Source organism: Gossypium hirsutum, chromosome A01 (genome assembly GCF_007990345.1).
Source record: "Gossypium hirsutum isolate 1008001.06 chromosome A01, Gossypium_hirsutum_v2.1, whole genome shotgun sequence".
Lineage (NCBI taxonomy): Eukaryota > Viridiplantae > Streptophyta > Magnoliopsida > Malvales > Malvaceae > Gossypium > Gossypium hirsutum.
In genome coordinates this window covers 43,586,161-43,658,249 of record NC_053424.1, presented here as the reverse complement: position 1 = coordinate 43,658,249, position 72,089 = coordinate 43,586,161, and the positions used below count along the sequence as shown (strand labels likewise).

Genomic DNA, 72,089 nt, shown 5'->3' with positions numbered 1-72,089 from the left:
TTAACTAACAATGAACATGCATTTTGTACCATCAAATATCAAAATACAAACATATTCAACATGGATAAAATTTTAGACTTTAACTTTCTTTCAAATTAGTCCTTGAAATAGCTAAATCAAGTTACAACGATCTCAAAAATATAAAAATCATTAAAAACGGAACAAGAACGGACTTACAATCGAGCTTGAAAACTTGGCTAAAACCCTAGCTATGTCTTCTTTGTGAATTTCAGCTACGGGGAGATGAAATTGAGAATATGGACATATTTTATTTAGTTAATTTTGTCTTTATTAGTCAAATTACAAAAGTACCCTTAATGCATAGCTTTGAAATTTCACCTAACCATGTCCATTTTTGTCTACCCTAAGGTACAATAGTCTAATTGCCATTTAAGACCTCTAATTAAAAGTTCATAACAATTAGACACTTTAACTTATGGAATTCAAGTTTTGCACCTATTGCAATTTAGTCCTCTAGTCAAATTGGGCACTCAATCGATAAAATGTCTTAACGAAACTTTCACACAATTATTCTACCATCTTGTAGACCTTAAAAAAAATAAAATAAATATTTCTATTTCAGATTTATGGTCTCAAAATTATTGTTCCGATTTGACCCAAAAACGAGCGACTACAAATGTGCCCAAGTTTCTCATGCCACAACTTTAACTCATACACACTAGCTTTGTTTGTTTTGTTAGGACAACTAATAGCTCACTGTATTCCTTTGTTAATCTGATCACTACTAGTATCATCCTTATAAACCATGTTTAAGAAATTCTGGGTAAAAAGTCTCACCCTTAGTCTTACGCACTTTTGAAAGACACATATGTCACACACTTCTTCTTCCTTAAAAGAATTTCCCCATTTATTTCAAAGTTATCTCATTTGAAACCAAAGACTCCAACTAGAGGTGATCAAAACTTGATTTGACTCAAAAAAATTATTTTTTTTTTAATTTCGAGTACGAATCGATTTGAGTTTTCGAATTCGAATAACTCAAATAAACTGAATATAAAACTATAATAGTTTATATTTTTATCCCCAAACCCTCAAAATATTTTTACTTTTCCCTAAAACTTTTACTCCTTCCCACTTTTTCCTTAAAACTTTTACTCCCCTCCAATCTCACCCCTATCTACCCTAAACCCATTTCCCCCTTTTGTTTTTTGAATGTTTTTCTTCTAAAATTTTACTCCCCCTAAAAACCTACAAAACTTTTTATTTTCCCTCAAAACTTTTCCTCCCCTCCCATCCCAACCCTATCTACGCCAAACCCATTCTCCCCTCCCCCATTTTCTTTTTGAATATTTTTTCTCCAAAATTGTACTCCCTATTTATTTTCCCCTAAAATTTTACTTCCCAAAACCCCCCAAAATATTTTATTTTCCCCTAAACTTTTTTACTTCTCACCCTTTATCCCCAAATAAAAAATCAAAATCATCCAAAAAATCCTTAAACCTAAATAGTAATAATTTTATTTATATCTACTATTTATATTATTAAATAAAATTTCACATTTTTTACTATTTATATTATTGAAATTTTAATCTTATTGAATCTTTATATTAAATTGAATTATTAATGATCCCATAAAATATTTGTGTTAAAATTTTATGTTGGTATCAATTTCACATTTTATCTTTAAAATAAATTTTATTAAAAAAATTACATTTTTACATTTAATATATTTTTTAATTTCAAAATACAAAAGGACTAGAATCAGAAGATAATTGAAGCAACTAGCAAGCAAAGAAGCTAACCCGTATGTAAAAGGTTAATAAATAAATTATAAGGTGATGAAAGTTAATAACAAATTTGATTACGGTGGGTAATAATGGTTACAAGGACCCAAAGTTATTTTTTTAAAATTTAACCCGAAAAAATATATTTGATTCGAATTCCATCTCACTCGACTTGATTCGAGAAAATTTCAAATCGATATAGGATAATAAAATAGGATTCATCAGCTTGATTAACTTGAAAATTTTTCACTCAATTTGATTCAATGAAACGCTCACCCCTATCTCCAATTTTTCGAGCTAATAATTCGGCTTCCAACCAAAGACCATATGCTTTAGCAATTTCCAATTGGTCTAAAGATACACCTTGTAACTCTCCAAACCCAGCCTAGACGTTATGCCCGATTCTGGCAATGTCACATGGATGGGATTTGAAAATGAGTTTGTCGGGTTAAAACCGTTCCAGTTAATTAGCTTTTATCTTAATTCGAAGTAAAACGCGTGTTCTTTGTTATGTCTAAAATTGTATATTTTAAGCGGAAGCTTTGGAAAATACTTATTTTAGAAAATCGATTAATCTTAGTGGAAACTGAGTTTTATCATGCCTAGTAGTAATAGATCGTAAAACAATTTAAGAAACTGAAAACTTAAAGCCAGACAGTCCAAAGTCCATTAGCTAGATCAAACCCCCAAATAAGTAATAAAATCTGAAAATTAACAAAAAAAGTCTAAAATTTACGGGTGGCAACCATCGAGTCCTCCTCTGCGCTAATCCGTTAAGTCTAGGGATTATCTGTACAGGTTAAACAGAAAGGGTAAGTTTTCACAAATTCAGTGTGTAATCTCCACAGGAAACATGCATACAAAATCACATCAGAATGCAGTCAAATACAGGCTGGCCCGAGCCCATTAAAGATTTAGTTTGGGCCTTAGCTCCATCAGATACAATTTTTGATATATATTAGGGCCTTGGCCCATCTTAGATATAGTATGCAATAGCAGGAAATTGGAATCCTACCCACTAACCTCTACAGATTATCTCTGTCCATCCCTATACACCATATAGGGATTAAATCAACCCACCCATCCCTACACACCATACTGTACCGAAATATGGCACATAATTAGAAATTTGCAGCAGGGCTGCCAGATATTAGGCTTCATAGCCTTTCAGACACTTCCTCCGAATAATACTAACCCACCCCGATGTAATGCAACATACAAAAGATGTCATGTTATTCTGCAATCACAATCCATATAATCAGATCAGCAAACATGCTCAGTTCAGACATCATACAGATAGTTCACACAATTAGGGTTTAAGTAATGCTTACCGATCCTATAGTTGGTTCACAGTCGACTTGGGCAACCCGTGTAACCTTAAGAAACTTTTCAGAAACATGAGCTCACACACCCATGTGACCTACCTGTGTGGGTCACATGGCTTGGCCTAGAATCCTACATGCCCGTGTGGCCCACATGGCCCAAATTGGTCTAGCTCGTGTGTTACACACGGCTTACCTGGCCATCACACTGCTGTGTCATACGCGCACGGTCTGGCTCATCGATCACACGCTCGTGTACCGTCACACGGCCTACCATACGGGCAACCACACTCCCCGTGTGGTATTTACAGAATGTTTTTTTGACTTTTCACCAAATCTTGTTTTCTGCGTTTCGGTACACACTTGTAACATTTTTTATGCCTAAACACTCCCGAGCACTCCAAGGCCTAAAATCAAGATACTTTTCACCAGTTTACGAATTTACAAGCGAATTCGACAACCAAGAACAAATAAAAACTTGACTTACCGCTAATGGTACCCTCTGTTAAATGATGCTAAACACGAGATACGCGATTTACTGTCCACCGCCTCTTCTTACGCCATTAACAAAAGAAAAAATACATCACTAACAATCATTGTCAATCAATGATGGAGATGAGGAGACTTACTGAACCAGTGAAAACCAAGTATAACAATCGAAGGCAAATTGAAAACAAAATCAACAGAAAATAGGGAGAGGGAGATGGGAATTTCGGCAGAGAAAAAGAAGAGAGAACAGAATATTACAAAAAGGAATCCAAAAGAAAAATCTCGATAACCCCCTATCCCAACTCCCCTTAATTCCCTCCACCAAAGTCTCCACTACTCAGACATCTAACACAACTCAAACTCTCTCTCTCAGAGTCGAACAAAAATATTGCCTACGCAAGGATTTGAACACAGGACCTTAAACACACCAACACTCCAGTTAACCACTAGACCAGCAAGCCCATTCTGTTATAGACTTACCGACAATTAAACATGAGCCTACTGAGCAAGGTTAAGACTTTATTCAGAAAAATACCAAAATCCAACCCAAGTAAGCTTGAACTTGGGACCTTTCACACGCACCCAGAACACTTAACCACTGAAGCAGATACACACTTGTGTCAAAATTCACAAATACTGAAATCAAAATTTTAGGGCTCATAACTCTACCCCTTAAAAGAAAATATCCTCTTCAAAATTTACCTGATCAAAATAGATGAGGATACTGCTAACGCATCGCATCCTTAGGCTCTCACATAGCCTCCTCAGTGCTATGATTTCACTACAGCACCTTCACTAATGGAATGGATTTCCTCCTCAGAACCTTAAGGTTGCAATCCAGAATCTGAACCTGCTCTTCCTCAAAGGTTAGATCTAGCTGAACCTTAATCTCCTCAACAGGGATAATATTCTAGGGATCAGAGCAATAGTGCCTCAATAGCGAGACGTGAAACATATCATGAATGCGGTCTAGCTCTGAAGGTAACTCCAATTGATAAGTGACCAATCTCACTCGTTTTAGAATCTAGTACGGCCCAATAAACTTAGAGCTCAACTTACCCCTACGACCAAACCTCAAAACCTTCTTCATGGCGAGACCTTCAGAAACACGAAGTCTCCCACAGAATACTCGATCTCACGTCTCCCTAGATCAGCATAAAACTTCTGCCTATCATAAGCTACCTTCAGTTGATCCCTAATCAGTAGAACCTTATCTTAAGTCTCGGAAACAAACTTAGGACCTAGAATACGTCGCTCGCTTAACTCAATCCAACATAAAGGAGTGCGACAATTATGACCATACAGTGCCTCATAAGGTGCCATCTGAATGTTAGACTGGAAGCTATTATTATAGGCAAATTCTGCCAACGGCAAGTATTCCTTCTAACTGGCTCGAAAATCAATCACACAGCTCCTAAACATATTTTCTAATATCTGAATCACCCTATCAGATTAGCCATCTGTCTGAGGATGGAAAGCAGTACTAAAATCCAACCTTGAACCCAGAGCCTCATGTAGCTTTTTTCAGAACCGAGACGTGAAGTGAGGATCCCTATCGAAAATTATCGATACAGGTACCCCATGCAATCTCACTATTTCTGATATGTAGAGCTTAGCCAATTTCTGAAGAGAAAAGTCTGTCTTGACCGGGATGAAGTAAGCTGACTTGGTCAATCGATCCACAATGACCCAAACAAAATTCTTCTTAGTGGGTGTCAGAGGCAAACCACTAACGAAGTCCATCGTTATTCACTCCCACTTCCATAACGAAATCTTAACAGGTTGCAGTAAGCCCGAAGGTAACTGATGTTCAGCCTTAACTTGCTGATAAGTCAAGCAGCGAGGAACGAAGTCAGTAACCTCACGCTTCAACCCAAGCCACCAGTATAACTCTCGAAGATCTCTATACATCTTATTCCCGCCTGGATGCATAGCGTAGGGACTACTATACGCCTCCCTCAAAATCGACTATCTTAAATCCTCATCATTTGGTACACAAACCTGACCGCAGAAACAAGGTATCCCATCACTGTTTATCCCCAAATTAGTAGTGCCACCATTTTCAACCTGACAAAAATGTAACTCAAGAGACTTATCCCCCAACTGTTTAATTCGAATATGTTCAATTCATACCGGTTTAACTTAAAATTCTACCAACAGACTTCCATCATCGAGCTAAGTCGTGCGTACATCACTCTCAGATTAGTCATAGCCCTACGGCTCAACGCATCGGCCACTACATTGGCCTTGCCCGGATGGTACTCAATGATTCAATCATAATCTTTAAGCAGTTCGACCCATATACGCTACTTAAGATTTAAATCTTTCTGAATGAGCAAATACTTGAGGCTTTTGTGATTGGTACAAATAATACACTTCTCACCGCACAGATAGTGTCTCTAGATTTTTAAAGCGAATACAATAGCAGCCGATTCCAAATCATGCGTCGGATAGTTTGCTTCATGATTTTTGAGTTGACGAGATGCATATGCCACCACCTTACCATCCTGCATCAATACACACCCCAAACCAACATGTGAAGGATCACTGTAAACCACAAAGTCCTTACCGAGCTCAGGTTATATCAGAACAGGAGCTTGAGTCAGAATAGGAGCCTGATTCAGAATAGTCTTAAGCTTCTGAAAGCTCTCTTGTTCGCGCATCAGTCCAGACAAATGGAACTCTCTTACGCAAAAGCTTAGTCAACGATCTGCAATAAATTAGAACCCTTCCGCAAAACATCGATAATAACCCACTAACCCCAGAAAGCTGCTGATTTTAGTTACATTATTTGGTTGTTTCCAATCCAACACTGCCTTAATCTTATGAGGATTGACTCGAATCCCCTCAGCAGAAACTACATGACCCAAAAAGGTTACTTCTCGAAGCCAGAACTCACAATTGCTGAACTTCGCATACAACTGTTTCTCACGTAGAACCTGTAGTACCACTCTCAAATGCTCATCATATTCATCCTCAAACTTAGAATACATAAAGATATCATTGATGAACATTACCACAAACCGATCCAGGTAAGGCTTGTAACAGTCTAGTTTAGATCCTAGTCAGAATAGTGGTTTCAGAACCACAAATCTGAGTCAGAAAAATATTTTAATATTATTTTTTGTGCTTATTATATGTGAGTTAGTATGTATGAAAGTTTCGTATGAAAGTTTCGTACGAAAATTTAATCGTTTGTGTGCTCAGTTTGATAAAATGACCTAATCGCATAAAATATAAAAGTGACCTTCTAATTGTTAAAGTGCCTATTTGATATGTCTTTGTAAATGAAAGGTCCTTATGATGATATTTGAGCATTGTAAGATTGATTGGACATTAATGACCTTGTATATTAATGGTTTAAATGTTTATTAATTAAGGGCATAATGATAATCTATGTATAAATGATGAACTAATAAAAGAAAAGCTAAAGTTTGCTCATTTTAAGTCTTCCTCAACAGAAAATCAAAGAAAAATAAAAGAAAAAGAACCATCTAGGGTTCGACTATGCTAAAGCTCAATTGAGGTATGACTTTTGTTTCGTTTTCTATAATTTCTACGTTTTTATTATTGTTTCTTTGTGTTTTACTAAGCCCATGTCTCAATTTCTGATTTTGTTAATGATTTTGAGTTATTTCATTGATGAAATTATAAGTTTTTTGAAGTTAGTTGTTGATAAATGGAAGATATGTTTTGTGTTAACATGTTTTGTCTTTGAATTTTTGATGAAATTGAGTAATTTGGGCTAAATTGTAAAAATGTAATTTTGAGGGACTAAAATGTGAAATAAATGAAATATGTGAACTTATATAAGCATTAGGAATATTCAGTCAAACATATGTCTAAGGAAATTTTGAGTGTTTTGTGATTTTATGAATTAGAGATTAAATTGTCAAAATAGGAAAATATGAAGGTTAAATTGTAAAGTGCCCTAAATATGTGTTTTTTGATTGATTTGAATGAATGTGAAAGTGAATAAGTTAAATCTGAATTGATATAGATCAAGAACCAAAGAAAATAGAATTAGATCGGGGGAAACGAAAGTCGTTGAATAGTCACTCGTTTTTGTTCATTTCTGTATGAGGTAAGTCAATATACAATAAATGTGTTTGGATTGAATTCTTATTATTCATATGATATTGAATTGTGATGAATGAATGTTTGAGCTAAATATATGCTATTCAAGAAAGTATCGACAAAGTTCCGACATCCGAAAAGCCCCATATGAACCTTAGGAATAGTTAGGATAAATATGTCATGACATAAGATTTCCAATATGTGTTATCGTGTAAGACCACATCTGGGACGTTGGTATCAACTTCTGTTTTACATGTAAGACCATGTCTGGGACATTGGTGTCGTTAATCGATTTCGTGTAAGACCCTGTGTGGGACAATGGCAACGATGTTTGATTACATGTAAGACCACGTCTGGGACGTTGGCATTGTATTTACTTTCTGAGCTATCTGCGTATCCTTATGTTTCCGAACGGTTCAAACGAGCATTTCAAGAAATCAAATGACTTTGTAAAATTGTATCCGATTCAGGTATGTTTGCATTGTATATTATGTTTGAGAATGAAAGGTAAGTATATGTATGAATGATAATCTATGATCTAAGTATATGAATATGAGGTTTGCATTGGTATTTGGTTACAAATTATAAGTAATTTGAATATGTTTATATACTTTAAATGATAAGTTTACTTGTATATAGCTTAGTAAGCTTTTGAAAGCTTACTTTGTGTGTGTTTACATTGTTTTATAGATATCGAAGCTACTGTGAGCTCGGGGATCGTTGAGGATTGTCACCACACTATCGAATCTCATTTTGGTACCTTTTGAAAATGTATATAGTAAAGTATGTCATGTATAGGCTAGAAGTATTTTGGATATGTTTTGTAATGTTTATACCATGTCATGTGTGGCTAGCTTGTGTTTAAACTTATAGTTTGAAAATGGTATATAATATATGATCCTAATGTGCTAATGTGATATGTTTTTGGTTGGCCAAAGGAAATGGTCAATTTGGTAAGGTTTTAGTATCATATTTGGTTGTATGTTTGGAATTGATTGGAAATGTTATGATTTGAATGTCATATGTTTTGGTATTGAAATTGGTTGTAATTGTAGTGAATATATGCTTGGTTTGGTGCTTGTAGGTTTGACCCAATTGGGGTGGCAAATTGGCTATTCAAATGGCCTATTTTTGTCTACAGGGGCAAATACACGAGCATGTATCTCAGCTGTGTCCGTCACACGGCTATGTTGCATGATCGTGTGTCCCTTGGGATACCCTACGAATTAACATCAGTATACCCTCTAGTTTTACACGACTTAGACACACGAGCGTGTCTATTGGTTGTGTGTGGCACACGGGCGTGTGGTCGGCCATGTGGCCAAGTCAGTAGCCTTTCTAATTTTTCACACGGCCTAGCACACAGGCGTGTCTTGTGGCCATGTGGACAAGTCAGTATGTATGCCCTATTTCGCCACAGCTTAGACACACGGGCGTTTCTAATACTGTGTGAGGCACACGACCTGTTCATACGGGCTTGTGACACTTGAAAAGTTAAAAATTTTCTAAGTTTCTGAAACTTCCATATGTTACCGATTTGGTCCCGAATGCATGATTTAGGCTTTGTATGCTTGACTTAAGTTCATATTGAATAAGAATGACTTATATTTATTGAAATGAGATGATATTTGATATATGATTATTCTAAATTGAGTTACAAGTCTGGTAACGCCTCTTAATCTATTCCGGCGAGGGTTACGGGTTAAGGGTGCTACAAGGCTGGAACACTTAGTTCATCAAATCCATAAATGCCGCTGGTGCATTAGTCAATCCAAAGGGCATCACTAGGAACTCGTAGTGACCATAACGAGTTCTAAATGCTGTCTTATACATATCAGCCTCCTTAACCCTCAATTGATGATAACTTGAACATAGATCAATCTTGGAAAACACAGAATCCCCTTTGAACTGGTCAAATAAATCATTAATCCTTAGAAGTGAGTACTTATTTTTAATCGTTAGCTTGTTCAATTGTTGGTAGTCGATACACATCCTCATTGTCTCATCTTTCTTTTTCACAAACAATACAGGTACTCCCTATGGAGACACACTAGGACGAATGAACCTACGATCCAACAATTTCTGAATCTGAGCCTTAAGCTCCGTAAGCTCCTTCGGTGCCATTCGGTAGGGGACGATAAACACCAGGGCTATACCTAGAATAAGTTTATCCTAAATTCCACTTCTCGGCTTGAGGTAAACCTGGTAGTTCCTCAGGAAAGACATCCGAAAAATCCCTGACAGTTCTAATGTCCTTAACCGAAGAATCCCTAGAATTCGAAACATTTATGTAGGCCAAGAATGTCTTACATCCCTTTCGACTCCAAGTTTTCTGCCACTAGCGTCGAAATCACATTAGTCGAATAATCCCGATGTTCCCCAATCACAACCACCTCATTGTCCCTCTCGCTTTTCAAAACGACCCTCTTAATCGGCAATCCAAACTCACCCAATGTTTGACTAACTAGTCTATTCTTAGAATCAAGTCGAACTCCCCAAACGGGACATCAAATAGCTAGAAATATTGTCTCTTAGACCTCTAATGGTACGTCTTTTTATAATTTGCTAACTCGAATAAATTGCCCCAAAGGACTCACAACGGTTACCTCACTAGAAGTATTCTCAATCGAAATCTCTAAAGTTTCAGACACAGTGCTAGCAACATAGGAGTGTGTAGAACCTATGTCTATCAATGCCAGATAAGGTATATCATAAATTAAAAACGTATCCGTAATAACGCCTGAAGCATCTCTGTCATCTCCTCGACGAGTAGGATAAACAATAGCGGGCTATCTCGCCTCAGTATGTCCAGCACTTCTGCCCAGTGCTCTCTGTCTGCAGCCTCTAGATGGCTGCTGAACTACCCTCGGCGGTTGTACAGTACCAGAACCTGGAGCTTGTATCTAATCAGCCCTCAGCAGATACTCTCAAGCACGGTACTCAATAGACCCACTTCTCAAACATACCTTAGTCGTCCTCTAACATTCGCCCGTATGGCATCTACTACAATGCCCACAAGGTAAGATTCCAGTAAGTGCAACAGGGGGCCCAACTATTAGCCCATTAGATCTGGCCTTTTTCTTAGGCCTCATCACAGAACTCAAGGGCTCTGAATCCCTCTTATTCTTGCCTCTCTCTTTATCCCAGTTTTCGTGCTCAGCACGCTTTACCTCCTCGGCAATCTTTGCCTTCTCTATCAGTGCTGAAAAGTCACACTCTATCTGCAAAACTATCAGAACTCTTAAACTGTCCCTGAGTCTATCCTTGAAAAACGGACACAACGTTCATATTCAGTCGTCACCATGCCTCGTGCATAGCGGTTCAATCTCAGAAACCCGTCCTCATACTCAGCAACTGAACGATCCCCTTGCGTGAAATTCAGAAACTCACGTCTCCTAGCGTCAATGTAGCTTGCCCCCACATAGTTACCTTGGAAAGCAGACTTATATAAATCCTATGTCAATTGTTCGAGCTGAGTGCCCTCCTTAACAATCAACCACCATTGGTATAGTTCATCGCGAAGTAAGGAAACAACCTCTTTCAATTTCTGTTCAGGGGTAAAGTCCAAATTGTCCATGATTCTTTTCGTGGCCTCCATCTAATACTCAGTCACGTTGGGGGTGACTCCAATGACACCCCTAAATAACTCAGCCCCGTTGGACCGAAATTGTTCCGTAACCGACATTTGGCCCCCAAATCCAGTATTGGGCCTAGCGACCCTCTCTAAGATCCTTAACATAGCTTGGGACAATACGTCATCCTTGGCCACGCAGTCTTGAGACCCAGTCTCCATGGCAGGTGAAACTGGCGTCTCACTCGTGTCTAAATTTGGCATACTGCCTAGTGATGAGGACTCAGCTCGAGCCCCTTTATGGCATCTACCTTGGCCTCTCGTACCCTGTTTGCGGATACCTCGTGTGCTCATCGTAGATTCGAAGCTTATCTGTGTTAACAGTTTTATGAATTAGTAATAGTTTTGATATTTATTAGCAGATATTTTATGCAAAATAGTATCAAAAGTTTAGAGTTTGTTATCACGAATCGCAGTCTTACTACAGTTTTCAGTATACACTATCTATAATGTTTTCAGTACAGTGTTCTACCTATAGTAGTTTCAGAATATGCTAATCATATTTTCAAAAATCTTATCACGGTTTTCAGAATACTTATAGGACCAGCACTGGAGACTCGGTGTACCACATATTCAGTCAAAAATATTTTCAAACCATTTAAAAAAACCATTTCTTTAAAACCTAGTTTTAAAACCCAAATCCACAGTCGAGTTTTGTAACCTAGCTCTGATACCACTAAATATAACACCCCAAACTCAGCCTAGACGTTATGGCCGAATCTAGCGACGTCACATGAAATGGGATTCAAAAATGAGTTTTTTGGGTTAAAACTGTTCCAGTTAATTAGCTTTTATCTTAATTCGAAGTAAAACATGTGTTCTTTGTTATGTCTAAAATCGTTTTTTTATCGAAAGCTTTGGAAAGCACTTATTTTAGAAAAACCGTTTGATCTTAAGGGAAACTGAGTTTTATCATGCCTAGCAGTAATAGATCGTAAAATAATTTAGGAAACTGAAAACTTAAAGCCAGACTGTCTAAAGTCCATTAGCTACATCAAACCTCCAAATAAGTAATAAAATCTAAAAATTAATGGAAAACTGTCTAAAATTTAAGTGTGGCCACTGTCGAGTCCTCTGTTGCGCTGATTCGTCAAGTCTGGGGATTACCTGTACAAATTAAACGGAAAGGGTGAGTTTTCGCAAACTCAATGTATAATCCCCATAGAAAATATGCATACAGAATTACATCAGAATACAGTCAAATACAGGCTGGCCCGAGCTCATTACAGATTCAGTTTGGGTCTTAGCTCCATCAGATACAGTTTCAGATATATATATTAGGGCATTGGCCCATCTCAAATATAGTATGCAATAGCAGGAAATCAGAATTCTACCTATAAGCCTCTACATATCAACTCCGTCCATCCTTACACACCATGTTGTATCAAAATGCGAGACATAATCAGAAATTTGCAGCAGAGCTGCCAGATATTAGGCTTAATAGCATTTCAGACACTTCCTTCAAATAACAATAACCCACCCCGATGCAATACAACATACAAAAGATGTCATGCTATTATGCAGTCACAGTCTATACAATCAGATCAGCATATATGCTCAAGTCAGACACCATACAGATAATTCACACAATTAGGGGTCTAAGTAATACTTATTGATTCTATAGTAGGTTCACAATCGACTTGGGTTCACACGACCATGTGGCTTGCCCTGTAGGCCTACATACCTATGTGGCCTATACGGCCCAAATCGGCCTTGGCCGTGTGGGTTACACGGCCTGGCCTAGAATCCCACACGCCTGTGTAGGCCTACACGCCTGTGTGACCCACACGGCCCAAATTTTTTTAGCCTGTGTGTCGCACACGGCTTACCTGGCCATCACACGATTGTGTTATGCGTGCACAGCCTGGCTTGTCGATCACATTCCCGTTTACCGTCACACGACCTACTACACGGGCAACCACACTCCTGTGTAGCGTCGACAGAATACTTTTTTTGACTTTTCGTTGAATCCTATTTTTTGCATTTTGGGTACACACCTGTAACATTTTTTATGCCTAAACACTCCCGAGCACTCTAAGGCCTAAAATCAAGATACTCCTCATCAGTTTACGGATTTACAAGTGAATTCAACAAAATCAAGAATGGATAAAAACTCGACTTACCGCTAGTGATACACTTCGTCAAATGATGCTAAACACGAGATACGTGATTTACTGCCCACCGCCTCTTCCTACGCCAGTAAAAGAAGAAAAAACACATCACTAACAATCATTGTCAATCTACGATGGAAAGGATGAGGAGACTTACCGAACCCGTGAAAACCATTAAAACAACCAAAGGCAAATTGAAAACAAAATCGAATAAAAAATAGGGAGAGAGAGATGAGAATTTCGGCAGAGAGGAAGAAAAGAGAATAGAATTTTGCAAAAAGGAATCCGAAAGAAAAATCCCAATAACCCCCTATTCTAACTCCCCTTAATTCCCTCCACCAAACTCTCCACTACTCAGACATCTAACACAACTCAAACTCTCTTTCTCAGAACCAAACAAAAATATTGCCTATGCAGGGATTTGAACATAGGACCTCAAACACACCAACACTCTACTTAACCACTAGACCAGCAGGCCCATCCTGTTATAGACTTACCAACAATTAAATATAAGCCTACTGAGCAAGGTTAAGACTCTATTCAGAAAAATACCAAAATCCAACCCAAGTATAGCTTGAACTTGGGACCTCACACAAACACACCCAGAACACTTAACCACTGAAGCAGATACACATTTGTGTCAAAATTTACAAATGCTGAAATTAAAATTTTAAGGCGTTACACACCTTTTATACCTATGACCCAAACGATCATACCTATAATACAACTTTGGAAACCTCTCATATTTATACTTGGCTTTAACCATATTTTTTACTTGATCGTTTATGCTTAAACTTGATTTTCAAGGTTTCACTAATGAACTCCTCAAGTTTTATCCTTAAGGAACTAAGCTTATTGGTTTAGAAATAAATTTTCACAAGACAAGGAAAAAGGTTCCCTATCTTAACAACATTTTCTTTGGTCAATAGATGTAGAGGAATATTAGAGACATTGACCCAGAACTTAGAATTTGAGGCATATATGTTAGTCTCTTCCAACATTTCTCCCATAGACAAATCTTTGAGACATATATGTTTTTCCATAACAGGCCATAGATATTACACCCAAGTTTGGCAAACCGGTTCGATTTAAGAGATTATGTTGGTGAAGATTGCTTAAGTTGCAAAAATTAGACCAGATAAGGTTGGTAACTTCATGGCTAAGCATTTTGTAGAATTTTGCCAAAATTGTGGAGTTCCACTTGCAGATGGCAAGTTCTTGATGGTGATGAAAACCTTATTAGGCAGACCTTCTTATTAATAAGTCTGCCACCTGTGTTTTTGTGTTGTTGCTGATGTAAGCATAATAGTTAGTGGGACACGTTTAAGTTATCTAGTATCCTAGTGGGGTAACGTGTTAGTAATTAGGACACTTGAAGAGCCTTGTAGAATGTGATTAATTAGTGAAAGTGTGTGAGAACAAGTAATAATTAGAGTAAATCCTGAGTGGGATTTGGATGTGAGTTCTCTATAAATAGGATAACTTGATAGTGGAGAAAAGATTTCAATTTGATCTTTTCTATTAGACTTCGTTGTTATCGAAGAAAAACTAAGAGAGTTCTTCGTTGAAAATGAATGTGTTGTCTGTTAAGCTTAGGAGAGCTTTTGTCCTAATCCGTTTGTTGGTAAACTGTTAAACCTTCTTTTAAGTTTTACCAGGAAGGAAGAGGTTACTGTAAGAGTGGTTTAGTAGGATTTTCATTCGGATACTAGGTAGGAAGGAAACTTCTACCCAAAAATTGTATACATGCCTATAGATTCTTGACACTTCATAAAGTTATGATTATTTTTTATGTTTAAAGAGGCTGTTTTATTGTTTTAGCCAAAAAAATGGGAGAAGGTCCTAATAACAAAGGGAAGGAACCAATAGAGTACACAAAGCTCCGAGTAAAGTATTCAGGTGAGTTCCTATGTACTTTAAGTTTATAAATCTGCATTATTTTGGTTAATTGTTATCACTATACAACCATGTAAGTGGCTTCATCCTTTGTCTTTGGGGTTCGTGTGTACAGAAATTTAGTCAAAGTGTCATTGCATGCAAGGGTATAAACGTGAAACAGACCTAGAAACTTGGCATATACATGGTATAAATACTCATTTCTTGGTGCACAAGCTTCGTATCTAGACTAGGGTAAGGAGACAACAGAGGGATGTTTTGTCTTCGGTATGACATTCTAGTGCAAACCATGACTAGTGAAAAACTGGACCTTGTTGGGGAACACGTGAGTGTTTGGAAACAAGAAGGAAAGTTAAGATGGAAAGAAGGTGATGAATGGTAAAAAGCTCTAATGAGCGGTATGAAGATATAGGAAAAATGGGTTTTCAAACTGGGATCAAAAGCTAGCATAAGGAAGGGGGTATGTGGGAAAAAGGGTGTATGTGTGAAAATATTAGTACACATTGCATGTAAAATAAACAATAAGTCTGATTGTGTAAAACAATAGTCATGCAAGTGGCGTATTCACTGTAGGACCAAATTTCTGCCCGGGCCCAGTCAAACCAGCCCAAATTAAACACCCCACTAAACTGACCACTAACTCCATCACCCTACTAAACCATCCACTACCACCATCACCCCCACACCCTATTAAACCATCCACTACCTCCATCACCCTACTTGTTATAAGTTGTAAAATTTGGCTACAAAAGCCATGGAAAACTATTGTAAGGGGGAATTTTTTTTTAGAGAATACACATACGAAATCAAAGAGAATACAAATCAGATTTTTAAGGTAACTTTTTATATTATTCAATTTTGTTTACTTTGGCATTCACATTTTTTTCTTTACACAAACAAAAGAAGGGAAAAGAGAGGGAGTTTACCTCTAATTTTATTTCCTTTCTGATTTGGCCCCAAATTTTTCATTTTTAATTCAATTTAACCCTTTTTTTATTTTTGTTTTACTGTTAAATTAATTAATTTGAGCTTTATTCTCATTATTTTTATATTTGTTTTTTTATTATTTTCTATTAATTTAATTAATTTGAGTTATGTTTCATATTATTATATTATTTATTTATTATTATATATTTATTATGTAAATATATATATCTATATATACTTTTAAGCGAAGTTAATTATTTTAAATATAAATTTCTATTATACATAGACTTATTATATTATTTTTTTATACCATTGTTTATTATCGGTTACCATTTTTATATCAAATTATTATTATTTACTTTTTATGTCACTATTACTAATTTAACATTGTTATTCTAATTTTTTTTACTATTATCCCCAATATTTAATGTTATCGTCAATATATTTTTTGTTATTATCATCATGTTTTTAATATTATTATTAATACTATTAGCACAATGTTTATTACATTATTGTATTTATTATTACTGTTGTTTTATTAATTATTTCTATTAATTACTATTATTATTATTTTTATTATTTATATATGGTTAGCGTTATTCTCATATTATTATTTTTATGTTGTCTATTATCATCATTTTTAAAAAAATATATGTCCTTAATTCATTTATCCATTGATCTTCTCTCAAAATTTTTCAAAATAAAGGCAATGTTCGGTATTTAAAGAATTCGAAGAATCGTGCCCTAACGTACTGGGCTTCGCTTTCTTTGTTTATTTTGAATATTCGAATATCCTCTTAAGGCTAAAACGCACGTTTTAAAGGCAAGCTCACAATTGAGGGTCAAAAATGTTGTGTCCTAACGTACTGGATGTAATGTTTTACCTTGAGGTGAGATGGTCTTTAATACACATTTGACTTACCTAAATGTTTTAAAAGCCAATAAAATGAGGATCGCGTTTTGAACTCTGTCCAAATCTTTAATTTTTTACATTAAGACACTAAATAATCAATCAAGTACCAATTTTGGGCGTGTCGAGGGTGCTAATCCTTCCTTGTATATAACTGAATCCCGAACCGGTTTTCTATTTTCGTACACCAAAATTGTCGTTTTGGAAAATTTATTTATTTATTAAAAACGAACGTGTTCTGAGGTGATCCAATCACACCCTATTAAAAACGATTGGTGGCGACTCCGAACTTTTTGCTTTCAAAAGTCGATTTCCCGTTTTCAAGAAAATAGTTTCGACAGCTTGGCGACTCCACTGGGGACCAATCAGAGAGTCGAGCTGTAAATTGATTGTTTTCTGTCTTCTTGTCAAAATTTGGAAATTTGGTTTTTAAATCTACGATCCTCTCATTGCATTTTCTGTGTCTTTGTCGATTTTTATCATGTGGGTTTTACTTTATTTGTCGAGTCTTTCGATATATTCTTGCATCATATTGCATGACCGTTGTGGTTGCACTTTTTAAGTGGGAGTGAGGAACTATGCCTTCGTGAGGTTTTCACCTCCGCATGGGCTAGGGGATCACTTTCGGGATACATCTGTACCTATGGCTTCGTGAGGTTTTCACCTCTGCATGGCCATAGGGAAATGTATCCCCCTGAACTGAACTTGGTCCATATGAGCCTATAATGGGTGAGGGTTGATGAATCTGCTGGTTCAGGTATCCCTTTCTTTAGAACTGAACCATATATAGTAAACCCTAGGAGCCTACCCTAGTTAGGGCTACGCCAAACCTTAGTGGTTACCCAGATAGGTGTTCTAGGTTGTTTATTTCTCCTGTACTAACGTGTTTCATTTTGTTTATGTTTGTATCACATTGCATAGCATTTTTATCATAAAAAGGAGGTGTCGATTCACGGTTCGGTTACTAATAGAAAGTTTTACCATGGAGAGCGAATTCCTTGATAAAGTGGAGGATAATGTGGTTATCCGGAAATGGTCAGAGAGCACACGATCAGAAAAGGGCGGCAGAGTTGGAGAAGGCACTACACCAGCATCGTAGCCGCAACTCGGTAATGGAATTTAGCGCAAAGGCTATATGTAATCCACTTTATGTAAAAGATTTTGTTTTCCAGTAAAGTTTTCTAAATGGAATTGAATCAGAGTCGACGTCTTCTTTTGCATTCATCCCATGCATTTGCATTACATCATATCATGTGCATTAATTCAAAAAAGAACCTTATTAACTAGAGGTTATTTCTAGTTACCCTAGAACATCGCTATTACACTCGAAGAAAAACAAAAGCCATGGATCAGAGGTTGGAAAAATTAGAATAGATGCAAAAGGAAATGCAAGAGCAGCTGCATTTACAGATGCAGGAACAGTTGGCCAGGATCCAACAAGAGATAAGGGATTAGATGCTAGAATCCCAGAGACACATGTTAGAATCCCAGAACAACATGATAAGTCAGCTAACACAGCTGTTTAGGGGAGGGTCTGGCAAAGGCCCAATGGTTGATACTAGGAATGACAACGAAGACTCTGCTTGTCCTACAAGCTTTGCCCCAATGAACATACAAGCATAGCCACCAAGGGTGTCTGTTAACGTTAAACCCCTGTGTCAAACCGGTACTTCAGCACCGGTAAATTACCCAATAGGTTCAAGTTCATACCCTGAAGACCATCCTGTAACCCTCGATGTCCCCGACTTCGACGATGCAGCAGAAGAGGAAAAGCTGAGCTTCCAAAATAGTTCGAAGATCGATGCAAATGGTTGGAGGAGAAGTTCAAAGCATTGGAAAGTGCTGATTACCAATGCGGAGTGGATACTAAGGAGTTGAGTTTGGTCCCAAATTTGGTACTCCCTCTAAAGTTCAAGATGCCAGAGTTCGAAAGATACAACGGGATCAGCTGCCCCGAGGCCTATATTACAATGTTCTGTCGAAGAATGACAGGATATGTCAACAACGACCAATTGTTGATTCACTGTTTTCAAGATAGTTTAACTGGGGCCTCGGCTAAATGGTACAATCAGTTGAGTCGGACTCAAGTCAAATCATGGAAGGACTTGGCACGGGCCTTCATGAAGCAGTATGGTCATGTAACAGATATAGCACCCGATAGGATTACACTCTAGATTATGGAGAAGAAGTCAAGCAAAAGTTTTCGGCAGTACGCTCAGAGGTAGAGGGAGGTCGCTACACAAGTCCAACCACCGTTGCTAGAAAAAAAACAACCATGCTCTTCATTAATACCTTGAAAGCACCTTTCATCAATCACATGTTGGGGAGCGCAACTAAGAGCTTCTCAATATAGTGATGTCTGGTGAAATGATTGAGGATGCAATAAGGTGCGAGAAAATAGAGGCTGGAGAAAGCACGAGGGGGTCAACTCCGAAGAAGAGAGAAAACAAAGTGAGTAATGTGAGCTCAGGATATTCAAAGCCTTTCATTGTTAATCAATTGAGAACGGTAGTCACAGGCCAGCAAGTTGCACCGAGGTAGGAGCCCAGCACAAAGAGAAATACGGAGATGATACAGTTTACCCCTATCCTAGTGACATATAAGGAGCTACACAAAAGATTGTTTGATGCACATGTTGTAGAACCGTTCTACTTCAAACCCGTACAACCTCCATACCCTAAGTGGTACAATGAAAACGCCCAATACGAATACCACGCAGGAATCACGGGACAGTCGATAGAATATTGCATCCCTTTTAAGAAGTTAGTCGAAAGGCTCGTTGAAATGGGTATTGTGAAGTTCGACAACAGGTCTGGCATAGAAAATCTGTTACCCAACCATGCTAATGAGGGGGTAAACGCAATAATCAATGATGCGGAGAAAAGAATTTGACAGGCATTCACCTTTGCATACTTGGGAGTGTTTTAAATGATGGGACGGTGGAAGAGATCCCTGTATTTTTTAGGGCTAATCTAGATTCATATTCAAAACACACTTGTTGCTTTAAGCCTAGAGACAATAAGAATCCTTTTGTGAAATAGACTTATGTCTAGCGTCTTTATTTCAATGAAATACATTCTTTTGTTTCTTATTTCAAACATTTGTTCTTTTCCATTTCATTCATGATCATACCACACGAGTAAATATTCTTGGTTTCTCTTGTTCTTCAAAATTTCTTTCATCCTTATAACAGGTCTTCAGTTATCAATGATATGAGTGACACTGTTGCTAACTTAGAATCTCTTTTTGAGTGAGATATGTGTTTAGTGGGGCCTCAAGACTATGAAGATGACTAAGATTGTAGCTTATCTCCTGATCTGTTGATGACGGTGAACAAGATGAGAAGCAAACCTCATGTTGCAAAGAATCAGTGAAACCTATAATCTTTTTCTATATGGGGCATGTGTACCGTCAGGCTGATTTCACCAAAAGCCTCTGACGAGTATCGATTCTTTTTATGGTCGTCGATTATGTTGACAAGTGGATAGAAGTTGCCTCATATGTCAATGATGCGAGGTCAATAGCCAGCATTTTCTATGCTAGTATGGAGTACCGAAAGGGACCATATCTGACGATGTACTAAATTTAAATAGCAGTACAATATCTGAAGCATCCGGGCTGTTCAATAATAAATACCATATCGCCCGAAAATGAACGGTGCAAAAAAAAAAAGGATCATGGGAGCCTCTATCAGAACCTTCACCGGGGCAACGTTTTTCGTTGATTTATGGAATGAATGCAATTTTGGCAAGGTTTCTTCTCCACGAGTTTCGTCAGAGTTGAGTAAATCCAATTCCGATGATCAAGTGAACCTGATTGAAAAAAGAGGTCGGAAATTATCTGTTACGGTCAAATGATACGAAGTGATGACGGAAAGATCATTCCAGAAAATTTCATCAAGGAAACTTAGTTTTGAGAAGGATCCTTCCCATACAAAAGGATTTCAGTGAAAATAGATATCAAATTGGGAATGGCCTTATCCCTGGTGGGGGCATTGATGTTGATTAAAATAAATGGCAAGAACTTGCCTGACCCTGTAAACTTGGATTTAATCGAAGAATACTTAACTTTCAAAAAAAAAGAAGAGAAAAAGGAAAGAGAAAAAAGGAAAAGGAAAAAGAAGAGAAAAACAAAAAAAAGAGAAAAAAAAGAAAAGCAAAGGAGAGGCCAAGGCGAAAACCCGCAAAGGACGCTTTGAGACCAAAGGGGATTTGAGTTGAAAACCTGAAAAGGGCGACTCGAATTTGGATCGAAAGTGGGGCATACAGTAGTCTTACTATGCCTGAGTTAACAATGAGGAAGTATGCTACATCTTGGGGCATTGACAAAGTACTTCGGATCACCTAAACACATGTTGAGCTCAAATGGTCATCAAGAAGTTTGTACAGAGAAGCTCAGGCTGTAATATCTAGGGCACTTAATTTTCTATCTTACCCATGTTTACTATCCTTGGTTGCCTTATTCTTTTCGAGATACGCCCCAATCATTTTTATTTTATTACCTTGGATATCTCCGATTACTTTAATTGTTGCGAGCTATGCTCTTAACTAATTTCATTCTTATCCTTTGCCATGATCTCTTTCAAGCATTTTGCATTGAAATATAGATTAAAATATTTTCCACAAAGGAGATTCTGCTTATGACTCTAGAAGTTTCTAAATAATACGAGAACCTGAAACAGGACTGTTGTTATTTACCGAGCCTAAGGGTTGGAATTGTCTGAGGGACTACCCCTTAAGATTTTCTGTCAAATATATCAGAGACAAATATTGCATCGAAGGTACAATCTTGACGAATAGCAAGCAATGTCAACCCAAGCTTTAAAAGGGGATCATTCTCTAGAGAAAGATGATATTTTGCATCTATGCAAATATCAAGCATATACATCTGGTCATGACACCTAAGAATGGTGTAGCAGACCGAATTAATGGAAGAAGAGTCAAATCTTGTACCCTTAAAATTACGGGGGGAATGAATTGAAGAGGAATCAGATTATATTCCCCCGAGTTGCAGTAGGAGAGTTTGAAGATGGTGCAAGCCTTATACCCCATAAAGTACAGTCGACTGGACCTTGAAATTATAGTGGGGCAAACCGGTTGAACAAAATGGATTGTTTCTATGAGTTTTTTGTCGGAAAGTAGCAGTTGAACAAGAAAGACTCATGTCAGTGAAGCGATAGCCTTAACAGACAGCGAGTAATGGTAGCCCAAGCATTAAAATGGGATTATTTTCATGACATTCTGCATTCATACAAATGTCATTCACAATACATTTAGTTAGGGGCATTTGATTCATGTTGATTATAGCATCCTAATCATTTAGCATAAGCATAAACCACAGGAAATCACTTCTACAGATGGATTCCCCAGTGGACAGTGTAGCAAGATTGATTAAAATTACATATTTCGGCAAGCCTTATCCCACTGAGCAGGAGTGGAGCAGGCTAAATACTAGATCTTATCTTCGCTGAACAGGAGCGGAGCAAATCAAATTTTGGTGAATCTTATCTCCATGTATCGGCAATGGAGCAGATTTCAGCCACTAGCCTTATCTTCACTGAGCAGGAATGGAGCAGGCTAAACATACCAGATCTTATCTTCACTGAGCAGGAGTGAAGCAGATCAAATTTTGGCAAGTCTTATCTCCATGTATCGACAATGGAGTAGATTTCAGCCACCAGCCTTATCTTCACTGAGCAAGAGTGGAGCAGGCTAAATACTAGATCTTATCTTCGCTGAGTAGGAGCGGAGCAGATCAAATTTTGGTGAATATTATCTCCATGTATCGGCAATGGAGCAGATTTCAGCCACCAGCCTTATCTTCACTGAGCAGGAGTGGAGCAGGCTATATACTAGATCTTATCTTCGCTGAGCAGGAGCAAAGAAGATCAAATTTTGATGAATCTTATCTCCATGTATCGGCAATGGAGCAGATTCCAATCATCAGCCTTATCTTCACTGAGCAGGAGTGGAGCAGGCTAAACATACCAGATCTTATCTTTACTGAGCAGGAGTAAAGCAGATCACATCTCTGTGAAGCAGCAACGGAGCGTTTTGAAGCAATAAGGTGCGGTGGGTTGCGGCAAAGAAAACAAGACTCAGCCAGCCCAGGCAAATTTGGCCCTTCTAAAATCTTTGCTCTATTCTCGTTACATGACAATAAGCAAAGAGGGGCAGCTGTAGGACCAAATTTCTGCCCGGGCCCAGTCAAACCAGCCCAAATTAAACACCCCACTAAACTGACCACTAACTCCATCACCCTACTAAACTATCCACTACCTCCATCACCCCCACACCCTACTAAACCATCCACTACCTCCATCACCCTACTTGTTATAAGTTGTAAAATTTGGCTATAAAAGCCATGGAAAACTATTGTAAGGGGGAATTTTTTTTTAGAGAATACATATACGAAATCAAAGAGAATACAAATCAGATTTTTAAGGTAACTTTTTATATTATTCAATTTTGTTTACTTTGGCGTTCACATTTTTTTCTTTACACAAATGAAAGAAGGGAAAAGAGAGGGAGTTTACCTCTGATTTTATTTCCTTTCTGATTTGGCCCCAAAGTTTTCATTTTTAATTCAATTTAACCTTTTTTTTATTTTTGTTATTTTACTGTTAAATTAATTAATTTGAGCTTTATTCTCATTATTTTTATATTGTTTTTTTATTATTTTCTATTAATTTAATTAATTTGAGTTATGTTTCATATTATTATATTATTTATTTATTATTATATATTTATTATGTAAATATATATATATATTTTTAAGCGAAGTTAATTATTTTAAATATAAATTTCTATTATACCTAGACTTATTATATTATTTTTTATACCATTTTTTATTATCGGTTACCATTTTTATGTCACTATTACTAATTTAACATTGTTATTCTAATTTTTTTTACTATTATCCCCCATATTTAATGTTATCGTCAACATATTTTTTGTTATTATCATCATTTTTTTAATATTATTATTAATACTATTAGCACAATATTTATTACATTATTGTATTTATTATTACTGTTGTTTTATTAATTATTTCCATTAATTACTATTATTATTATTTTTTATTATTTATATATGGTAAGCATTATTCTCATATTATTATTTTCATGTTGTCTATTATCATCATTTTTAAAAAAATCTATGTCCTTAATTCATTTATCCATTGATCTTCTCTAAAAAATTTTCAAAATAAAGGCAATGTTCGATATTTAAAGAATTCGAAGAATCGTGCCCTAATGTACTGGGTTTTGCTTTCTTTGTTTATTTTGAATATTCGAATATCCTCTTAAGGCTAAAACGCACGTTTTAAAGGCAAGCTCACAATTGAGGGTCAAAAATGTTGTGTCCTAACGTACTGGATGTAATGTTTTACCTTGAGGTGAGATGGTCTTTAATACACATTTGACTTACCTAAATGTTTTAAAAGCCAATAAAAGGAGGATCGCATTTTGAACTCTGTCCAAATCTTTAATTTTTGACATTAAGACACTAAATAATCAATCAAGTACCAATTTTGGGCGTGTCGAGAGTGCTAATCCTTCCTCGTACGTAACTGAATCCGGAACAGGTTTTCTATTTTCGCACACCAAAATTGTCGTTTTGGAAAATTTATTTATTTATTAAAAACGACCGTGTTTTGAGGTGATCCAATCACGCCCTATTAAAAACGATTGGTGGCGACTCCCAACTTTTTTGTTTTCAAAAGTCGATTTCCCATTTTCAAAAAAATGGTTTCGACATTGACCATAGGCGAGTTTTCAAAAGTAGATAGTGTAAGCTGGTGAGATGAGTTTGATTGCGGTAGTATTCGGTAGCGGATACTTCAGATCATAGAAAGTTGTATCCGCCAAGTATGGCGTGTTAGCTCGTCAGTTTGAGTCTGACCTTTTATTGCCTGATGGTATGTATTGTGGGATGTATGTCCCAGGAACTCACTAAGTTCTTACAAACTTATTCCGTTATTTCTTCCTATTTTTAAGTTCTTAGGCTGAATGTAGTGATCGGCCATTTGTGAGACTTCTTTATGTTTCGTGGGTAACATGTAATTGCTGGGGGTATTAGGATGATTCTTAGATGCCACCATTTAAAAATCATTAAATTGTATTTTGAAACAATATTTTGTACTTCGAATGTTTATTGACGACCTTGTTGGCTTATAATCAATTGTGGGTTATAGTACTTTCAAATTAAATTAAGTAGAGTTTTAAACTACAAGCTCGAGCAATAACTCGAAAGGAAATTTCGTTTGATTTTATGAATATTTTCTAAACCGACTTCAAAGGCTATAAACTCGTATCTTTAAACTTTTAAAGTGGTGTGGTACCATTTTAAAAATTTTGATTTCAATTATATATATTTTCTAGTTAGTTGAATGCCACTCTAGTAAATGGGTACCCTCCTAAGGAAGATGTTGAAAGGTTTAGTGTTTTCAACGATTCGGCTCGTGGCACTTCATATCTTAATCCAACGAACGGGTTGAGCGTGGGAAATTACAATGGACAGTGAACCTCAACCCTTTATCATTTTCATTGCTAAAAGTAAAAAGGAAAATATTGTGTTTCAGCTAGAAAATATCAATCGTACCTTTAATAGGCCAAAATTTCAGAATAACTACTTTCAAATATCCCGGTTAATACCTTTCTTAGACATGAAATATGGGTTAACTTCCCATATCTTTGCAGCCCTAGGAGTTGGAAGCTTTCATTGCAATGTGTAGGGCCATATGACATGTTCCTTTGTTCTGTATAAATACTATCAATCTCCAAGAACTAAGTCATAAGAGAAAAGCAAGAAAAAAAAGTACAAAGAGAACAGAAAAAAGTTTACATAAAGAGACAAAGCATCACTTTAGTAAAAATATAAAAATTATTCACTATTGTTTAGACTTTATTAACTTCACCGTCCATTGTTGCCCTACTTTTTAAATAATAATCAACTCATATTTTAATTAAAATTTAAGGTGTTATTTTTACTATCGTATATTTTTTTGTAATGTTTATTATTATTTTTATAAATATGAATTTGTTTTTATGTTTTATTTTTATGGAGAAGTCAAGATTGTGGAGTTTGTTTCCATGTAATAGGTGACGTCCCAATCAAAGGGCCGTTCCAATGCTTTTCTTTGGGAACCCACTTGGCCCACATTTCTTGCCTACACGTAACCTGGGTCCTACCGCCCATGCTTTGGACCTACTTACTACTCTCAATAATTATAATTTACTCTATTTTATTCAACACGTAATTGAATTTCAATTTAAAAGCGTTTTCATTATCGAATTTTTATTTTTAATATTCACAAAGAAAATTACGAAATTAGATACCAATTCATAAATCTATATTGAAAACAAATAAAAGAGAAGAAGATAATTGATTAAAAAAAAAGTATAATTACATATATATATATTGTTAATTTAACTTTTATCCTTTTTAAGTTAAAAGTCAAATAATTTTTTTTAAACACCTAAAATATTAAATTTTTAACGATGTTAGCTTGGTAATTCACTTGATAATTCAAGTGTATCTCATCTTATTATAGTAATATTTGTCTTATATATCACATTAATAAATAATTTTAATTTTTTTAAAATTAAAAAATAAAAATAAACAAATTCAAAAAATTAGTATCAAGTGATATGGATTTAAATTCAGGTTAGTAGAGCAATTAAATTAATTTATAAAAAGAATGTAATAAACTTAACCTTCAATCAGGTTTTTTATTTTTGAGAGATTGTTTATGGAGAAAAGAGAAAATGATGTAGCATATATTTATCCTTCATCAAATTCCTCACTTTACATTTCAAATAGAGGGGATTCGAATAATATTTAAATTTTAAAATTACTATTTGCAGATGTGAGTTAAATATTGGAATATAATAGTTATAATTAATTAGTTAGAAACATAATTTATTAAAATAAAACATAAAATATGTAACTAAAATAATTTTAAACCATAAAATTCATTTAGCAAATATTGAATTGGGAAAAAGTTACAGCAATAAAAGAATCAAACTCACAACATTCTTGTTATTGCTTGGTTTTTAAAATTGAATTAGCATTACCATAAATTAGAAACCTACTTTTAATTTAAAATTTACAATCAAATTAAAAGTTATTAACTCAAATCATTCCCAAACTCGTAGCTACAAATCATTATCAATAAATGTTAAAATATTTTAAAAAATATAATTATTCCAACAGATAGTTAGCATACAGACAACTCTTTCACTTTTTTACATATATTAATTTTTTCTTTCTAGGGTTTTGAAATTCCTCAAAAGCTGATCACTCTCATTTTCATCTTTTTTCCCTTTAATATAATATATATATATTTTAAATTATAGTTACACAAATTTGTATAAATTTCATAAAATTATATTATAGTGACAAGAAAAGAATCAATTTCAACTTTTTTTTCCTCATTTTTTCAGAAGAATATTTAAGGAAGATCCAATCTATCTCAATAAAGAGGAAAAAGGATTCTTTTTCTTTTTTTTTCTCTTTGACTGGAAACTAAAATCGAAAAAGAAAAGCTTCTCTCAATAATTATTTTTATTGCTGTGATGTTGTAAAAGGGAAAGTAAGGGGATTTTTGGGAGAGAAATGTTGGCCATGGAGAAGGATTTTGATTCAAAGCTTAGGGTTGAGGGAACTGATGATACTAACAAAGACAATTCTTCTAATACTGTTGCTTCTAACAATGTTCAGAGATCTAAAAGCTTTGCATTTAGAGCTCCTCAAGAGAATTTCAGTATTCAGGATTTTGAACTGGGTAAGATCTACGGTGTTGGTTCTTACTCGAAGGTTAGTTTTTTTTTTTTTTTGTACTTGAGTTTGATTCTAGTCAAATCACTCTAAGTAGATCACACACTGTTTTTGGTTATAATTTATTACTATTATTATTATTATTATTTGCATGTATGCTTGCATGCTTTAATTTATGAACTTGATAGGCAATGATGCTTTCTTTATGAATTGTGTGTTTTTGGTATAAATTTAGCTATCTTTGTGAATTTTGTGGGTTTTTTTGGTAGTGATACAAGCTATTTGAATGAAAGGGAAATAATTTTGCTTAGTTTATAGAAACTTAGTGTAAAGAAAAACATGTTCTGTTGAATAAAAAATGTGTTGTTCTGTTTCTGTTTCCTATATTAGCTGACTGTGTAATATTTAGGCTATGCTTGGAAAGAGGATGAACGGAAAATCTTTTAGCCTACCGCACTCATGTGCATGTTGAACTATCTATGCTTTATTTAGGCTATGTGTGATATTTTACTACCCTCAAATATTTACTTAATCGGTGATAGTTCAACTTGCACATGAGTGGAGTGAGGGATTTTGAGCCTACTGCTTTTCCTTTTACTGCTGGATCAAGATCTTATTTATTTCTCTCTTTTTGTTTTATGTCTTACAGATAATGACATTGATATCAAATATTTTTTTGGTTAATTTTTATGCTGTTCATCTCTTTTTCCCTTTTTTCTCTTTTGTCTTTTCACCATCTCAGAATCTAAATAACTTATTGATAAACACTTTTTATTGTCACTCTTTTAGAAATTTGAGTTTTTGTAAATGTGAGGCTAAATTAAAGTACTTTCTGTTATTTGAGCACTTCAGCCGTGTACTAGACATTAACGATGTGAATGAAGAAGTTTCTGATATTTTTAGTAAATTAATGTATATATTGGATAAGAGCAGAAAAGGCAGAAACTGTCTGTATGGTTAAGACTTAAGAGTGAAAAAGGATGACCCAAACTGGACAAATTTATTTATGTTTCATGCTACTCCTTTACGAAATGAAATTTGTATAGAAGTGTCGGCTGCTTGATATGTTAGTTTAGAATATATACATGCATATATGTGTGTGTGTGTTCATTGACATTGCTTGGGGGGGTTATTTTTTATTATCATTAGTTTTTGCTGCTTTAAACATTTCTTCTTTTTATTTTTTTTATTGGAAATTGTTTTAATTTATTTTAGTATATCCTTTTCTTCACTCACCATTTCTCATTTGAGCTTCTTATTCACTTTGTTGTTATTTTGAATATCCATCAGGTTGTGAGGGCAAAGAAGAAGGATACGGGAATGGTGTATGCTTTGAAGATCATGGACAAAAAGTTCATCACTAAGGAAAAAAAAACTGCATATGTAAAGCTGGAACGTATAGTGCTTGACCAATTGGAGCATCCTGGCGTTGTGCGGCTCTATTTTACATTTCAAGATACTTTTTCGCTATGTAGGTATTTTTAGTTGCCTTCTATTAATATTATGCGCATACTTGTTTAGTTAGTTTTTACAAAAAAAAAGGAAAAATTCTTCCTTGATCTTCTTCCATTAATTATGTATTGCCAGTTCATTCAATTTGCTTCATTGTTTGACGTTGTTTTCTTTGATATATTGTGAAGACATGGCACTTGAGTCCTGTGAAGGTGGAGAACTTTTTGACCAAATAACAAGAGTAAGTTACTCTTGGCATGTATTCCTACATCCTCATAGAAAACTCATACATCAAAGAGGGTGTGTTGTGTGGTAGCTTTTTTTCCCCCCTCGGAGCATTGATTGAGCTGTTTGAAATTGATTAGTTGCTCTCAATTAATCTGGTGAACATTTTCAATTGTATATTTGTTCTCTATTTTTCTGGCAAAACTAATGATAAGAAATCTGGGATAGTCAGATATACTTCTTTATCTATGATATAAAGTCTTACTCAATCACCAGTTTGGAGCCGTTTAAAGTTCATTGCATAATGTTGCCAACTCTATCCCTTAGTTATAGCTTTGAATGCCTGTATTATCTTGAGCTCAAACTTTGTTGTTGTTATTTAGCACTTGGTCTGATATCTGTTGATTTATTCATGGTTCAGTATCACAATCTGGCTATTTTTTTGTTCAGAAAGGTCGTTTATCAGAGGATGAAGCTCGCTTTTATGCTGCAGAAGTTGTAGATGCTCTTGAATACATACACAATATGGGATTGATACATCGAGATATTAAGGTATTTTCACAGCATGCATGTTCTATTACATTGACATTTTAAAAATGCTAATGTTTGTTGTTACATGGCAGCCAGAGAACTTGCTTCTTACTACAGATGGGCATATTAAGATTGCTGACTTTGGCAGCGTAAAGCCAATGCAGAATAGCCAAATTACAGTCCTTCCTAATGCATCCTCAGGTAAAATCAGGATAATTTTTTTTCGTGTTGAAATCCCCCCTCCCTCCCCATGTTTAAGATTAACATTGTCATCTCCAGATGATAAGGCATGCACATTTGTGGGGACTGCTGCATATGTTCCTCCTGAAGTTCTAAATTCTTCTCCAGCTACTTTCGGGTAAGAGACCTTCAATCTCTTAATGAGCTTGCCAATAATCTTGATTAAAATTGTCAAACTTGAAATGAAATCTTAAGCTTGCTATAATTGTGGACTTTTTTTCTCTTTGTTTTTTTTTTTCCTTCTCCCATGCCCCCTTTTCCACCACACTTTCCCCTCTACCATTTGGTTTCCTAAATAATTCAATTGTTTTGGCCCAGAAAAATAATAATAATTCAATTGTAGGGACTTGTGATTGGACTTAGTTGTTTTCCTTGATCTTGTTCATAGGATAACTAGCTTGTTCTTTTGAACATATTCAAACAGAAATGACCTCTGGGCACTTGGCTGCACCTTGTACCAAATGCTTTCAGGGACTTCTCCTTTTAAAGATGCAAGTGAATGGCTAATATTTCAAAGAATCATAGCCCGAGATATAAGATTTCCAAATTATTTTTCTGAAGAAGCTAGAGACCTTATTGATCGCTTATTGGTGAGCTCCAAATTTCTGCTTATTGGATTTCGTATCTACTGTGCATCCATAAACGTGCATGTTTAAGACTTTTTAAAGCAGTTGTTATCTTCTTCTCTTATTAGATGCATATCATATTTGTTTCTGTATATTTATGATGGAAAGATCATAGAATAAAAGCAGCTTGGTAACTAATATATATTTGGACAATCTGATCGGTCAATTTGAGCCAAGTTTTCAAAGGACTCAGAAACTGCAAAGAATTCAATACGCGTGGGGTTCTCTGCACCCATTGGGATGGAAAATCAATTTTCGTTTTTGAAATTATGAGATAATTTCCCTTATTATTGTTTTAGGGTATCCACTTTCCTAATAAACAAGAAATGACTTTGTTTATAAAACTTTTACATAGATTTTTATAATTGTTTTATGTATTCTAATGGTTGCTTTAATTGGAGACTGTTGTTATTTTGTAGTATTTCTATGGAGAGTTAATGTGAAAGCTTCCTCTAGATTGCTTCTCTACATTTTCAGATTATTCATTTATTCATAGTGAAGTATAATAAAAGAAATAAACCTCTAGGAGCACTCATATTAAGATGGCAATACAAATGGTGAATCCTGATGGAGAAATTATTTACGGACTGTTTCATTTTTCTCCTTTTTCCCAATTCCAGTTTGAATATCAATCCTTCTCTTCTCTTGTATTTTTACTGTCATACCTTTCGAGTTACTACCCCTTTTCCTTCTCTCCTATCTCTATTTCCCACATCCCCTTCCCTCCCCCTCTAAAACAAGCCATCATGATTAAATTCATAAGCTGCAATCTTAAAGCACAAGCAAAGATTATTTTTCTTGTGATTTCTCTTTGGGACAGGATCAGAGTTATGCACATCCAACATTACTACTGTTTCCCCTTTTAGCTTAAGACACGTGTGATGTTAACTTCTGAGTTACAAGTTGTGGCCTCAGAATTATAATGCAACTATTCGGTGCAGGATCTAGATCCCAGTAAACGACCAGGTGCTGGACCTGATGGTTATGCCACGCTCAAGATGCATCCTTTCTTTAGGGGAATTGATTGGAGTAGTTTGAGAGCACAAACCCCTCCAAAGCTTGCTTTAGAGACAGGGGTATGATGGCAGCATGTTTTTCAATCATTGTTTATGATAGAATCCAACTTCCCTTTATATATTGTGTTTTGTAAGCTTTAGAATATTATTATATGTTAAAATTTCAGGCTCAATCAAGTGATGGCGATGATTATAATGATTCTTCATGGAATCCTACGCACATTGGAGATGGTTCTGCCAGGCAGAGTGATGGAATCGTCAGCTCCTCATCATCAGCTGAATCTTCTGGTCATATAACTAGACTTGCCTCAATTGATTCCTTCGACTCAAAATGGTATTTATCATCATCCTGTCTTGTTATTTTTTCGGCACATGCCGTTTGATTTTGTTGAAAAGACAACTTTTGCTTGTTTGCGGACTTCTAGAACCTATTAATATTTAGTAGCATCATTGATTTGTCCATTTTTGCTACTTAGGGAAACAGCTATAGATTAGCATTATATTCCACTTGGTAGGAAAAAAAAAAAGAAAACGAGAAGGAAAGTGTTTGATTCTAAAGGTTGAGCTACATATAAGAATTCGCTATTTTGTCGGCTCAACTATTAAATTCGATTTTTTTTCCGTCCTTAACCAATAGAGCCTTAATGTTTGTGTTGTTTCTCTCCCCACTGCTGATGTAAACAGGCAACAATTTTTGGATCCGGGAGAATCTGTTCTTATGATCTCAATGGTGAAGAAGCTACAAAAGTTATCAAGCAAGAAGGTGCAGCTTATCCTCACCGACAAACCAAAATTGATCTATGTTGATCCTTCAAAACTGGTCGTGAAAGGGAACATTATTTGGTCCAACAATTCTAATGACCTCAGCGTCCAGGTCACAAGTCCATCGCACTTCAAGATTTGCACAGTAAGTATATGATCATGTCCTGATAGGAAATGAAGTCCTCAAATTTATTAATGGAATGATACTGCAAATCTGGAATTATAGTACAAAAACAGTGACTCTTTGTGTTCCATTTTTCTCAACACAGGGACTGTTCTATGGTTGATCAAAATATTATATAGTTATCATAGGTGTGAATTATGAAAGAAAAAAGGATTAATATTTGGTTAAAATATGCTGTTAGTCCCTGTACTTTGACAAAATTTGAAATTTAGTCATTATACCTAAAAAAATTAAAAATTAGGTCATTCTACTTTTTTGATTTAAAAATCTCAGTAGTCATTAAAATCGTAAGTATTTACTGTCAAAACTTGTCAATTTGGAATTCTGATTTGATTTTTCTCATAAGCTGTAGCATATGATTCATAGAAATAAATGTTAAATTGACAAAATTTGATAGAAGCTACCCACGACAATGGTAATAATTGAGCTAGAAATTTTAAATTGAAAAGGTAGGAGGTTTAAAATTTTAACTTGGTACAGGGGCTAAATCTCAAATTCTATACAAGTGCAGGGGCTAACAACACATTTTAACCTTTACATTTCAATTGTGGCTAAGCTTTTGTGCATTTTCTGATTTATGGTGCTTCAGCCAAAAACGGTACTATCATTTGATGATGCGAAACAAAGAGCATGGCAGTGGAAAAAAGTGATCGAAGGGCTTCAAAACCGGTGAAGGGATTCTATTTGATGGACATCACATGGGAAACTATTAAACAATGGACATCCGGAAGCTATTTGTTATTCAGCTGTCCGCTGGTAGTTCATTGTAAGCTTTCATTCCTTGTTTCGTAGAATTGTTGTGTGATGAAGACTTTTATACCTGTTTCAAGCATGTAAAATCTGAAATACAGTTTTTAAGTGAAAAAAACAGAGTGGGCAAGAGGAAGGGGTTTTGCTGTCAATTATATGTTATTCAAAGGATGTCACCATCAGCCATTAATGAAAATTTCTTTTCGTGATTTATCTTTTTCTTGGGTTTGCAGAGACTTGAAAAGTTAGGGTGTTTTATTAGGTTTTGTTATACAATGCCCAAAAATTGTATCTTTTCAATTATGAATGTAACAAATAAAAAGCAATTGCTTTTCAAAGTTCTGTTTGAAAAAAAATTAGAAACTTACATTTCTATTTTCTTTTACTTTTATATTAATATCAAAATAACAAATTTGATACACTCACATTTGATTTTATTAAAAATGCAACTCTTATATTCCAGTTTAACAGCCGGAACAATGTATCCATATAATGCACATATAGCTATAAAATCCGGGCCATCAAAAAAGGTTAGCTTAAGAAAAGTCGGCCAATTCAGATATCCTACATTGTCGGTATGCATCAATTTGCAAATTATAGGGGTGACGTTACTGCAAATGAATAGTCTAAAAATCTGTACACAAACTAGTCTTTGTTCAAGAAAAGAATCAAGTTATAGCAAAATACTGAAAATACCTTCTTATGAAAGGTACCCAGCACCAAATTGGGCATTTAGCTGCATTGCCTCTACAATGTACACTTTCTTGCTTCTGTCCTCCATCAATGTCTAAAACTAGAACGGTAACAATGAAATCGACTCTACGTTCTCTGTACAACATATCCTGAGACCCATCCAAAAAGCTAGGGTCATATCTATGTGCCAAATATATCTCCAGACCTGCTTTGGAGCAGAGAGCCAAGATATCCAGTTTCTTGTACCAAATCTGATTATCAAGGCAAAAACTGATTATCCATATTTTTATTCTGACTTAAAATATCGGTCATAAATAGAAAGCCGGTCAAATGCATCGAAATTTGCTTTCAGTCCAATAAACTGGCTACCAAGCTGAGCACAGGCAGCATCTGGCCATTGGCAACCCCTGCCCTGTGTACGCAAAGGACACAATGTTTCACAGACTTGACCGAGTGGACTGCTGCTGGGAGCAACATCATCTGCCTCAACTGTAATCGAAACAGATAAATCTGATCTGTCATTATGTTCCATTGTATATTCAGATTCTCTTCTAGGAAGAGAGAGCCTTTGCGAAGTTTCCATCAGACTGCTTTCAACATCAACGGTAGAATCACTGCTATTTGTAAAATTAACCCTGCACCCCAGTGATTGGACAGCTCGCTGTATGGCTGCGTTTTCTTTGCTGGCTCTTTTTGCCAAGTTCATTGCTGAGCTGCTGACCTGTTTCTCATTTTGTAGATCCACATTCAATATTTCCATGGCCGCCAAGTATTCTTTAGCTTTCATTTCAGCCACTTCTTTAGCCTGTTAGCATCACAACACCAGATAAATATTTCAGAAAAACCTTGTGCTTGGTAATACCATTACATGCTTCCAGTTCATGCCATGCACGAAGAATTTCTGATTAACCAGAAGGGATAGTGACCAAAATCATAAGATTTAATACCTTTTGCAGTTCGGAAAATTTTATAGCCATGTTCCTGCATTCAGCCTCAAGCTCACCAGCTTGGGATTCGAAAGGACATGCCCAACGAAGATGGAATTGGGGCCAAAGTGTTGGGGCTAAAGCAGCTGCCGGAGGTAAAAGTGGCCCGTTGTGTTTCAATGTATCATAGAAAAGGTTATAATGGGCATGGGACCTCCCCTCCGAAGAACGCATATCAGCCAAATAGGCCCACAAGCATCCACAACTTTCATCTACACCACATATTTGTCTCTCCTTCTCACTGAAATTTTTTAAAAAAATTACCAGAGAAATTAGGAATAATAAAAACTTCATGACAATTGAAGCTAGCTCAGAATTCAATTTAGAATCACAGTTTTCGGACTAATAAACAGTGAAGGAACTAATGCTAGGTTCATTAAGAATTTATAAAACAACATACCATAGTCGTAATCTAAGGTACAAAGAACCATAAGCTTTGTTCCACATTTCTGCAAGCTTATAAATCTAATGATCTTGTGAAATGCAAAGATAGTAAAAATAAACACACTGCTCCTGGAATGAAGGGATTAAACACAAAGATTCAACTACTTTCCTACAAAGGCACCAACATACGGAAAGAAGGCAGTGTAAGTTTAGATGACGGACAGAAATACAGATGACTAGCTTCCTAAAGATCATGTGGAATGAACCCAATGTGATCTCAGAAGCAAAGTACCTATATTTGAAGTAAACACATCGTTGATAATGTTAACTGTCTCAGCGTACCTTAAGTAAATTTTAAGTTGTTTACAAGGCAATTTGATCATTAATGAACCAAAATAAAGATGAATTTAGTACATGAAAACAAGTTTAGAGAGCATTCCACAGTATTTGGATTATATTTAGATATGCATGCAGATCCCAGGAATTTCAAAATGTCGCACTTCTCAAATTACCTGTTACACAAGAAATTTCCAAAACGGCAAGAAAGCACACAATCCAAGAAATCCACTAGGAAATTCTGAACCACCATAAAGTAAGAATGTCGTTAACTATGGGAGGATAAAAAGAATAATACAAATGAAATGTCAGCCTTAAAAAAAAAAGTGAAAAACAAGAAATGCATGTCCGGTGTCAAAGAAAGATACGTACTGAGGAGAATTCGAAAGCGAATGGATAAATCCTTAACAACTGTGAAACACAATCAACCCACTGCAAAAGAACCAGATGTGATTTCATCAGAAAATACTGCCTCTTTTTCAGCATGTTCCATCAGGCTTTTAATGGTGATCTCATGATGTTTCTTTTTCAGGTAGGACAAAGGACATCTTTTAAACTAATGAAGGTAACTGTATTTAAAAACTTCACGAGGATCATGATAGAATTTTAGCAGTCCATCAAAATTAACAAAACTACAAAAAAAATGCTAGTTTGTTGATAGAATAACCAAGAATATATGTCAGCACGTGCACCTGCAAGAATATGGGGGAATAATTGTTCTGTGCATGAGATGAATTAGATGCCTGAGATGAGCCTGAAGATTGGCGCAAGGGTGATGATGAAAAACTTCCCGTAGAAGAAGCATTTCTGCTTAATTCAAATGAAGATCCAGATATGCTTGGCATTCCTACACGATCTGAAAATGGATGCCCAAAAGCTAGCCAGTCTTTTTCAACAAGTGCCTGCATCGAGATAAAATAGTCCAGAACTTAAAAGGAAACTGGTTATCACAAGTTCATAGCACACACAAAAACTACCAGCATATTATGTGGATGTGGCCTGTTGAAAATAAACAGTAAAAACACATTTTTGAAGTAGCAAGGGCACATGATATTAACATCGTTGACATCAAAACTAATGGCAAACATGTGATGATGTCTCACAAAGAAAAAGTGAACCGGGAAAAGGTACAAGGAAAACCTGGTACATGCTATGCAGCTTGTGCTGTAATGCTGTGAATGAGAGGTGGGTTCAAGAAATGGAGAATGCAAAAACAAGGATGGTATCCTTGTTCAGAAAGTACCTGAAAACCAGTGAATGTCCGGTAATATGGATCAAGCATCAGGTTTGCAAGTGAAACCAGCTGACTTGTTCTATCCCATCCATCACTGCACAATGAAACAGCCAAGAAAGAAGTAAGAAACACCAGGATAGAGGATAAAAAATATTTAGTAGGTCTAATGTGCATTTGAATGTGATTTTTTTTAAGAAAAAATAGAAGGTAAACAACGAGAAATGTATTGTCATTCACATCATTTACTGGTAGATGCATTTGTTATGAGACAGTTTTCTTATCATAAATTCTGTTATTTCTTCTGTTAATAGGTTAAGTCAAACACTGCATTTAATATAATCACATTAGTGAAATGGTGAGTTTAAAGGTAAAGAGTATGGTGCGTTTTAGGGAAGCCTTGTTTTATCAAAATGGGAGCATGTCGTTTACACAGCTGTCATGGTACGGCTAACAAACTCCTATTTTGTTGCAACGGCACAAATCCCATTAAATAGCAGACAGGAATAGCTTTATCATTCATGCAGAATATGAAATGAAATTTGTTTCTTTCTATCTCTCTTTCTTATCTGATCGTTATCCAATCTATCAAATCAATCCGTCTTCTAAAAAAGGTATCAGAGCCATAGGATCTACGATGATCAGTGAAGGGGTAACCACTCAGAGTCAAAAGGACGTTAACAGTCTTCAGCAGGACGTGTCCAAGTTGAAGCAGGATTTCTCACAGTTGGAAGTTCGCTAGGAGGGTAGGATGAAAGAGTGGAAGGATGAGTTCAAGGTGGAGCTTAAGCTCGAGCTCTAGACCCTGTTTGAGCAGTATTTGGGTCGCTTGTCAGCTTCGTCTTCTGTCAGGCAGCCACCAGATAAAGGAAAGGGTGTCTTGGGAGGACCCCCACCTAGTTTTCCACCCAAGGAACCACAATCTGGTCATCCTTTGAAAGATCCTCTTCCATCTTTTGCTGGCATTGACATGGGTACCTTTGCGCAGTGGGGAAATCACAAATTGGAGTGTCCAAAATTCGACGGTACTGGTTTCAGAGGATGGTGGCCCAAACTCAAACGGTATTTTGAGGCTGAAAGAGTTCCTCCTACGGCGAGAGTCAAGACCGTAATGCTGTACCTTGAGGGCAAGGCCCTAGACTGATATCATTTCTACGAGCAACGACAAAGAGGTTTCCACATGCTCATTTGGGAGACATATGCTGAGAGACTACATGAACGCTTTGGATCGAATTATTTCCAGAACCCAACGGCAGACTTAGTCGCATTAAAGCAACAAATCAGTTTATTGAACCAAGTCCAGCTGCCAGAGCCTTGTGCTGTAAGTATTTTCTCAAGTAACTTGAAGAGTGAAATTAGTCAATACATGCAGTTGTTCAAACCCAAATCCTCGGTGGAAGGTTTTTTACTAGCCAGGCAAGTCGAGAACATTCTGAACCACTCTCTCAAGTGTGGGTTCCTATCACCATGCTCAAGTCCAGGTCGCTCATTTGCTTCTGTACCTATGCATGGCCAGAGTTCCAAAAACCAACAAATTGCCACTTTGAGGGTTCACAACATGGGAACCATGGGTTCTGGCAACAATAATAGCTCAGCTTCAACCACGGGATCATCTAACGGCGTCAACAAGACATTGTCACTAGCAGAAACCGAAGATAGGAGAAGGAAAGAATTGTCTTTTTGGTGCGGGACAAAATATGGTGTGGGTCATAAATGTGTTAGGTCACAGTTGTATAAGTTATTGATGGAGCCTTGTTCGGATGGAGAAGGTGAGGAATTTCTTGACTGTCAAGATCAGATGGAGGAGTCCCCTTCTAAAACTGTACCTAAGGATCCCATTCTTTCACTTCACGCAATTCAAGGGTCTCAAGGTCCACATACAATGAGGGTAGCAACCTTTGTTGGAACCACGAGTGTCATCATTCTCATGGACTCGGGTAGCACGCATAACTTTATAAGTGCGAGGCTCATGAGGCAGCTTTCAATCCCTCACAATCAAAGACACAAGTTGAGGGTTATGGTGGCTAACGGAAGAAGTTTGTACACTCATGGAATATGTCATGGAGTTCTTTGGGAGTCCCAAGGGGTTAGTTTCTCTATTGACTTATTTATTTTGCCTTTCAACGGTTGTGACATGGTTCTAGGAGTGCAATGGCTTCTCTCATTTGGGACCAACAAATGGAACTTTAGTGACCAAATCATGGAGTTCATTTATGAAGAAAAATCTTGTCTACTACAACGAATTGCTCCGAGGTCTATTTAGATCATGAGCAACACCGAAGCCACTAAGAGCTTCTCCATCCTTCGACATCCTATGGGACCTTGTACGCTGTTTATGGCTACTACCGAGCACACTTCTTTACGAATACCTTCAGAATTGATCCCTACAGCACTGCTCACCCTTTTAGAAAAGTTCAAGGATGTCTTTCAATTACCAACCGGGTTGCCTCCTCCAAGGCTGCATGACCATAAGATACCACTCATGAATCCGTAGTTGTTAAAGTTAGACCCGATCGCTACCATGTCATTCAGAAGACAGAGATGGAACAATTGGTACAAGAGATGATGAAGACTGGGATTATAAGGATAGTAATAGTACCTTCGCTTCACCAATCGTCATGGTAAAAAAAAAAAAAAGGATGGAAGTTGGTGTTTGTGCATAGATTACAAGCAACTAAATTAGATGAAAATTCGAGACAATTTTCCCATTTCCGTAATAGAAGAGCTTTTGGACAAGTTCGGCCAACCAAAGTTCTTTTCTAAATTGGACTTGTGATCTAGTTATCATCAAATTCGAATGTATGAAGGGGATATCCACAAGACAGCCTTCAAGACACACGAGGGTCATTACGAGTTTTTAGTAATGCCCTTCGGGCTCACTAATGCACCTTCAAGCTTCCAGACCCTCATGAGTTCAATGTTTAAGTCCTTATTGAGGAAGTTGGTGCTGGGTTTCTTTTTGACAACATACTGGTGTTTTCAAAGTCCTAGTCTGAGCATTTGTTACAACTTGAAGAGGTGCTTAGCTTGTTGAGGTCCTATCAACTATTTTCCAAGAAGGAAAAATGTCACTTTGGAGCCACCAATATCGAATATCTCAGCCATGTTATTTTCCATGGCACCATGGCTATGGATCTGGCCAGAGTTGATAATATGTTACAATGGCCAACCCCACAATTAGTGAAGGATCTTCGGTCATTCCTAAGGCTCTCCGAATATTATCGAAGGTTCATAAAGGGCTATGGAATCATTGCCAAGCCTCTGACCAACCTCTTGAAGAAAGTTGAATGGAAATGGTCTACTTCAGCTACTGATGCATTTCAAGCTTTAAAGATTGCAGTCAGCTCGACCCCTGTTCTCGCATTACCTGATTTCCATAAGGAGTTTTGTGTTGATACGGATGCTAATAACTTGGGAGTTGGGGCTGTTCTCCATCAACAAGGCCAACTTGTAGCATTCTTTAGCAAAGCTTTAAGGGTTAAATATCAGGCTTTGTCGGTCTATGAGAAAGAAATGATGGCAGCATTGTTGGTTGTCAAGAAATGGCACTAGTATCTTGTTGGGCAGCACTTCAAAATTCGAACCGATCATCAAAGCCTTTGGTTCCTCTCTGACCAGCAAGCCATCACACCCTTCCAACAAAGGTGGGAGGGCAAAATGCTAGGTTACAGTTTTGACATAATCTACAGGAAGGGGAGTAAAAACTTAGTGGCCAACGCCCTTTCTAGTCAACCTACAGATGCCACTGCTCAATTCTTTCAAATGATTGGAAGTTCCATAGTCTCAGGTCTTTGGCCTAGGGTACAAATGTCATGGTAGTGGGACCCCAAGTTGAGTTGACTGTGTGCGGATATACAATGTAACCCTGCCTCTCATTGTAAGTATTCTTGGGATCGCACTTGCCTTAGAAAGAAGGGAAAATTGGTGGTAGGGTCACAAGCTGACCTTCAAAGGGAGCTTTTCCAATTTTTTCATAGCAATGGTATAGGAGGCCACTCGGGCATGTCAGCAACACACCATCGCATAGCTAGTTGGGTCTTTTGGGAGAGGATGACAAAAGATATTAAGAAATGGGTGAGGGAGTGCGATGTTTGTCAAAGAAACAAGTATTATATAGCTGCATATCTGAGGCTCCTTCAACCATTACCAGTGCCTACAAGAGCATAGGCCGAGATAAGCATGGACTTTATAGAAGGCTTGCCGTTGTTAAGAGGGAAGGACACTATATGGGTGGTGGTTGATTAAATTACAAAATATGGTCACTTTGTGGTGTTAGCTCATCGGTATACAACTTTGACCGTGGCCCAAGCTTACTTAATCACATTTTTAAATTCCATGGTCCACCTGACATCATTGTCTCTAATAGAGACAAGGTTTTTGTAAGTGTTTTTTGCCAAGAACTTTTCACCAGACCAAGGACCAGACTCCACTTTTCAACCGCCTACCACCTGCAAACGGATGGACAAATGGAAGCCTTGTACAAGTGCCTAGAAAATTACTTGAGACGCATGAGGCGAGATCGACCTAAAGATTGGACCTGTTGGCTACCCCTAGTAGAATGGTGGTACAATTCTACCCTTCATTCAGCTATCCAGGAAACTCTATACGAGGCACTATATGGATAGGCACCGCCCTAACATCCGCCTACCTAGCTAGCTCCTCTAGCATAGCATGTGTAGATAGAAGCCTTCAACAACGAGAGGCCACAAGGAATCTTTTGCAGTTCCACCTCAAACGCACTCAAGAGAGGATGAAACACTTTGCAGACAGGAAGAGAAGCGAACAAGCCTCTCAAGTGGGTGATATGGTTTACTTAAAGCTTCAGCCCTATCGTCAGCAATCTGTTTGCAAAATTCTCAACCAGAAGTTAGACCCGAAGTATTTTGGGCCATTTTGGGTAGAAGCCAAGATGGGAAGTGCGGTGTATCGTCTCCAACTGCCTCCGGATTCAAGAGTTCACCCCACCTTTCATGTGTTGCAACTCGAAAGATGCATTAGTAACCAAGCAGCACAGCCCTTGCTTCCAGCCATGAACATTGATGGAACCATGAAAAAAACCCATCTGAATCGTTAACAGGAGGATGTTCAAAAAGGGTCACCAAGCAGTGACTGAATTTTTGGTTGAGTGGGTGAATGCCTTTCCAGAAGATGCTACTTGGGAAACTTTCACTGACTTGCAGCGTCGATATCCAGCCTTTGATCCTTGGGGATCAAGTTTGCATGGGATTATTTGTTATGAGACAGTTTTCTTATCGTAAATTTTCTGTTATTTCTTTTCTGTTAATAGGTTAAGTCAAACACTGCGTTCAATGTAATCACATTAGTGAAACGATGAGTTTAAGGGTAAAGAGTACGGTGTGTTTTAGGGAAGCCTTGTTTATCAAAACGGGAACATGTCATTCACATAGCTGTCATGGTACGGCTAAAAAACTCCTATTTTGTTGCAATGACACAAATCCCATTAAATAGCAGAGGGGAATAGCTTTATCATTCATGCAGAATATGAAATGAAATTTGTTTCTTTCTATCTCTCTTTCTCATCTGTTTTCACCTCTATTTCTTCTCTGATCGTTATCCAATCTGTCAAATCAATCTGTCTTCTAACAATGCAGTTGTCAGCATGAGGGATGAAATTTGACAATTCACTTTTCTTTTTTTTTTTGTTTTTTTTTTTTGGGGAGGGGGGGGAGGTGTGTGGAGAGGGCGAAGAAAGAGACTAAGCAGACGAGATGAGCCTGGTAGTGGCCTCAAGGCATACTATGTACCGACAAGGAGAGAAGGGTACAAGTTTCTTTTATCTTTTTCATTTTTTTGTCTTAGTTGCTTTTTATATCTCAATCGAATTTAGTGTTGAGTTTTCTACTAGGATTAGGACTGCAAAACTGTCTTTTCATGTTTAATTTTCTTTCTCATTTTACAATATTAGGTTTCAGTTCAGCCAACCCAGTACCAGTTAAACAAATTCATGTGAATGGCCTCAATCAAACCTAACTGAAAAGTTAAAGGGAAAAAATTGTAAGAAAGAGGATGGAGTTGGTCTATCCTCAAATAAACTTAAAAAATAAATTAAGAAAATGCAACAAAGAACTGATCAATAAATGAAGGTATGAATTTAAAAGGATTCTGACCTGCAATGTACAAGCACTGCCGCTGATTCCAAAGCAACACGTGCAGCAATCCAAGCAGATCCAGCTAAGACACTTTGAACATGTATTAACCAACCACTGTCACCAAGGGTTGATACTGAAGCAGACATACTGCTCAGGTTTCCCCCACCCCAAGTCCAACCACCATGTCTCTGTCAGTTAAAATTGCAATGGACTAGATGTTAACCACTATGCTGTTACAATTCAACATAGTCAACAAGATAAAAAAAAATTCAAATGAAATTCTTGTCTATATATATCCTTTGATAAATACCAACTTCATGAGACCCTAAAAAGCTGACCGACCACCAGGAAACACTGGGAACAGCCCAGCATACAAACAAATTCATATTCAAAATAAGGAAATACTACAAATCTTTGAATAGATCCACTCCTAACAATGGAAAATCAAGTAAGAATATACACTAGGAATTTAGATAAAGAAACTATCAGCTTGCTTTTGATTCACACACACACACACACACAAAAAAAAAAAAAAGGTTCTAGCATGAAGGTCCACATGTATTCATGCTTTTACAAATTTTTACCAACTTATGCTCTAAATATCAACATGATTCTCTGTAAATCTACCTCCATTATGAAAAGGTTTCTTGATGCACTTGAACAATAATAATAGATTAAGATCTTCATAGGGCTATGACTATAGGACTAACCAAGAATGATGACATTCCATCTGATGATGCGGCACCGTGTGTATCTAAGTAGTCTCTAAACCGAGCAAAACTTTCTCTCATTGCATGTATGTTGTCTATCCCAAAGAAAACTATCTGACAGAATAAAAGAAACTGATATCAATAAACTATAATGCCAATTTTCATGAGCCACAGAAGCATAACTTCCCAGCTCAAACCTTAGACAGACCTCAGATTGAAAATAATTTGAAGATGACTCTGAGCCCCCTCCCATTGCTCCATTTGCCAATGCATTTTTCCTTGGTCTCGCATCAGCAATATATAGCTTCCTGAATTGAAAAAGGAATAATATGAAAATAAAAGTAAATGTGGTTCCTTTAGGAACATTACTTCATCCTATTGGACCACCAGCAAAATGGAAACACACCATCAAGAGTTCTAAACTAGTGTAAACTAGTCAGGCATATGCCAACAAAAAGAAAAAAACAAAAAAACTGGTTCCTTAAAAAAAATGAGGAGCTTTCTCTGTGAGCAAGCTCCCATGATGAGGATCATCATTTTAAATCTAGTGGGAAGAAAAATACATAACCACATTTTAAGTTGATAACTCACATGCACCTCTCATTGGGAAGCTAAAAATTATCAAGTAGACACGATACATATGAAAAGGACAAAACACCTATGAAATCATATAGGAAAGAACTAAAAGGAATACCTCCTCGAATCCTTTCCGTCAATGAGTTGAGCGCAAAGTGCAGCAACCAACTTTTCATCAGCAGTGCTATAGCAGAATCACAAAAAGGAATTATCAGATGCACCATATTCTGAACCTTGAAAGGTTCATCAAAAGGAAAACCAAATAACATGTTTGTCATAGAAAGCATTATTATCTAGCATAATTTTATTATGAATTATTTTACAGAAGGGCTTTGGGGCAAATTGAGAACTTAGGAATACCTCCTTGTATTCATAATACCAACCAAAGGTTGAGATGAACGTGCAAGAACTGCTCCAGTTTCTGTTATTCACAATATCACATTACAATCACAAAATAAGAATGGATGGATCGATCTCATTGGAAAAAACATGCAGGCACAATTATATCTGTTGCATACCAGGGTTACACCAAGAAACTGCAGGTACCCTAGACCTTGCACGAAAGTTTGAAGCTTGGATAATTTCATCATCACTAGCATTAGTAACCAGGCATAAAAATTAGTTCCTTAGCTCTAGCAAAATATCAAAATCAGCCTTATCATAGATTGATGGAATTCAAAAGTGAAAATGAGGAAAGAACCCAATCTAATTAATTTTTCCTTCTTCCTCTAGCTATCTCAAAAGATCTCAGTATCTTACCTAACACTTTTTGGAACAAGCAATGCGAATGGATAACTCTGGCACAGAGAGTAGTTGAAATTTATATCACTTATTCTCCAAGAATCATTAGACATTGTAAACGATCCATCTTCAATCATCCTCATTGATGCATGATGGAAGCCTTTTCCAAGAAGGCGAAAGTACTCATTCAGTAACCGCACCTTTGGGCTTAAGTTACTGAATTTGGACGGTCCACAAGTAAAAGCATAAAGATCCCAAATTCTTTCTGGCTTTGTACATCTCGACAATGCATCAAATATAGCACGTCTCTACATGGATAAAAAGAATTACAACCACATTAATTTCTTCATATAAATTACTTAAATCTCTGAGCCATGATGTCAAAGAATAGTTTTGGTTTTTGTTCAATAAGAATAGAATAGGTTTACTACTTTTTCTTTTCCAAATAAACTACAATTGAAAACAACAAATTGGGAAGTTAAGACTTCTTTCACTCTTGTACAAGCAATACAAGTATTTGTTTTTCCATGAAGTTAAAACAAAAGTTTCACTTTTACAAGTGGATAAATCTCCAAGATATGCCTAGAAGAAACTTTGACAGACTCATTGTCCTCGCTACTCAATTCTGCATATTTATTTCCTTTGAACATATGAACGAACTTAATTGAGGCACTGCACTATCTCAGCTCAAAAAGATAAGAAGAGAATAAAAAATGAAACAAGAATAAAACTTAGGACAGAAATAAACCTATGAGCAAAGGGGGATGTAAAGCCAGCACTGATGTAGTTGGGGAGAACAAGGCATGATTTGCCTCCCACCTAAAGCCTAACATAATCTAGAGCTGCACTCAGCTTAGCATAATAAATTGCATGATTTTTCTGATTTTTAATTCCTTTGCATAGCACTAAACTGCAAATTCTTTGACGTCTTCATTGTTATAACAAATGCACAAATGATTGGTTGAAAACCCCAACTCTTTTCTTCTTATTCTTCCATCTTTTTCTTTTTTTTTGGGGGGGGGTATTGGGGAAGGCCTATAATAAAATCAAGCTCTTCTAGTAGAGGGACACATGCATCTAGAATTGAGCCCAATGCTCAAGTGCAAAAGTAAATAAATAAAAACAAAATCAGTGAGAATACAAAAGGAACCCAAATAATTAACAACTAAAACTGACCTGCTTTGTTCGAGGGCGAAAACAAAAAACAATAATTCTCATATCTTTTCCTGCAAGATGAAGAGAAGCCATAAGGTCCATCACTGTTTCCATATCAATTGAATCAGAGAGCAGCTTATGACCCAAGCAAATATGCTCTAGCAGCATAAGAAATTAAACTGCATATAAGATATTAAATTAGCATTGTTGTAATTTTTGGGTGACAAACAATAAGTTTAAAAGATTGTTAAGCTACTTTCTAAGAAATATATTAGAAGGAAACACTACTGGCATCTTCTGCAAGAATGTTAAGGCTTTTAAAATACCCATGTGGGAATTTAGGTAGGAACCAAATTCCCACAACTCCTCTCAAACATCAGTTCTCTAAATTCAACCAACCTGGGATTTGGAAGTCATTTTTTACTGGTATTTCTTTTTCCCCCCTACAAAATCTGTTATAAATTAACTCTACATTAGCATATAACGACAATAAATTCTAACCTTATTCACCTTCACAAACAAAGGTAAAGCATAATCCCTAATTGTTGTCTTTACTCTCTCTCTCCAGGTCTGCATTCCATTCCTCCAGACCCTACCATTTTTTTATTTCCATGTCCCATCAAACTTCAAAGTTTCACGCATATTCTAATGGGGGAAAAGGGGAAGATTTCTACAATACATTTGGAAAATTCTCTTTTAAACAATTGAGGTATTAGAAGAGATTCATAGCATACCGATGATCTGAAGAAGACGGCGTGATGAAGACTTGTTAGTATTGCGTGAAGTTGATTGAATCTTCACTACCTACACATATTCCGGCCAACAAAGAAAATAAAATTATCCAGTAGAAGAAACGTAGAATAATTAATGATGCTACTATCAACAGTAGAAAAACAAAAAGAATCACACACATGCACAGACATAAATGCATATCAACCCTGTACAAAGAATAATATACATGCAAGAATTAAGACCTAAAACACTTCCTATGCCATTGCATGCCTTTCTTTTATTTTTTTTCTGCGCGGACAACTATTGGATGGCTAGGAAACTTATGGAAATAAGAAAGAGACCATTCAATTTAAGACCTATCAAGTATCATGAGCCAGTTGGTTAACTGAGCTGACATAACAGAATGCAGCTGACAAACAGTCACTCTTAGATGATATAAGACCAAACAATGCATCAAAAGAGTACTCAAGGATGACTTCTTCCAGCCTATAAAACTTTGAGAAATTCTAAAAACACTCTATTGAACTTACTGCTCAACTATCTCAGAAATGAATAAAGATCAAATAAAAAGTTCCTCTCCCTCACCCCACCCCAGTACTGATCCAAAGTCTCACTTAAGACTCATTCCAACGAACTTCATTTATACTGGCAGGGTCCACATTGAGGTTGTTGCACCATATATTCAAATTGAATCTCCACCTGAGGCAAAGCTCCTATCTCAAGGCTTAACAACAAACAATAACTTACCATTTTGTTGAATTTCTCAATTGTTGCCAGTGGAATGGTACCTAGTGGAACAATATTTCTGGTCCCGTCACTCTTTGGAGAAAAGGAGAAAATTGATCAATTACATTGAAGTTGTAACAAGAATGAATAAATACATGTACTACTAAAGCATACATATAACAGAGATTCATGAATAGTGATGTCATAGAAGTTTTGCAAAATGCAACAGAAATAATGAAGCCCTGCGGACATGCTATTGCCTGTCCATTTTCTATCATCATTATTAACTCATTCGAGCCATTATAATAATTGTCTCTTCTAATACAAATTGCTCGTTCTTTTCTTTGTGAATGCCTTTTGTCTCTTCAAACTCTTATGTCATCTCTATTAAGATGTTTTCATCTTCTCTACATAAACAACCATCATGCAGAATAATTTCATAACAAAACAAGACATCTCATAAAGAAATAATTAAGCATATTAGATTGTGAGATCAACGATTTCTGTACCGATACCAATATCAAATCATACAGTAAGCAAAAACCTATAATTTCCGAATTAAGAGTAATTGGGTGAGATCAACCTAAAACAAAAGTTAAAGCATGATAATTAGACATGGATTAAATTGGAGCATTCAACCTATTTACTTAAAAAAAAAAAACCAGAGATTGAACTACATTATTAGATATCAAGTAACTGTGTAAGTTGTTAGGTGCTTAGAATTAGAGCTAATTTTCTATAATCTTACATGTAAATGTAATCTATTTCAAGTTCAAAATATACAAATATATATCCATTCTGCAACCCAGTATCCTTTCACTCACCCAATATGCTAACATGATGCTGTCATATGTTGCCAAAATGCTAGATGGCAACAATTTACCAAATACTAAATTTCATAAGGTAAATGACTCACGAGAAAGAGAAGACGAAAGTTGGTAACAAACAAGGTTCCAGCCTCATCGGTATTAACAAGAACAACACCATGGCCCTGGAAAAAAGAAGTAAATTAAAAATGGCATTACTTATGCTATAAAAATGGCATTACTTACGCTATCCTTTTTATAACAATAAAATTATTTATTTTAAAAAAAATAAATTAAAAATCACTGAATTTCTCGTTTCAGTTGAAATAATAATTTGTGATCTAAATTATTTGTTACAAAATGCCTGCACCAATAATTCAAATTGCGCGCCCACTTAATTCAAGGAATTTAAAACAAAACAAATGATCCTTAATTACCTCATCTAGAACTCGCTCAGCTTCAAGCAAAAACTCGAAATTGGCATGTGAAACCGACCTCGTAACTGGCTGCAATTGAAATCGATCAACTAATCAAGCCTTAAAAAGAAAACCCTACAATTGGAAACATGAATTTTCCAAAAAGAAAAAGAAAACCTCAATTTTGGTCCATTCAAGGGTGTCCCAACTACCAGCACCGTCCAACCTTTCGCAACCGATAGAAATGTCTCTGGCGGAGACCGATCGGGACGGCCTCGATGCAGCCATAGCCGGTGATTATTGAGTTCAATTTTCAGCGCTTTTTTTAAGGGGGAAAAATGAAAATTAAAAAGTAAAGAAGTGATTGAAAGGAATGATATTGGGGAGAGAAAGTAGAGGAAAGAGACGTGCGGCAAAGGGAGGGTTAAGTTTTCGGCTTTTCGGCATCGCCACATAAACAACAAATGCGTGATGGGTTAGTTTGATGATTTCATCATTCAATTTCGATCCAACAAACCATTTATGTAGGACTCAATTTTACATCTAACCTTGTTTTTGCGGGTGACAGAACCGATCATTCCATTCAATTCAATAATTTATTAAAATAAAATATTAAAAAATAATTCAACCTTTAATTCAAATAAAATTTTAATCTAATCTATCAGTTTAACCGAATTTTGAAAATTATGACATTCATATCAACTTATATATTGGTTTTCTTAATTAAATAGTTTTCTTTTTCTAAAAATTAATTACATGATCCATACCTATAAATGTTAACATGCATAATTTATAAATTTATTATTTTACTTTTCTAATTATGAGTTTGGATTTGTAAGTTAATCTGCGGATAGTGTAAAAATAACGGTAATGATAAGATTAAATATTGTAATATAAGATAAAAATAAATTAAATATATTGTACTGTACCGCCTTGCCCATTTAAACCACATTAAATCTTAAAGGAACAAACGATTGACTAAACTATTTATTTATAAAGTTTGGATGATATTAATTCATTTACAATTAGTAAAGTTTTGATCAGTTTTATTATTTGTATTATTCAAATTAGTTAATTTTAATTTTGCACTTTTTAAATTTTGGAATTTTAGTTTTATTAAAGGATTATAGTTAAATTTGTTTGATTAATTATGTTATTTGTCTCATATTATGTGTAAAGTTATAGATTTAGTCAATGCTTTCTAACTAGATTACTCTTAATTCTATTTTTCAAAATTTGAAATTATAATCTTATTGCAAAATAGTAGTTGTTAAATCTATTAACTAGTTTTTGAGTAAATAATATGTGTAAATAGTAAATTAATATGGTATTACACAAGTGGCAATATATCTGCAGTATCAAAATTTGGAAATAGCATAACTTGATTAATTTAATAACTACTATTTAGTTAGAACTAAAATTTTAATTTTTTTAAAGTATAAGAATGAAAAATAAACAAAGTAAAGTACATAGACTAAATTCACAACTTACGCATAATATAGTGACTAATACTTTTCAAATTTTAAAATTTAGTATTTATGTAAATGACAAGTGACAAGTATTAAATCTCTTAATATGTGAAAACAGAAAAGCCAACATAGCATGATGTTAGTAATACGACAAGAATTGAAGTATATAATCTAAATCTATAACTTACTTGTCATACAAAGACTAATAATATAAATTAATATAAAATTTTTAATTGAGTTAACACTGAGACACCATTACATTTAATTGAGAAAGGAGTAAAAATTCATTTAAAAAAATAAATGTATTAAATTATTTATATTTGATGATTTATAATTTTTTAAAATAAAATAGTTTAAACCACAGCCTTAAAAGAAATCTTAAATGGGTGGTTTATTTGATTTTGATGTTAAATTTAAAATAGATGAGCAGGTTGCATGCTAATGTTAATATTATATATTTCTTATATAATATTTTATTTATCTGCTAGTGAGTATCACATAATTTAAATTTATTTTATATTTTTAAGTTATAGAGTTGATTAAACTCATTTGATTTTTTAAAGATAAAAATGTATTAGTTGATGGAATCTTAATTCGATTGGTATTAGTATTGTTGTAAATATAGGAGAACGTGAGTTTGAGTGTACTAAAACGCATTATTCTTCTATTTATGAGTTGAGGAGGGACTATAAATAATTCTAGGTATCATGTAAAAAATATCAATAAGAATGTTTACAATACTTCTCTAAAGTTTATATTTATAAACAATAGAAGTATACATGATATAAAATACTGCTTCTAATAAATAAAATTTATTTTTTATATAATATTTTATGTTTTTTTAGACTAACTTAAATGCAATTTTTTATTTTATATTAAATAAAATTAAGATTCGTTCATTTGAATAATTGTGTATTCTTAATCGCACATTCACCTTTAATTAGAATTGACACTTCAACAAAATAAAGAAAAAAATATATTGAAAACTGATTTATTTTTTAAAAAAAATTCTCCTTAATATGAGCTTTGTTTAGTCTAATGTTAGTCAAACATTACGAAAAAATTATAAATTTTTTTATAATCAGATTATCTTTTATGTAATTCATGTTATATAAAATAATATGAGATTTGAAACAAAGAAATAAATGTTGTTAGATTTACACCAAACATTATGAATGTTGTAAATTTGTAATAATTTATGTAATTGAATAATATTTTATATAATTAAATAAGATATTGTAATAATTTATATAATTGAAAACTGTTTTGTGCAATTCAATTTGACGAAAAACTTATTTTAGAAACCTTTTATAACTTGTCTAGAAAAGCTAAACTAAATATAATTTTCAATTTTGTGATTTCCTCTCAGTCCTATCAGTATTACGAAATTAAATCTGAAATTTTAGTGTAATTTAATTATTATATTTAAACCTTAGAGTAAATTTATATATATATTTAAAATTTGAAATATATTATATTTAAACCTTAGAGTAATCAAGCTGTAACATTGAAAATTGTTTATTATTTTAAATTCAAAAAGTGACATGATGAAAAATAAAACAAAAACCTGGACTTAACAATATATCTATTTTTAGTAAGAAATCAAAATACGCGAAAATGATACGATTTTCAGGGCATTTAGTTGGGTTTTTTCTTTTTACTTTATTATTGCAATTTTTTATTATTATTTATTAAAATAAGTTTCTATGAAGTACTTTTTTAAAAAAAAAATTGTGTTGTTTAAAGGGTACTTCGACACTAATATGCGTTAAGACCAGTACTCTGTTAAATTATTACAAGAATGTGTATGTTAGGAGGGAAGGACTGCAAAGTATAATTTAACAGAAACTCAACTCACATTAATGTCAAAATCAAGGTTGTAAGTTTGATCAATGAATCTTTACCTGTTGGCTTAATCAACCTATTTAATATAAAGAAGTTGACAACAATGGAAGTCAACTTTCTGTCCTATAGATACGTCACTCATTTTTTCTGTTCCCATCGAAAATTCTCTCAATAAAAAATAATAATAAAACTTGTTATTTTTCATTTCTTTTTTGAGAGAAAAATGGTCGCATTAAGATTTCAAGGAGAGCACGCAACAAAGTATGTTATTAATATGGTAAAATTTTCAACTCATTTCTTTTAAAAAAGTTTTAATTTTTATGAAATTGTTTTTAAGATTTTGCAATTTTTTTTGTGATATTTTGAACAATGGGAAGATCAAGTTGTTCATGTTCAATATAATTTAAAATTTTCGGAGGTTAGTGGACGGATTGTAGACCACTTGAAAGGTGTCGATTTATATGTGACATCTAAGATGACAAAGTTTATTATAATATCAAAGTTACTTTCCTCCTTTTTGAAAAGATGAAGGCCAAAAACTCATACAATAATTGACCTTCCAATAAATAAATAGGTGATCATTGGAGCTAGTGAAATTGATGCAAGTATGAGTATGATCGATTGTTAGGTGTCGAACTGTCTAAGAAGCAAAACAAATTAGATGAGAATCAAGTGGAATGCACATGGTTGGAGAGTCTTGTTAAACCAACTCCTCTACCACATGCAACTATGGATGAGATGTATCGATATGCCAAAGCTTGAATCATTTGGATGGCAGGAAGAATGTTGTTACCAGACAAGTCCGACAACAAGGTCTATTGCATGTATCCTCCTCTACTAGAGTCTTTTGATAGAACCTTTTGATAGAACCTGTACATTTAATCGGGGTTCAGTGACTGTGGCGTATCTGTACAAGGCACTTCCCTAGGCAACTCGAGAATCAATTGATGAAATAAACAATTGTTGCTTAGTTCTGCAAACATAGGCATGTATACAAATGTTGTGGTTAGTGGCCATCCTTTCTCAACCATGAAAGTTCCCTCTTAATAAAAGGTAAAAAATAGTATAGAATATCTTAAAATATATTCACTTACCAATATTTATAATCCTCTATTGTATTGAATATTTGAATAAATTTAAGGGTTACTTGGATCATACTTGGATGTGACAAGAAATCGATTAACGAGTAAATGATGAGGTATGTTGATATTGTATCTGTGTCCAATGTAGCTCATTATTCTTATTAATGAATGTAGTTGTATTTGCATAAATTGCAAATTTCATGAATGTTGTACTTAGACAATGCAATGTTATCCATCATACCTAAGATAACTTTTGAGCAATATGTGTTATTCAAGGCATGAGTGCCTATCTTTTGGTTCCACATTGTGAAGTGTTAGCACCCTAATTGAGTGAAATGACAATCTGGGTTTGTGTAAGATACTCTAAGTAACCCACAAAACATCGATAAGCTTCATAAGATAGAACTAAAGGGGCAAGATAAAATTTGTTAGACAAAGCATGCATCGTGGATTAGGCTTTGGGACCAACAAGGTCGGTAATGCATATAAGTAGAAATTATCCAGGATGGAAACTTCTGACCACCTGATGCAAATATGAAATAGTTTAAACATATAGGTTAGAGTTGGTTCTATCTGAAAGAGGAGTATCAAGTAGTTAGGGAATGACGTGTACCATCCAATTGTCAATGAACACATTAGCAAGGTTGTACCTTAGCATCCCAACCTCCCTAGTTGAAATTGAAACCAGCTACGCAACAATTTGCCCTACTTGCCTTTTTTATGTAATATCTTCGTAAGCCGTTGTATCATGTTGGCAGGGGTGAAGCCAAAAATTTTGTTTAGAGGGTCAAGATAATATTATAAAATTTAGGTGGGCAAACCTAAAAGTTTTGTATTAAAAATGCTTAAATTAAATTATTAATTTTTTAGAAAGACTAAATTATAATTTTTCCATGTAATCAAAGGATAAAAAAGACTTCATTGAATCTTTTAATTTTAGGAAAGGGATATAAATACAATTATCCTATTGAGCAATGGGGGCCAAAGTTTGTGCTTACTGCCCCTTTAGCTATGCTCCTGCATGTTGCTAAAGGATTCGATTATGAAAACACTTTTCTGCTATCATTTATAACTCCAATGATGGAAATGACAAAAAAAAATTTAGAGTTTACGTAGCTCTTAAATTATATGAGCATGCGCACACTTCAACCCCTCCATTACATCAATTATTTTGATGAGCCAACTAGTTGTATAGTCTGATTTCTTTCAACTAGCACGAGAAATGGATGATGAAGGGGATGAGGATGCACCAATCTAGGATCCATCATGGCAAAATCCAACATGAAACCTTCAACCAATGGGTTATGAAACTTTTTCACCGTATCATCATCACTGATCTTAATGTTTTTTTTATTGTTAGGGTTTAGGCCCATAAACTTTATGTAATACTGTTTTTTTTTACTTTTGTTTATGCTTACTAATTGTCTTATAAAATTATTGAGGTATATAATATGCATTAATTACAAAGATAAATTTTGTTCATGGATAAAAATTCCAATATAGCAATAAAAAGTTAAAAATTTATGTAAATCTCATAGTTTTATTAATTTCACATTTATATTTCCTACAAAATCATAATTTATCTTTTAAAAAAAAATTTAAAGACAAGAAAACCCCTAGAGCAACACGCGATAATTTGTTTATGATAAAGCCCTACACCCGTTCCCCTCAACAATAAATAGTTTTTGATTATCGTCTTTCATCAATACTATAGATGAATCTTGCATACTATATTACAATTTTATAAATGCAACTGGAATATATTTTCTTGTGAAATCAAAGTGTCTGATGGCGGTTGTCGATGCACCATTTGGATAAAGATCCAATTCAAAAATGAATTAACTTTAACATTACTTACACCTTAATGTGGACTCCGAGTTGAACCAGAATAGATGATGTATTGTAATAGCTCGTTGTTAGTTAAATCGGAACAGTGATTTTGAGATCACAAATCCGAAGTCAAAATAATTATTTTATTATTATTTTGAGGTCTACAGTATGATAGTATGATTGTGTGAAAATTTCGTTAAGAAATTTTATCGTTTACTTGCTCAATTTGATAAAAAAAGATTAAATCATGTAAAGTGTAAAACTTGTGTTCTATTAGTTAAAGGTGTCTAATAGCTATGGAATATTAAAGTAGAGGCCCTTAAGGGGTAATTAACCCATTAATAAGTTAATGAATGATAATTTCTTGGCATTTAGTGAAATATTTAATGTTCATTAAGGTTAAATAAGTAAATTAGTTATATTTTTAGTCCATCTTCTTCACTTAGCCGAAAATTAGAAGAAGAGAACTCCATTTTTTGTGTTTGAAGCATTTGGCCATTGACTCTAGTGCATGTAAGTGATTTTCGACTCGATTTTTAATGATTTCTATGTTTTTTAGATCGTTGCAACTCAATCTAGCTAGCCTAAGGACTAATTTGCAAACTGTTAAAGGTTTAGGGTTTTTCCATTGATGAATATGTGTATATTTTGGTGTTTGATGATAGAAAACTTATACTTGTTGTTAGATAAACAACATTTGTAAAGTGGTTTTTAATAAAATTGCTAATTAAGGATTAAATTGTGAAATGTGTAAATTTTGTGGTTAGATTGTGAAATAAATGAAAATATGAGCTGCTATGGGTTTGTATGAAATTTGGCTAGCATGGGTAGGACCTAATTGCATGAATTTGTATTTTTATGAGATAAAAACTAAATTGTAAAAATGTTGAAATATTAGGGGTAAAAGTGTAAAGTTGCCATAATATGAGGACTAAATTGAATAGAATGATAATTTAATAAGTTAAATTTGATTACATATAGATCAAGAAAAGCGAAGTTCGGATCTTGATCAGGAGAAGAACAATGTTTTGGACTAATCGATCTATTTCGTCGTTTTTGCGATTGAGGTAAGTTCATATGTTAATAAACATTATTGTAATTGTGTTTTAAATGCTTTATATTTGAAATGTTGATGAATATGATTGTATGAAATGTTCGACGAAGATTCAGCTTTGAAAAATCCCGGTTGAACTTTAGGAATAGATTAAGGCTTATGTGAATTGGGTGTTAGTCTATACGTCCTACCGGTGGCTGAGTTATTTGGCATGTGTTGCGGATTCTCATCAACTTGTGTGAGCAGCACCGTGTAGCTACATCATGACCGTTAGCTTGTGTGAGTAGACCCGTTATAGCTCGAGAGAGAGCATTATATGTGATATGAGATTGAGATAACTTCGGCCATGTATTGGCATTTAGGGTGCGAGATTCTTAAGTATCTGATAGTATTTCAAATAGTTCAACGGGTACATCAAGGATATGAATGAGTATGAGATCGATACGAGCTTGTATAGGTATGTACGTGAACTATACAATCATCGAATCGAATAAGTTGATGGAAATTGTGTTTAATCTTTGGATTGAATACATGTGTTAAGTTATGCTTCAAATTTGAATTGCATTTTATGATGTTTATGTTATTGAATTATTGGCAGGTAAGTTTTACTTACTTAGCATATGAGTTACTATGCTTTATAGCTTATTTTGTTTACTTTTTCGCGTTTTATAGTGAATATTGGAGCTAGCCCGGATTTGGAGTCGTCGGAGATCTCATCACACTATCAAGCTTTCACTGTGGTACCTTTGAAACTTATGTATTTGGTTATATGGCATGTATAGAAGTTATGGTCATTTTGGTATATGTTAGTAATAGATTTAGCCATTTGAGTTGGCTTATTTTGGTATATTTGGTGATGTATATGTATGTGCAAATAGCCTTTTGTTATGTTATGTAATATTGCCATTTATATGCTTGTTGTGAATTGGTATTTGGAGTACTATATGGTTAAAATTTGAAGATTTGGTATGCATGTGATTAGAGGTAAGAAAGTGTATATATGAAGTTAGCTAGTTAAGTGAATTGAGAATGTTAATTTGGTATAAAATTGAATAGCATATTGTGGTATTTTTGTGTGCCTTGTAGTTGATGCTATTGAAATAGCATGAATTATGCTTGGTTGAGATTGGTTTGAATGTCTATTGATGCTATGCTATATGCCAATTGATGTTTTTAGGTGGTTGCAATTTGGGTGAGAAAGATGGTTTGGTAAATAGCCTATTTTTGTCCACACGGGCAGAGACACGGACGTGTGTCTCAGGTGTGTGTGACACACGATCAGGTGACATGGCCGTGTGTCCCCTGGTGTTTAATTAGAAATCAAGTTAGTATGCTTCACACGACCCAGCACACGGGCTTATGACTTGGCCGTGTAGCATAAGTCAGTATACCCTACAGGTTTGGCACGGCCTAGCACACGGCCTGACACACGGGCGTGTGTGGCTATTTCGAAGGGCACACGGGCTAGTCACACGGGTGTGTGGTAGGCCGTGTGACCCAAGTCAGGGAGTTACACGGGGTCAGACACGGGCTGGGACATGGCCATGTGATCCCATTTCGAATGTCCACACGGCCTGTGACATGGGTGTGTTTTTGGCCGTGTGAGAGACACGGCCGGGCCATACAAGCGTGTGTCCCCTATATTTTTAAATTTTTCTTAGTTTTTCAAAAATTTCCTGAGTTACCGGTTTAGTCTTGAACCACTCCTAAAGTATGTTTTGGGCCTCGTAGGCTAGTATTAGGGACGTTATGGATGATTGTGAATGATTTATTTTTGGAATGGAAAAATGTATGAGAAATGTATGTTTATTTGTGTAATAAATCCAATAATGCTCCGTAACCCTATTCCGGCGTTGAATACGGGTGAGGGGTGTTACATGTATATTGTGCATACTGTCCATTGTGAAATATTCTTTTGGTGTTAATAATGAAGGAATCTATCAAGTAGACATATGTCAAATTGGTATAACCATATGCAAATTATAGATGAAATAATAAAATATTTCCCTAATGCCTATAAATAAACAGTGCAAAGATTCTAGCTCTAAACCCTAAACCCAAACCATAAATAAAAATACTTAAATTAAACTTTTAAGGAATACATAAATGAGTTTAGCTTTAGAATTGGATATGAATGCTAACTGAGGTAGGAGAAATGATTTCGGCTTGTGTTTATAGATTACCAAAACCAAGAGTTGACTATGGGTGACAATTTTTCAATAAGGAATTCAACAACCATAAGTGTTTACTTGATTAAAGTCTTGGAAAAAAACTCAATAACCACAAATGTTAAGTTCAATACATTGTCATTTCAACAATATTAACTAGAGTTGTCGACTGTTAGGGATCTCTTACAACATCGAGTACTTTAATACTCAAAGATGTCGAGTTTAGTATAAGTATTTAGAAATATCAAAGGTCTTTAAAATCCTAACCCTAATTTAAATTTATTGATCTTAAAATCTATAGGTTTTAAGTTTAGAAAGCCTTTTTTCTTTCAACCTTTGCAGAGATTCTTGAAACTCTATCCATGTAACCTTCTTTATATTAAACTTGACATTGACAAGTGTTTATTTTATTTAGTTAATTAGAGAAACTTTCTGCCCATGGTTATTGATTTTCTTAGGTGTTTCTTACTATAAATATGGTTGAATCATTCTTCCATTGATGGCTTTAAACCTGAAATCCATTACCTTGTTAAACTCTAGCCAATTTCCTTAAACACTTAACAATAAATCATAGCATTTGATTTACTCCCATCATAATTGTATTTCATTCATCTTTAGGGTTATATATTTATAAAATGTTGTAATTTATGGTTAGGCATTTAGGAAAATAGGTTAGGGTTTATAGGTAAGGTTTAAGCTTTATGTTGTAAGAATTAAGGACGTGAATTATGTATTTTTAATGCTTAGAGAAATCATCATCTGTAGTACAAATGAAAATATTTAAGAGCCCATCAGATTTTGCCCAACTACTTTATGCCACCAGGAATGAGGATTTAAGGTTTAGGAAAATTGGTTTAGGCTTATCCTCTAAAGGGTGGCATTCATCCTAAACCTTGTCATCCATATATGCACGAAGCACTACTTATATTTGCTCTGCCTTAGTGTACCTCCTATATCTTTGCATTTATTTGATGCTTAGATTAATTTTGCATTTGATAGGATGAAAAAAAGTGGGGAATCAAATAGTAAGGATAAAAGAAAATGGTTAAGTGAGGAGCCTAGGTACTGATATTTGCAGCATGGAGTCAAAAGGTGGTTTAGATTTTGACACATTATCAAGGGACTCCTACCGAACTCATCATCTAAACACTCGATTTAAAGAAGGAAGTTGAATAATCAACAATAATGCATTGCCAAAAAAGACATAATCGTTTTGCTAGTAATCATTTCAAACATATCTAATCTCCCTTAAATTCTAAAATTTTATTTCTCTTTGAGGTGAAATAACAAAAAATAATGAACTTTCTCTGGTAGAGGCTTGATTCTTTTCTTAAATTACTACTAACTTAAATCAACAATTAGGTCAATATATTTGAAATATACAAGATTTGTAGTATTAATTATGATCACATAATTGTAATCTTTAAGTTCTTCTGTACACAACTATTCTAAATCTAAAACCAATCTCTTAAGTAAACGATTATGGATGTTAAACTCACTTATGTTTGTAGGAAATTCCACAAGCTTTTAAACTAACACTTCAAGTACAAGGCAACTAGAATTAACCTAAAAATTTAATAATCTAGAAATACAAAATTTTTAAGATGCAGAGTCTTCAGATTTGGTAAGCAAAAATAAGATGGAACTGGCATGCCACCATAGATATCCAATTTCAGTGTCATTAGTGACTGCAAGTAAACAAAAGACTAAAAAACACAAATGTTATATAGTGTACATCATCTATACTAACACGTTAGATGAGGTATCACTGCATATCAAGGTCATATGGAAAACCTTTGAGCTATTTTCTAACTTGAAATCAACAAGGCAATAGTGTATCTATCGAACAGGTTGATGTCAAATCAATAACAACTTGATGCCAAGAACACCTACTTCGTTGATTACGTATCAATACATAAGGAGCACATGTCAGTTGGGCATCCTCTCATCTGGATGAAGTTGTAATACACTTTCTATCACTAACGTGGCATAAAAATTGATGGAATTTATTACACAAACATGTTTCATTTTAATAACACTATATATGTCTTGTAGCATATCAAAATAACCCATTTCCCTAAAACGTGTAAAATTAAACCTATCTCCACTAACTTTAAAATAGTTTAAAATAAGGAAATGGTTTAGGAGATTTGTGAAATCTTTGGTTTTCTGGGATTGATGTGTATATCTCAACTTTAAACTTTAAACTGAAACCCTTAATTTAAGCATATTTAAGGTCTAATGATAAGGGAAATGAGTTAGAGGTTTGAGTTTGGATATGGATGTTGGATGTGAGAGCACAAAGTGTTATGACTCATATATATAGATTTCTCAAACCATAAACTCAACAACCATATATCACAATCTTAAAAAAATGAAGTAGACAACCATGGATCTGGACTTTACTTATTGCATTGAACTAGATATTAGTCGGTGACGAGTTTAACATAATGTCATGTCAATTGCCTAAAAACTCTAAGCAAGATTCCTAGACTCTAAACCTTAAATTATTATACCGAACTCCACATCCATGGTGTCGAGTTTGGTATTGTATCATGTCAATTGTTTCTTTTATAAATATTCTTCAGGGGTTACAATTTTATAAGACAATACACTACATTGACATCGACATTCATGGATGTCAAGTTTAGGCCATTGTACATCTTGCCTCATGGTTAGTGGGTTTAGTAATGGTTTTATCCTATAAATATGACGTATAGACTTATTCATTTTGCTTTTGCATTCAATGGTTAGTGTTTAGGGTTTAAGGAAGAGTTAAGTGTTGTAAGTACTTTAAAATAGCTACCATGTCAAAAAGTTACTGACTACAACATACTGATGCTCGATGCCCACAACTCACTCCTTTTATGCATTAGGAAAATGGGTTAAGTCTTTTCAGCAATGGAGAAACTTTTGGTGGGTTTCTTCTAATGTGAGAGCACTTTTATAAAGGTTTTTCGCTTTCAAAAAAAGATACCTAACAACTTAGCCAGATACATCATGAGTTACAACTTTTGCTAGGTTTATACAGTTCCTGGAAACATCAAAAGTCATCAAACAGTCAAATTTCAAGGATCAAGGAAATTAATTAAGGCTTTTTGCACATCTATGCTCTAGAGCTTGTAGTTGCAGTGGCATGGTTGATCTTTAGCATAGATGGTTGTATCTATGTTAGCCACTCAAATCAATTATTGGGATGGATCATTTCTATGGAATTAGGAAAAAAAGTTAAGTTATTTTTTTCATTTCATAATGTTATGTTTATTAATTAATTAGATTAATTGACATGTAATGTGAAGTGCAATTTTCTATTCTTAAATATATTTTCTTCAATTTTATGTCTTATATACATGAAATATTTGTAAAACTTTTTAATTCACAATTTCTCCAATGTTTTATCGACATAAATATTAAAATTGAAACCAAATGAATGAAATTAAATTGTAAAAATTAAACTAAATTGAATTCGTGACATAATGAATGTTAAAATGAATAAAATTGAGTTAATAAAATTATATCAATAAAATATGAATTTGAATAAAACTTATTTTTGTATCTTTATTCAAACAAAAAGATGTTTGTTTATCTAATTAAAATATGCAATTTAATATTCATTGCATAAACCTTAATCTTTAAAAAGTCCAAACCATAAAATCCTTGTCCTAAACTCTAATATCTGTATGTACAATTTTGTAGTTGAAGTATTGGAATAAAATAACAAAAAAAAGCTTGCCTGGTTGGTGTTGGTGGAAAAATTTGATTAAGAAAACAATTTCAAGTTATAGTGGAAGTTTTAAAATTTTTTAAAACTAAGTTAATTTGTGATATTTATAGTAATAAACTTTTACTGAAAACATGTGTTTTATGCGACATATATTCTAGTCGATCTTGGGTTTCAACCAAACAACATTTTTTGCTATTCTCGTACCACAAATTACATCGAGTGTGGGCTCGAGCAACATGAACCAAACACAAAACAAAAAAACAATTTTATTATTTTCAATAGGAAAGTATCTCAATAGAAATCAGTAAATATCGTAATTCCCCAAAAGTAAAATTTATTCTATGTTAATAAATTATCACTACATTTTGGAAGAATAATGATAACTAGATACTCAAGATATGCATGTTTTAGGTCAACCGGTGCCATCTATTTACAGAGAGAGATAGACGAATTCTGGTTGAATAAGGCTTAAAAAATATTCTTATTTAAATAGAAAATACTCCCATAGTCCAACTAGAAGAGAGATGGGTGGGACACCTTAGTATATATTACTAGGGTTGTCACCCTTCACTTGTCATAGGAAGGGAATTAGACCTATCATGTATTGGGTCTAATTATATGTGTTTCCTAGACTTTTGACCTAATACTTTATAATCTAATCCCACCCAATACTTGTTTTTTTGTTTTCTCAAAATAAATACTATTAATTAAATTAGCTAAATCGATTTCCTAATTAAATATTTTTTCAACCCAATTCTAATTCTGTTAAAGTCATGAAAACTTTACCATAAAAGAATCTATGAGGAAATATATTTAATTTTTCTTATTCAAAGGATCCGTAATGACTAATTAATTTAATTCTATTGTAAAAATTCAATTATTCAATTATATTTAATTAAATAATAATTTGAAAACATTAAATTAATTCTCAAGTCATTTCTATACTTGTAAGAAAATGCATTCATTTGTAAATGTGACCCATTTCTCTTATTTCATCATTTACATTCATATGGTTCTACATGCAATTCATTTCTAGTTTCAACGAGCTAGCAGAAATATCGATTGAACATATATAAATAGGGCTAAAATAATTTATAAAAGTTCTAGTTTTTCGCATATTAATTATAAACTTATTTAGTCACAAAGTCATTCCACTATAGTATCGTGACTTAGCTCTCCTTAATTTCCTAAATCTCTTTGGAATAAATCTATTCTCCCAATATGATCCTATTTTATCTCATGGTAACTATTACATCTTTCTTCATTAAAACTGAATTACTATCAAAGAGTAATCAAATTATTTTTTACAAAGACAAACAACCCATGACCACGTTTACTTTTCATCTATCATGTAATGCTGATGAGATGATATCATTTACGCATTAGTTGGGCTATGAATTCTACTATTGTGAATGATGTTCCATACTATAGAAGTCGTATACCCAATGCACCAACTTTTGGTTCCTTATCTATTTGAGCTTAGATTTTCACTTACATCAAAGTGTACGATTCATGCATACATAGTCCATCATTCACTTAAGATTAATTTATGTGACACTATGAATGTCTCAAGTGAATAAATCTATAAACGGATCTAGGATCTATTCTGCATGAGTCTTATCCGATGTGTTATCAGTCCAGTCAATCACATCTATGTCTTTATCTTTTAGGAGTCATCCGCTCTGATGCTCAAGACAAATCATATTCCCAGTTGGACTTGATAGACGGCATATTAGTCTTTTAATCAGTTTACTAATTTTCAGTTAGACTAACGACATATTTAGGTTTATCAAGTAATCCAAGTTGTGACTAAATAAATTTATAATTAATAGGTAAGAAGATGGAACTTAATTATAAATTATTTGAACCCTCATTATATATGTCAATCGGTCCCTCGACAAGCTCGTTGAAACCAAAAAATGAATTGCATATAGAACCAAATGAATAGAAATAAATTAAAATGATGAAGTTAGAGAAATAAGTAACATTCAAAAATAAATGCAATTTCTCACTACGTAAAGAAATAACTTAAGAATTAATTTAAGGTTTTTGAATTATTATTTAATTAACTATAATTAAATAATTTAAGTTCAAAAATGGAATTAAGTTTATTAGTCATTATGAACTTATTGAATAAGAAATATTAAATAATTTTCCTCATAGATTCTTTTTATGATAAAGTTTTTATGACTTTAACGAAATTAGAATTGAGTTGAGAAAATTATTTAAGTGAGAAATTAATTTAGTTAATTTAATTTATTAAATTAATTTAATAACTAATATTTGCTTTGAGAAAATAAAAAAAAATTGGGTTGAATTAAATTATAAAGTGCAGAGTCAAAAGTCTAGAAGCATATAATTGGACCCAATACATGAAAGGCTCAAATCTCTTCATGATGAGAGGGGTGACGACACTAGTAGCTTTTACTAGTGTGTATCGCCCTCCTCTATTCCAATTGGAATAGGAGGGTGTTTTCTATTTGAATAATATTATTTGTTTAAGCCTTACACAAATAGGATTATTCTATCTCTCCCTATAAATAGATGACATCAATTGACCTAATACACACACTTCTTGAATATTGAGTTATTGTTATTCTGCCAAAAAATAATGATAATTTATTTACTTAGAATAAATTATATTTTCTATGAATTACAATCTTTATCAGTTTCTATTGAGAGATTTACTTTCCTGCTGAAAGTAATAAAATTGTTTCTTATTTTATGTTTAGTTTTTATTACTGTAACACCTCAAACCCGTATTTGTCGTCGGAATAGTGCTACGGAATATTACCAACCAATCAAATCATTTAACAACCAATTCATAAGTAGTTATAAACATATTCTAATTCAATCATTAAAATGCGAATTGTCCTTAAATCGAGCTTTAAAGTTCCCTTAAAAACATTTTAGGACTAACAGAAATTAAGTGGGCATTCGAAGTGGGGACACACAGCCGTGTCCCAGCCCGTGTCCATGACCGTGTAACTCACTGACTTGGGTTACACGTCCAAGCCACACGCCTGTGTGCCAGGCCGTGTACCTTTCAAAATGGTTTCGCATGCCCGTGTGCTAGCCGTGTGTCTCACACGGCCAAGTCACACGCCCGTGTACTAGCCGTGTGTCTTATACGGCCAAGTCACACGCCAGTGTGTCTAGCCATATGGATCTAAAATGTGCCAAAATCACTCGATTTAGCCTAACATAAAGCTACTGAAGACACCAAGCTTTAAGTTTCATACACATATCAAGCCTTTGGTTAAAACGCATACTAGCTTCAAACATAAACATATACTTATAACACAATTTACACCACATTCACAAAACAACTAACAACCAAAGACATCCTAGGTACATGCCATTACAACATTAAACACCACCAATCTTGAGATCGGGATTATTGTTGTTGGATACTGAGTCGATGATCAAAAGAGAGTACCTAACCTGCGCACGAAAAACAAAACCGCACGCTGAGTAAAACTTGGTGATATTTCTATAATCCAAACATTTTAAGACATGATATGATACATGAATGCTCAAATTGAATTATATCATCATACTACTATCTAAACATACAACTACAAGATATCACCATTTCAATTTCATGCCTTCCATCCCTTTATTTCATACTATACTCAATTTTCACAAGTATTCACCTTTAGTTGGCTTGAGCATATATCCCAATTTACATCACTTGCTATATGAATAGCTTTGCATAGATCAATCCATAAATTACTTATATTATGGCACAAACCAATCCACATTAAGCAACTTCACTTATTTGAATAAACACAAATATATCTAAAGCATTTGAATTAATTTCTCAACTTTAATAGTCTAACTCAAGAATATATCATGTTTTCCATGTATCACTATTTCAATAAATTTTATACACACATGTCTTGATGCATATTAAACACTTACCATAGCAGCAAGCTAATGATTAAACACATAACTTACTGATATCATCACATGGTAAGATATAGTACATAAACATAGCATCTCTTAAATCATACCTTTCATATTCATGAATATTCATACTTTAATCATTGGCACATCATACCTTTTCATATTTGTCGTAGTGAAGTCAATCGAAACCCTTACTGAAGCTCACACAAAGTGTGTTAAACGATGGTCGAAACCATCCTTTTTTTTATAATCGAAGAATACTATGAAGACGATTGAAACTCCGGTACATGTTTCCTTTGTGCTATAGTCCAACTATGGTCTTATATATGCATTGCCATGGCCCTGCCATGGTTTTACATTCGTAGTGCTATAACCCAGTTATAGTCTTATCATCAGAATGCCTGTAACACCCCGAACCCGAGACCGTCACCGGAGTCGAACACGAGGTGTTAACAGACTTAAAAAAAATTTCCCAGACACTGCCAATCTGCATACTAGTCGCTTTAAAAATCATATCTTGAGTTCAGAATCTCGGAATCCAGTTCCGTAAATTTTCCCTGAAACTAGACTCATATGCCCATCTACATATTTTTTTCTAAAATTTTTGGTTGGGCAAATTAGTACAGTTTATTAGTCAAAGTCTCCCATGTTACAGGGATCGACTACACTGACCTTTGCGCATTACGACTTGGATATCTCCCTGTACAGGGCTTCAATACTGATGCCGTTTGTTTCTATAGAAACTAGACTCAGAGAGGAATCTATACATATATGGCTTGACTCCTAATTGTCTCTGGTTAATTTATAATGAATTTCCAAAGTCGGAACAGGAAATCCAGAAACCGTTCTGGCCCTGTCTCACGAGAACCTGAATATCTCTTAACATACTGTCCGTATGATTGTTTCGTTACTTTCCTATGAAAATAGATTCATCAAGGTTCGTTTAAATAATTTATTCACTATTTAATTCCATTCCTACTATTTTTAGTGATTTTCCAAATCTACATCACTGCTGCTGTCAGCATCTGCCTTTAAGGTAGACTTTACCTATTTCATAGTTTCCATGATTCAACTAGCCCTTTTTTTTGCATAAATAGCACAATTTATGATAGTGATTAACCATTCCCATGGCCAATCCTTGTCAAGCATATCCACACCTCTCAATAACTATATCCATACCAAATCATTATACTCAAACATATATAAGCCATTTTCGCATGGCTATTCAAAATTATACAAGTCCAAAGGGTCCATGACCCACAACAAACGGGTAGTCCTATACATGCCATTTCGAAGTTCAACCAAAATTGTAACAAAAGGGGGGGGCTTTGATAGTGTGGGCGACTTCGACTTCGAAATCCCGAGTCCGATAGCTGGAGAACCAAAATCTATAAAACAGAGGATCAAAGAAACGGAGTAAGCAATTTATGCTTAGTAAGTTTTGAGCAAGGAATTCCAGCACAGCAAAAGTATAGCATTCATATAGCTAAACGGATAATTTCATATGCACAAATTTTCGATATCATACTTGCTTCACATTACCAACCCTTATGTACATACACAAAAGATCAACTTAGCCAAAGGCCGGTAGCTCGTTTATCAACTGAGCGGATACTTATTTGTAAGGGCTCAACTAAATTCAAGCACATACGAAACATACCTCAATGTTGGGATGTTTCTAGAGTATTTACTGAAATTTTTACAGCAAGATCATTCATTCCCAAATCACGTACCTTCGGAATTTAACCGGATATAGCTACTCGTTCAAATGCCTTCGGGACATAGCCCGGTTATAGTAACTCGCACAATTGCCTTCGGGACTTAGCCCGGATTTAGTAACTCGCACAAATGCCTTCGGGCTTAGCCCGGAATTAGTATCTCGCACAAATGCCTTCGGATCTTAGTCCGGATATGGTCATTTAGCACAAAGCCTCCGGGACTTAGCCCGGACATCATTCAAATAACCATGCACATTTAACAATAAATCATGGCACATTCATATTTCGTTTTCGTTAGCAAAACTCAAACACAAGACATTTATCATTCTTGCAATTTCGGCTCAATAGCCACACAAAGAGCATGATTTTAATTTGCTTAAAACATGATCTAATCAAATCATAATTTAAGCTCTTTTACTCAAGAACTTACCTCGGGTGTTGTCGAACGATTCCGATAGTTATTCGACCACTTTTTTCATTCCACTTTATCGGATTTAGTTCCCCTTTGCTCTTGAGCTTAATTAAACAAATAAATTGATTTAATCATTTGAGCATCGAAAAGAGGAACACAAGGCACTTAGCCCATATTTATACATTAGACATTAAAATCACATATGTACGGAATCATGAATCAAACTCAACATTTTAGCTAATTTTTCCCCCTTGGCCTAATTTTCTAAGCCAAGACAAAAGCATCAATATGCTTGCCTCTAACCGAATACATGCAACACCAATCTCCTTCCTATGGCCGAATATGCATGTCTATGTTGGGGCCGATTTCAACACTTAATACATTCTACAAGTATGGTCACTTGTATTGACTAAACACCCTTTCGTTTCAAGTTCAAAACTTGGCTAATACACACATATATACACTAGTAAAACATCCTCTCCCTTTCCATCAATTTAACACATGCATTACTCATTAATATACAAAAATTATATTCGGCCTTAGCACACAACTTGCTAGCCGATTCTTCTCCATCTAGCAACCAATGCACATATGTGCTCACTCAAAAATGCTAAAAAGAAGATTCAAGAATCATCAATCCACCTTAACAAGCTTCATATTTAGCATGCAATGGCATTAACAAAAAATCTACCTAGGCCGAATATCATCCCCATGACATAGCAAAGATTTGAACCATGGGCTAATTAGAACTCAAGCTAGCAACTAAAAACATGCATGAATCTCATGGCACAACCTCAAACATACCTTGATCTAGATACAAGTATGGCCAAACCTCCTCCTAATCCTCTTCCAAACCAAACATGAAGCAAGAACTCCTTCCTCCTTCCTTAGAATTTTCGGCCAAATGAAGATGAAAAAGGATGAACAAAATCTTCTCTTTTCTTTCTTGAACTCACGGCAATGGGGGGGGGAAACAACCACACATTTTTTTTGTTTTCATCATATTCCCTTTCATTATTTTATGCCCATGCTCCTTATTTTATTTTTTTCCACCCATGATGCACCAACACAACATGTCTATGACATGTCTTGCCCATCACACTTGGTCTACCATGCTTGTCATGGCCGGCCACTACTAATTAGGGGGGAATTTGACATGCAAGTCCCCCTTTTTATTTCATGCACTAATAGGTCCTTATGCTTCGACCTATCACATTTCAAAAATGTCGCACATAAGTCCTATTGACTAAATTCACATGCAATCGACTAAATCGAAGCTTGAAATTTTCACACATTCATAATTACATATTCTAGACAATAAATATCACATTCAAACATTTCGGTGACTCGGTTTAGCGGTCCCGAAACCACTTCCCGACTAGGGTCAATTTTGGGCTGTCACAACTCTCCCCACTTAAGAAATTTTCGTCCCCGAAAATCTTACCGGTAAATAGGTTTGGGTATCGTTCTTTCATCGAGCTCTCGGTTTCCCAAGTAGCTTCCTCGATCTCGTGTTTGAGCCATAACACCTTAACTAACGGAACCCTTTTGTTTCGCAACTCTTTCACTTCACGAGCTAGGATACGAATCGGTTCTTCTTCATAACTCAAGTCAGATTGAATTTCAACTTCTGAGGGATTAATCACATGTGACGGATCGGATCTATAACGTCGAAGTATCGAAACATGAAAGACATCGTGAATCGTTTCAAGTTCAGGGGGCAAAATCAATCTATACGCAACCGGACCAACTCATTCGGAGATTTCGTACGGCCCAATGAATCTCGGGCTCAACTTGCCCTTACGGCCAAATCTGAGTACCTTTTTCCAAGGCGAAACTTTAAGAAACACTTTATCTCCCACTTGATATTCAATGTCTTTTCGTTTCAAATCCGCATACGATTTTGACGATCTGTGGCTGCATTCAGACTTTCACGGATTACCTTTACTTTCTGTTCGGCATCTTTAATCAAATCAACTCCGAAAATTTTACTTTCACCGAGCTCGGTCCAAAACAATGGTGTACGGCATTTACGACCGTACAAAGCCTCGTAATGTGCCATCTTAATACTTGATTGAAAACTATTGTTGTAAGCGAATTCAATCAAAGGTAAATACCGTTCCCATGAACTACTGAACTCGAGGATGCAATATCTCAACATATCCTCAAGTATCTGAATTATCCGCTCAGATTGACCATCGGTTTGGGGGTGAAAAGCAGTGCTAAAATGCAGCTTGGTACCCAAAGCTTCTTGCAATTTCCTCCAAAATCGTGAGGTGAATCTCGGATCTCTATCCGACACGATAGAAATAGGTACCCCGTGTAATCTCACAATCTGAGAAACGTACAATTCAGCTAGTTTATCCAATGAAAAATCCGTACGCACGGGGATAAAGTGAGCCGACTTAGTCAGTCTATCGACAACAACCCAAATCGCATCTTTCTTACTTGCTGACAATGGCAGTCCGGACACAAAGTCCATTGTGACTCGATCCCATTTCCACTCGGGTATCATGATCGGCTGAAGTAATCCTGAAGGCACTTGATGTTCCGCTTTCACTTGTTGACATATTAAACATCTCGAAACAAAGTCGGAGATGTCTCGTTTCATACCATGCCACCAAAACCAACATTTCAAATCGTTGTACATTTTCGTACTCCCCGGGTGAATTGACATTCGGCTACAATAGGCTTCGTTCAGAATCATCGAAATGAGTTCCAAATTCCTTGGAACAGACAAACGACTTCTGAACCTCAAACAATCATCATCATCAATTTGAAACTCCGATTCCTTGTTCGGAACACACTCAGCCCGTTTTGCAACCAATTCATCATCAACTTTCTGGGCTTCACGAATTTGATGAATCAATAATGGTTTGGCTTTTAATTCAGCTACTAACACATTGTCGGGTAGAACAGACAAGTGCACATTCATCGCTCGTAAAGCAAACAATGATTTCTGGCTTAAGGCGTCCGCAACCACATTAGCCTTTCCCGGGTGGTAATCAATGACAAGCTCGTAATCTTTCAACAACTCAAGCCAACGTCTTTGTCGCAGATTTAAGTCTCTTTGAGTCATCAAATATTTGAGACTTTTGTGATCCGAAAATACATGGCACTTTTCACCAAATAAGTAATGTCGCCATATTTTTAAAGCAAATACGATGGCAGCTAGTTCAAGATCATGGGTCGGATAATTTTTCTCATGTGGCTTTAATTGTCTCGACGCATAGGCCACCACTCGACCTTCTTGCATCAATACGCAACCCAACCCAAGTAAGGATGCGTCACTATAAATGACAAACTCTTTGCCTGATTCGGGTTGCACTAAAATTGGAGCTTCAGTCAAATAAGTTTTCAGTTGATCGAAACTTTTCTGACATTTCTCCGTCCATTCGAACTTAACATCCTTTTGAAGTAGCTTCGTCATTGGTGTGGCTATCATTGAGAAACCTTTTACAAATCGTCGGTAATAACCGGCGAGCCCCAGGAAGCTCCGAACTTCGGTAATATTTCTTGGAAGTTTCCAGTTAAGTATGGCTGAAATTTTGTTCGGGTCAACTCGAATACCCGATGCGGATACCACGTGACCCAAGAAGCTAAC

The 72,089-nt window shown here is 35.0% G+C and overlaps 2 protein-coding genes across 5 annotated transcripts; one reads left to right on the top strand and one right to left on the bottom strand.

Moving 5' to 3' along the window:
* The first annotated feature begins 27,335 nt into the window (after window positions 1–27,335).
* On the top strand, window positions 27,336–33,883 carry LOC107960316 (3-phosphoinositide-dependent protein kinase 2). The gene is made up of 11 exons (XM_016896635.2): window positions 27,336–27,925; window positions 29,177–29,357; window positions 29,527–29,579; window positions 30,014–30,115; window positions 30,187–30,295; window positions 30,374–30,452; window positions 30,759–30,924; window positions 31,902–32,036; window positions 32,144–32,310; window positions 32,661–32,883; window positions 33,512–33,883. The coding sequence occupies exons 1-11, from the start codon at window positions 27,725–27,727 to the stop codon at window positions 33,593–33,595; spliced, it is 1,500 nt and encodes a 499-aa protein (XP_016752124.1). The 5' UTR covers window positions 27,336–27,724; the 3' UTR covers window positions 33,596–33,883.
* Window positions 33,884–34,084: 201 nt separating this feature from the next.
* LOC107960317 (phosphatidylinositol-3-phosphatase myotubularin-1) lies at window positions 34,085–49,835 on the bottom strand. Of its 4 annotated transcripts, XM_016896636.2 has the most exons (19): window positions 49,452–49,835; window positions 49,296–49,364; window positions 48,969–49,043; window positions 48,074–48,145; window positions 47,329–47,398; window positions 46,616–46,665; window positions 45,458–45,747; window positions 45,217–45,290; window positions 45,059–45,119; window positions 44,817–44,882; window positions 44,331–44,430; window positions 44,123–44,236; window positions 43,431–43,600; window positions 37,315–37,399; window positions 36,764–36,973; window positions 36,444–36,503; window positions 36,248–36,312; window positions 35,313–35,592; window positions 34,085–35,170 (listed from the first exon to the last, which is right to left on the bottom strand). In XM_016896636.2, exons 1-19 carry the CDS (start codon window positions 49,560–49,562, stop codon window positions 34,652–34,654), a joined length of 2,541 nt encoding a protein of 846 aa, XP_016752125.1. In that variant the 5' UTR covers window positions 49,563–49,835; the 3' UTR covers window positions 34,085–34,651. The 4 variants fall into 4 exon arrangements, with proteins under 4 accessions (XP_016752125.1, XP_016752126.1, XP_016752129.1 ...); XM_016896637.2 differs by lacking the exon at window positions 48,074–48,145 and having other exon boundaries at window positions 49,452–49,820; XM_016896640.2 differs by lacking the exons at window positions 49,296–49,364; window positions 49,452–49,835 and having other exon boundaries at window positions 48,074–48,114; window positions 48,969–49,028.
* Between the last annotated feature and the right edge of the window lie 22,254 nt (window positions 49,836–72,089).

Bases quoted from the DNA above. Each gene is read 5' to 3' on its own strand.
- LOC107960316 (XM_016896635.2), top strand. From the start codon at position 27,725: ATGTTGGCCATGGAGAAGGATTTTGATTCAAAGCTTAGGGTTGAGGGA. The intron at 29,580-30,013 runs GTAAGTTACTCT...TTTTTTGTTCAG, and splicing joins TTTTTGACCAAATAACAAGA to AAAGGTCGTTTATCAGAGGA. The intron at 32,311-32,660 runs GTATTTATCATC...TGATGTAAACAG, and splicing joins GATTCCTTCGACTCAAAATG to GCAACAATTTTTGGATCCGG.
- LOC107960317 (XM_016896636.2), bottom strand. From the start codon at position 49,562: ATGGCTGCATCGAGGCCGTCCCGATCGGTCTCCGCCAGAGACATTTCT. The intron at 45,748-46,615 runs GTCAGTTTTAGT...TTATCCATGTAG, and splicing joins TTCGCCCTCGAACAAAGCAG to AGACGTGCTATATTTGATGC. The intron at 36,974-37,314 runs GTACTTTCTGAA...ATCTCGATGCAG, and splicing joins GGACATTCACTGGTTTTCAG to GCACTTGTTGAAAAAGACTG.